Genomic DNA, 53,633 nt, shown 5'->3' on the forward strand with positions numbered 1-53,633 from the left:
CAGTACGCGACGATAAATTATTTGAGTGTTTGATTTGAAACGTGTCACTCAATTTATGACTTTTCAACACCGCATTTAGAGCCGGTGTACACAACATTGTAATTGCAATTAAATTTTGAGGAATTATTGGTTTGTGAAATAAAAAGACAACAACACAAAAATAAAATGGACGTACCTGCATATCGCTTCCACGTTGGCTACCGTTTGTAGCATTAAAAACAATAATAATAAAAATGAAACCGAAAAAAAAATGTTTGCTTTAAATTTTGAGCAAGTGACTTTACTTTCATCGAATGAAATTAACGACAAAATCAGTACGCGACGATAAATTATTTGAGTGTTTGATTTGAAACGTGTCACTCAATTTATGACTTTTCAACACCGCATTTAGAGCCGGTGTACACAACATTGTAATTGCAATTAAATTTTGAGGAATTATTGGTTTGTGAAATAAACAAATACGACACAAAAATAAAATGGACGTACCTGCATATCGCTTCCACGTTGGCTACCGTTTGTAGCATAAATAAAAATAATAACAAAAATGAAACCGAAAAAAAATGTTTGCTTTAAATTTTGAGCAAGTGACTTTACTTTCATCGAATGAAATTAACGACAAAATCAGTACGCGACGATAAATTATTTGAGTGTTTGATTTTAAACGTATCACTCAATTTATGACTTTTCTACACCGCATTTAGAGCCGGTGTACACAACATTGTAATTGCAATTAAATTTTGAGGAATTATTGGTTTGTGAAATAAACAAATACGATACAACAATAAAATACACCTACCTTCATATCGCTTCCACGTTGGCTACCGTTTGTAGCATTAATGAAATAATAATAAAAATGAAACCAATAAAAAAGCTTTATTCGCATTAAATTTAGAGCAAGCCACTTTCATTCATTGAAATTAAAGACAAAATTATTACGTGGCAATAAATTATTTGAGTCTTTGATTTTACTTATAGTTACTGAATTTAAAATGTGTCACTCAAACGCGATCACTAGTCACCGAATTGAAAATTTAAACCGGAAAATTTAGATTTGCTTGAGCACACGTCCGTTCGCGACAACGGCAAGTAACAAACTGAATAAATTGAACGAAACCGCACAATACACAATAATTTAAATAAACCGACTCACCTCGCTTCGCCTCGCCTCCCGCTGCCGCTCCCGATCTGACCCGTGCCGCTGCTCGCTGTCGACTGAAGCGCTCTCGCCGCCTGCGCCGCACACCTAACCTCGGGAGACGTCACGGATGTGACGTCACACGGGTCTAAAACAGGTCATTACCAGAAATATTCACTGTCAAAATCCGTCAAATTTAGAAACATTCATACACAGAATTATTCAAAATAGAACAGGATTGATCTAGAAAAATTAATTATGACAAATGTATTTGCCTATAAACGTCTAAAATTATAAAAGTTTCGCATGGAAAAATAAAAATGCATGTTTTTATTTAAACAGAAACTGGCAATGTGAAATTTTGGTGCGAAAATTAGTGGTATCGCAATGCTTATAGCCACAAATTGTTTGTTTGTTTTGTTTTGTTGAAAATTCGGTAGGTTCCAAAAGTAGGGTTATGTTGTCACCCGAAAATGACAAAATTTACACTTTTATGAATTTTGTCTCCATCTCTGTCCTTTCAGAGCGTTATGGTAGGATATTTAGGGTCGAAATCTCTACCTTTATTATGTGCTATTGCCAGATAAGGACAAAAGTTCAGAAAGTAGGGTTAGGTTGTATTATGCTCTCTTCAGAAGTGTTAAATTTTAACTTTAATGTTTTTTGTGTGCTTTTCTGCTCTTCTAGAGCGTTATTAATTATTATTGAACATGTTTAAGGGCAGACAAATCTACCTTGAGTCAACGACATAAATTTCAGTGAGATTTATTGAAAAAAGGACTTCTCGTGTCAACCTTTTCATGAAAAAGGGTGTTTAAACGTTTGTAAAGGACATGTTAACGTGTGTTGTTAAGTTTACCACGTAATAAAACATAAAGTATAACTTTTCTATAAAAGCATTTTGCAAAATTCTTATTCATTATTTTTACTATTTTCCTCCTTTCCTCTAGTAACTGATTCGCCCTTCTACTCTAAATACTGTTTCCACCTTTTTTTTCAGAGTATCGTTACATATGATTGTTATGTATACACTCACAACTTCTTTTTTACTTTACATTGGGACACTGAGTGGAGCTACCACCAGAAACAGCTTCCAAAGCATTGGAAAAAAACATTTTTTATTGCATTCCATTCGTAAAAAAGTGAGGTTAAAAATTTGACAATTTGCGCACTAAAGTAGCTACCGCGCAAGCTACCGAAATACTTAATAACAGAATATGCCATAAAATTCGACAGATACAAAAAGCTGGCCACAATTTATATTTATTTGATAACTTAAAAAAAACATGTTCGGACAAACACCCCTTATTCTATGCCCAACTAACAAAACAGTGCTCTCATATCCTCTAGCCCTAATAAGTTTCGGTTTAGATGTGGTGTGACAGCATTGTACCATGGTGGTTACTGGCGTAACCTCACAGCTGTCTAGTGTCAAGTTGAAGTTAAACAACTTTTTTGTAATTTGTTTATCACAAAATGGATAAGCCGGACTTGCCGTTTATGCTGAAAAACTCGAACAAGAACTTCATGGAGCGCCAGAAAAGCATTTTCGACCAGTTGAGCACCCTCACTTGCAACCTGCAGAAAGACGAAGAGATGGAGGTTGAGGGCCCCAAAGTCTCCAACAGGGCAAATCGCTCGGTAATGCGGCAGTTTCGGGGTAAAGAAAGCATCTTCAAACGTCCACAAGACCCCGTGTCTAAGAATTACATGCGGACAATCCCCGACTTTAAAAAGAATCCACACAAGTGGACCAAGTACTCTCTAGCCGATGTGAAGGACGAAGACATGTCTGATCGAAGTAACACCAAAGCGGCGCTTTCGTTTTTAAATGAACTGAAAAATAGGAATAGTGAAATGGTGACTGATAAAAGCGAAGAGATGAAGAAAATTGTTTTTAAGAAAGTCCACACCACGACTGTTAAAGATAATTTGAAGAGCGAAGATGAGAAACCTAGCTTTAGAAGTTCTAAAGTTGTGATGCCTGAATATGTGGTCGGGCAGAAAGTTAAGAAGGACAAGAAAAATAAGAAAATTCAAAGTGGTGGTGGTGGGCAGTTAAAACTGGATCATTTGCTTGATGGTGATGAATAGATTTAAGAACAGATTATTTAAGTAACTTGTATATAAGGAAAATAAAAATTAGTGTACATGTAATGACAAGATTTCATTTGAATAGCTTACATAACTAATAAATAGAATTTACGGCTATTAAAGAACGCATTGGTTAATTTTGTATTCATTATTAATTTATTAACCATTCAATTATGGTCCCACAATAATAAACTGATTCAACAGTAATTTCATTATGTAATACACTTGAGTTCGTATCGGAATACGACAAATAATTTTTTCGTAGATTTTTCTATTTATTTCGTTTCTAAATTAAATAAAAAAAGAATTTGAACCTAATTTATTAATTGGTGATGAAATAACTGTGATATACAGTCCCTCTCTGGGATAATTTAATGAATTGTGTTTTGTTTAATACAAACATTGGCTAGATATTTTGATTTGGCCTGAATTAGAATATATTAGAATATACAAGATAATTCATGAGAAATAATGAGCCTGACCAAATGTCTATGCAACCAACATTACACGACTTTTACAGGTCAGCTACAATTATTACGTTCTCTATAATCTATTTACAGAAAAAAAAATTGTAACAGTAAGAATAAAATGTGCTACATGGTTTTATTTTTGTTTATTTAAACAGCAAGTGCAAAAATGACTAGAATAGTAAAAGTAAATAGTAAAATAATTACAAAAAATATAAATGATTGCTCATGATGATATTTACATAAGATGCTGGAAAATTTCTAAAGATGGGAGAGATAAAAATTCAGAAGTCAAATCATACAAAATGTACTTATAATTTCATAAGTACATATTTTATCTCGGATTGTAATATTTGTAATTACAATTTCAAGTGGGTGTAAACATGTGATCTGTCGTATCTGTATCTTTTTTAACGTAAAAGGTGCCGTGAACCCATACTACCTAGTTTTAACTAGATACGAATTTTAGTATAAACTTAAATCCTGCCGAAGGTCACAATTATTGTAGTAGTTTCATCGGACTGTATAATAAGTAAAAAACCTGTACCATTTGAAAACTTTGTTTTTTTAAATAAAATACGAATGGTAAACAAATCGAGTTATCAATATTTATGGTGGACTCTGATATTGCATTAGACAATACGAATTTATAATGGAATTAAACAAACCGGATTTTGGCAAAATACTCTAAATAATGCACACGTCGGTTTAAAAAAATCTGAAGCGTTTTTATTAGTATGATTCCATATAAAAGTGTCCAGCAGGATAAAGGCATTTTTTTATTTAGCGGATCCGCTCTAAGTGGTTAATCACACTGAAACAAAGAATGCGCGCTGTTAAAATTTTCTCCAAATGAGCAAACACCCTTTCTGGCACATCGACATTTGCGTAAAAAATTAATAAATTAACAATCGCTCCGGTCATGTGCTTTATCTTTTATCAATTTGTTAGCAAGTGCTGCATTTCGAAACTAAGACACTTAAACAAGGCTGTCAAGTAAAACAATTTTTCGTAGAGCTCCGTCAGTCTTTCGGCGTTTTGTTCGCTAGCAGGTTGATAATCCTGCCGCCTCCTCGTGCGCGCCAGCCTTGTCAGACTTTGAAAAATTGTAACGTTTCCCATTATCAATATTGTGTAAACAAACTACATATCACGATAGTAATTAAGTTTGTTATTTTTTTCACCAGTTATCTAATAATGGAAGAGTAGTGTTGGCTTGTGTACAACTGAGGCGATATGAGCACGAAAAAGTATTAATTGTTTCGGTGGTGATTTAAATAATTAGTGTTAGGAACCAAAATGGTATGCATTCAAATTCGGTTTAGTAGATAACTGCTCTATGAATCAAGCCACAGACAATCTTGTGATTATTTTATAAGTGGCTAATTCGCCACAACAGGAGAACGCCTTCGAATTATTTCTTTACGTCATCGGACTTCCGGCGAGGGTAAGCCATCTTAACTTTTAAATTGAACTTATTATTTATAATGGATACAATTTGGTCTCGAAGCAATTGTTTTTAAACATCCCTTTGTGCACTTCCATCTAACAGCCTCAATGGCCATCTCTCTCATTAGGTATTTCTACAACCGACATTCCATCAAAAATATTATAAATCTTTGCCGCAACATTTTTATAAGCTCATGTTTAATTAATTTAGCAAACATCAACACTAAAAACAAGGTGAACAATTTTGTGCGCTCCCATTATACGCATTAAAAAAATTAAGGAAATAATTTACTTCTATATTTTGTATTTATCAGTTGCGCTAAGGATTATTAATAACAATATTTTTTTATTTAGGAGTCACGCCATAATCCGAAGACAATAATGGTACAATGATAACAAGTAATATTTAAATGAACTTTAAATAAAAGTAAAGGAAAAGTTTTAAAATAATAATGGTTGTTGTTTGAATGAAAGACTGAATAAAAGTTATAAAAAAAGTTTGAACGTAAACAAGGGGATTGTTGTTGTCGTAATACCCAATTATTAAAAAAAACTATTTCACAAATGATGAATGACACACAGATAACAAGTCTAGTTGATGAAGATTTGACATTATCTTAGCTAAACAACATGTGTTATTTCAAAAAATCTAGGTGCTGAAAATATGGATATGAATGTTTATCAAAAACCAGAAAATCCAGTAACAAAATCCGTAATTTTATGATGAAACTGATCTGAATATAAATGAATGAACAAATCAGATCAAATATAAAATACGCTTTTTTATTAAAATTACAATAATTAAGTTAATTATTCGACAGAAATAAATCTGAAACGAATTAAATGGTGTTTACCGCCGCAGAATTAATTTGACCGTAAAATACCTATGATAAAATTTAATAATTCAATGAAACGACGAATACAATGGCCTTGATTAGTTCTCTTTAGCTCGTAAAATTCACAAAACGAAACAAAAAGCGAAAATTAGGAAATGACTTCTAACTAGCTAAATAAACTAATTTTGCAAGAGATGAATCAAAAAGTTAACTTCCAAAAATTTCAACAAATTAAGTTGTTAAAGTTTTATTTACGAGGATGTTCCTGGAATAGAAATATGAATCTAGCCTTTTTAAAGCGTTTTTCTTACAGTTAAATTATGTTAAGTACATAAAAAATTAATTAAATAATTTTAAATAAGTAAGTTTAACAATAAGTTGTTAAAATAATAATTATTATTAAATTTTCCTTTCAAAATCATATATTGCAGGATGATGTTTACACAGATAACGCAACATGTTGCTTATTTTGTTCCCACTAATATGGTTGGGAACACTAGGAGTATATGGCACGTAGACTTATTGTAGTAGTAGTTTAACGAACTACTGATAATCAAATGTTTAAATAATAAATATGAATCCATATTTGGACGAAGGTTAGTTAGATGTAGAAATAGTTTTACTAAAATTCAACGTTCTAGTGAAAACAGTAGATATCTTTATTGATTAAAAAAATGTTGGGAGAAATAAAAAAAATCTCAATTCGTTTATGAATAGTTTAAAAAAATAGTAAACATGTTGATGTTCCTTCCATAGTTTTTAACAAGAGATTATTTTATGACCTTACAATAAAATTCATTCTCTTGCCTGATGGTTTTCCTTTCCCCCTCAAAACGAGGAATGCTTTGTTTTAGGCAAAATGTGGCTCTATTTAGTCAACTTCAGCGTAACTCTAATAGTAGTACTGGGTCGTTTAGACCGAGATATCGGACACCCTTGTCCAGGACCGCCCGATAAAGGTCCTTGCAACAGAGCCCTTTACAAATGGGCGTACGACCATGATAAAAATAAATGCGTATTATTTGCATGGGGAGGCTGTGCTGGTAACAATAAAAATAGGTTCAATACGGAAATACAATGTATACGAAAGTGTATTTCACTGAAATGTAAGTAAACCACAACGTGAAACAAAAAATTCAAACGCATTTCAAGACCGTTCCTTCATCTCGGGGAATTACACGGTACCAAAAGAAAAGCGCGGCCCCGAACTGACCTTCCAGGAAACGGGGAACGAGAACACGTTCATGTTCGCCCAATCGAACACTTTTATTCAAATCGACGGTGACATAATCCAAACTTTTCAATTACGGTTCGTTCACCCACCGAAAATTCAATCAAAATTAATAGGAAAATTGTAGGCTGTGTCGGCAGATTTCTTTCCAGTTTAGGACCAGACTCCCACATGGGCTCTTAGTCTACCACAATGTTAAAGTCCCAGCGGGCGTTTCCTTGCAGCCCTATGCCCTCTACATCATCGTGGAACAGGGCCAGCTTAAGGTCGTCCACGTCTACGGCAAACACCTAACAGCACTGACCGTCGGTCGTGGACTCAACAGAGACGAGTGGCATTCAGTGACTGTACGATTCGTTAGTTTTTGAGGAAATAGTCCACGAAAAATTTCAGGTCAGAATAGACGTGCACGGGGCCCGTCTGATGGCCACTGTGGACGACCAGAAGGAAGAAACCAACCTCCGGGGCCTCGACAAAGAAAACAACTACGGGGTTTCCGCAAACGTTACCTCGGTGATTCTCATCGGCGGACTCAGCTCAGAGGAGCGTCTGCATGGTGTTAAATACATAATTGAGTCGTTTGTTGGCTGTATTAAGGACGTGGTGCTGAGCACAGGCAAATCAGCTTCCGATCTTTTGACCATAAGTCCGCTAATTGCGACCAAGCACGAAAATGTGCAAGAAGGGTGCATCGACAAGTGCAAAACCACAGAGAATTTGTGCTTCCGGGGCTCCCGGTGCATAAATCATTACAACTCGCTCACGTGCGACTGCTTTGGGACCCTCTACGAAGGAGAGTTTTGTGATATTTATGGTAAATCGAACAACTCGCGGTTAAATCCGAACTCGAAGGAAACTTGAATCATCGAAAGTGTCATTTTATCTTTACAAAAATTACAGCTTTTTATTTTCAGTTTTTATATCAGTTCATAATAATCTGTTGTAATTTGAAATAACGAAAAACTGTTCTGTCGTAATGATTGCCTATTATTTTATATATAGTGTTTTCAAAAGAAAAGTACCCCCAAATAAATCGGCATTTTTAATGTTTTTGTACAAAGTTTTTGAAATGGACAGTCACTTAATTACTTTCGAATAGTACCATTATCTAAACAAGATAAAGATTAAAGGTAATATTTATGTTATATGTCTATATTTATAATGACAAATAAAACAAAAACTAAAAATAATCTTTAATACTTAACCCCCTTGAGACAGCCCTGCCTACAAGACTGAAAAACTTTCATATTTCTGATCTAATTTTTTTTAATTTGTCCGAAAACAATTTCGATGATTTTTTCCTAGACAGTTGGGAGTTATGAGTGTTGCAGTGACTGATTTAGTAAAAAATCCATTATAGCTGCTACAGTATTAACTCTTCGAGGATCATCCTACGTCTCCTACAGAGTGTACGACTGGAAAGACCGCGTCCACTCGTCAATAAACCGCTTTTCAATGCTCTTCAAGACCCGATTCGACGACTCTGCCCTGTTCTACGCCGCTGGGGGCGAACACGAGCGCATTGACCACTACATCGCTGCTTCAATTTACAACAACTCGGTGTACATCGAGCTGGATTTCGGGGCGCAGCCCATGTCCCAAATCCTGGGCCAAAGCGACGACTTCCAGCCGAACCAGTGGAACAACTTGACCATATTCCACGACCACGACAAGATCCTCCTGAGCCTCAACCAGGAAAAAATCTGGCTGAACCTCACCGGCTCCCCCATGTTGTACATCGACCCCGAGATCTACATCGGGGGCGGCCCCGAACTCCAGAAGAAAACCGGTCTTAAGTCCAAGAACAACTTCGCCGGAAGCCTCAAGTACGTCTTCTTCAACGACATCTCCATCATCTACGAACTCAACAAGAACAACCCCAAAGTGCACTACATCGGCATCCTGCGGCCGGAGTACGAGGAAATCGACGTGAAGGAAATCCCAATCACGTTCCCCTTCGCTTCGTCGCACATCTGGTGGTTGAACAACTACATCAACAACTTGTTCCTCACCTTCAACTTCAAAAGCAGCAGCAATTTGAGCGTTTTGGCTTCAAGTGAAACCAAAACCAAATTATACTGGGAAGTGCGTGTAGTGAATGACGAGGTGCGATTTGAATTGACCGACATGGCCAAGAACACCACGCATTTAATCAGTGTGAAGAAGACGCCGAAAATTTGGCATTTCCTCAACCTGACTTACTTCAACGGCGAGGTCATTCTGCGAGTTGACGATAAAGAGAAACAGGAGAAGATTGAGGACTTGAATTTTGCGATTGGGGATAAGATCAAGGTCGGGAGTGGCTCCAGGTCCAACACTGGGCTTGTGGGCTGCATGAGGGACATCACAGTCAATGGAGCTAGTTTAGAACCCAGGTCTGTGTTACAGTCCGAACGAGTTGTAGGTGAGGTGACTTTGGACGACTGCAAGTTTGTAGACCCGTGTTTGCGCCCAAATACGTGCGAACACGGCGGGAAATGTTCCGTTAAGGAGGATAAGCTCATTTGTGACTGCACTGACAGCGGTTACACCGGGAAAAATTGCCACTTTGCGCAGTACCGGAAAACATGCGAGGAACTGGCTTTGCTAGGTTGAAATTGCTAGTTTTGACTTTGCCTCATTTTGTATTACAGGATACACGAAACCTGACGTTTATTTGATTGATATTGACGGTAACGGGAAGTTTCCTCCAGCTCACGTCCGCTGTGAGTTCCAGAGTATCGAAGAGTCGACCAAGACCATAGTGGAACACAACCTCCCGAGTCAGATCGATGTGAGGTCGCCTTCTGAGAGCGATTTCAGCTTCACTATTAAATACCGGGAGTTTACGCCAAACATGCTACAAGAGCTAGTCTCACACTCGTTGAACTGTAGCCAATACATACGGTACGACTGTTTCAAGGCGCCACTGGGGTTACACTCGGCCACCTGGTTTATAAGTTCGGCCAACGAAACTGTCGATTTTATCGGAGATGTTAAACGGTTGGTTGCTCACTTTTACACAACCAGTCTGTAAGGTGGTTTCAGAGGGACGTGCCCTTGTTCCATTGGGAAAAAGTGTGAGAACCCTTCACAGTGGTGCAACTGTGATGACGCTGCTGACGATAAATGGAACACAGATGATGGGTATTATACTACAGCCAAAAGTCTGGGCATAACTCAAATGGTGTTTTTGCAACCACCTGACCTACCAAATGAAGCCCTGGGTAGGGTAACTTTAGGGCCCTTGGAGTGTGTTGAAACTAGTTTGTTGGAGCGACGCTTGGTGCAGGCAAAAGTGTATAATTAAGGCATGTTTTAGACACTCAAAGGTATGTGGTTACCTTTACTACAAGTCAGTCGTATATTGAGGTGCCAGGCTGGAGGAAAGGGGACTTGGCTTTCTCCTTCAGGACTACCGGCAAAAAGGCCATTCTGTTATATCAGCCCCCGATAAGACCCAATTATCCCAGCTTTATGATTGCTTTAACAAGCGGTAAAAAACTGTTTTAGTGTCTCAGCGATGTGAAAAAGTCCTTTATTGAATCTTTTTTACTTACATGACTCACTTAAAATTATTTTCAAGTATATAGGTGTTTCCGAAATTAGCTACAACACTTAAGTTTTTTTTGGTTTGTTTTAGAAATAACTTGATTTTTTGACAAAAACACTCTTAAAAATCGTTACATAAAAACTAGGAATCTCATAAAGGTAGAACTTTCACCACTTTAAAGAAGAAAGTTCAACTTCAAGTATACATTATTTTTATTAGCTTACAGCAATTAAGAAGATAAAAAATGTAGAGGTTTGTTCCAATTTGAATAACTTAAAAATTATGGAGCTTTTTCGGATCGCTTGGACAGCCTGTATGATAATTTGTTTGTAAACTGCATTGTTTTGCAGATTCCCAGCTGACGTTCAACTTCACTCTGAACACGGGCGTTTCAAAGGAGTTGGTGATCATCTCCGACCGGAAATTAAACGGCGGGGAGTGGCACAAGTTATGGATTGATTACAACAAGTACCATGTGCGACTTATGATCAACGAGGACCAAGAAATGGATGATTTGAAGCCGGAAGAAGAGTTTGGGCCGTTTGAAGGGTCAATGTTTATCGGGGGTGCACCAACGTATTTCTTTTTTTTTGATTTTATATAAAATATGTGATTGTGGCCGATTTTAGCAATTTGCTAGATCCCAAAACTTCGGTCCACCAGGGCCTAATAGGTTGTTTCAGAGGTCTGGTGGTGAACGAGGAAATTCTGGATATTTACAGCTACATGAGCGTACATTTGAGTGAAATTATCAAAGATTGCAAGCCCTCCTGTGTGCCCAACCCGTGCCAAAATGGGGCGCAATGTAAGGAGTTGTGGAGCACTTTTGAGTGCATTTGCCCGAATCCGTGGGCCTATAAGGGGATTTATTGCGAAACGAGTGAGTAGAGTTGTTGACAAGACATTGTTATAAATTATTCGGTTAAACCGCGATTACTTGAATAAATATAACACCTCCACAATTTACACAATGACAAACTTTCACAAATATTTTCTTTTGATTTACGTAAGTAAATTTTACAATTTTGCTCGATGAAAATTGTACTTTTATTGCTGGGACGGAAAAATTCTAGTTGCATTCTCTTTGTTATATGTATTTTCAATTACTACTACAAAAAAAAAATTTAAAATAAATCTAAATAGGTGAAAATTATACACCTCACCTATTACCTCACTCGTTATTTGTTAATAATTTACACGTACTTGGACCTTGTTCGGGACAAATTATATACTTAAATTATTTCGATTCTAATGCTTACTCTAATATTAAAGTAAATGTTTTTATAATTAGGGAACGAAACAAGACATACTTCCGTGTTAATACAATTATTTCAAATGTACTCTTTATTTCCATGGCCTTTAAAAGTCTACAGAATGAATAATGTTATGCTGACTTATTACTGTTAATTTTTTGTTATACTATCATAGATTCTTTTTCCTATTATAAAGAACACTGGTTTTTGTCTGTTTCCATAAATATTACGTCCAAAATACCTGTATCCCAAAAACCAGACCTGGTGTTGGTGCAAAAAATCTGGTAGCAATTTGGAAATGAGCAACAGTTACTGAACAACAGCAAAAAAAACTGAGGCGACAGAGAAGAAAATGATTAAAAAGGCTGTGCATTTTTCTAATAAATGTTAATATTTCGAAAATTAGAGCTGATGGAAAATTCTGTTGGCACTCTTAAAATCAGCATCCATCGATTACTTAATAGTAAAAAAATATGAGGAAACAGATAAACTGTAAATTAGTGAAAGGGATAAATTTAGTTACGTATAAAAGTTCTTCCACGCCAAATACAATACAATTTCAATAACTAATAAAATTATGAATTTATTCGAAACAAAACCATTTTCGAAATCAGATGAAACAAACAAAATGTGAAAAAAACTCACGATATCATTTACAGATATTAACGTAAACGCGCTAACTTTTACAAAACCGGAATCGTTTCTGCGTCGCAATTACTTAAACACGGAAGACGAGAACGACAAACTGGCCCTTAAGAAAATATTCGAGGAACAAATCCTAATAAACCTTCGAACCTACGACGAACTAGCCTTAATTTTTTACGCTAACGACCATTTGAACAACTTCGTCCATTTATTCATCTGCAACGGCACCCAAGTGGTGTTCTTATTCAACTTCGGGAGTGAAATCTACGACTTATCAGTCGAACATCCGGAGTTAAATTCAAGTAAATCGATACAGATTGCAATCCAACGCGGAGAAAACATGACCACAATGTACGTCAATGAAAACAACAACAGTATCCCTATCGGGGTCTCGCTCCTGGGGACGTACTCGAACAAGCCTTGGATCAATCCTGAGAAAGGTAATTGAAGCAAGTAATTGAGGAAACGGAGGAAAAATCATTCTTTCAGAGGTTTTGGCCCCGCAAAGGCCACCCGCGCCTCCCACTGAATATTTTCAATTAAATTTGGGCGGATATGACCCCGAAACTTTGTTAAAAGTGTCGGAGGATCCGCCCATTTTGCCCGGATATGTGGGGTGTATGAGAGGCTTTCAAATTGGACAAACGCTCATAGATCTTCCGTCGAAAGTTACGGAGGTTGATGAAGGTAATGATCACGGGATTTATATCAGAAATACGTTTTTACTTTTACAAACTCATCAAACACAATTACTTTTCGACATAACGTTTTGTATTTTATTTTCACTGTTTTTCTCTTCACAAAGGCGGGTACACGTTTCAGTATGTTATCTTTTTATAACTTTTATTGAATAATTTCAAATAGAAAAGATGTTTTATTTGTTAGGCTCTGTATTTCTGACACACCCTGTATTTTTAAATTAATTTTTCGCATTAGGCGTCAAGGCGAACTGCAACATGAAATGTGATGCACTTCCCTGCAAACATGGGGGCATCTGTATTGAGAATTTCCGAAATCAGGAGCATTCCTGCGACTGCGAACACACGAGTTATTACGGGGAGTTTTGTTCGGATGAAAAGGGGGCTGATTTTAGTGGCGAGTCAATTCTCTGGCGGGAATATATCCTTAATGGGTCCGTAGACCACGTTAAAATTCAATTGGCTTTCTCTAGCATGGACATAAGGCAGAAAAACACAGCTTTGTTGCTTTTGCAGACAGAGAACAAGTAAATGTTCGGTTATTTATTGAGGGGAAATTATAACTTTTTTTCGTAGTCGAAGTTTTTATTTCTTGATAGGTTTGAGTCCTGAAGGATATTTGATCATACAAGAGGATAGAGAAGGAGCGGTTTTTGCAGCTGTTGTTCAAAATAAAAGTTTTATTAATGGGGCACGACATTCGGTGTATTATCGGAGAGATCACAACGAATCCGAGTTGCTGGTCGATCGAAAAATAATAGAAATGCATCAGATTCCAGCACAGACTTTTACCAATGTGCCAGAGTTGGGGGCCAATGAGGTGCAAATTGGCGGACATAATACGAATGACCCAAGGTTTGCGATATACAAGGGCTACAGTGGATGTCTGTCAAGTAAGTAGCCCGAAAATAATAAAAAAATATGTAGGTGAGCCTAAATTAATTTGAATTTAATAGTTCATAACTATAGTCTGTGCCGATTTATATTTAAGGAATTATTGAACATTTTCCTGACTTTCTCTTAAATTCAGCAAATACATTGAGTCTTAACTGATTTTTGATTTGAAGCCACTGTTATTATTTTTTATTTTTTATGTTCTTGCAATAAAAGTCATTGCTCGTTAATAGGTTATTTACAAGCCAATTATTACCCAGTCATGTAAATTTTTTGTAGACATATTTATTGAAGTTAACGAGCACGTAATGAAACCTCTAGAAGAATACATGCTGTTCACAAAAACCGGCTCCGAAAAAGTCAACGTTTCGAACCCCCATGGCGTCCGCAGCGCCCAGTGCAGCCCCCATTTCGACGTCTTACACGAAAAAAACCCAGGAACCACCAATCTCAACATTAGTCAAGTACGTTACACTCGAAAATCAAAGAGATAAAATAAAGGGAATTGCAGGGTAAGGACAAAACATGGGTGGAAGACGCACCCCAAAGAATTGTTTACACATCGGACGCGTCCACTGCAACCGAACAGGAAGAAGGAATCGACAAAATAGTCGTAGTTGTCCTTTCTGTCTTTTTCGTATTCATCATCATCTGCTGCATTTACGAGCTGTATCGCACGGACAAGGCCTACAAGAGGCGTAAAGAACTCGAAACAGACGCTAATATTTTATGGTCGAAGGAACAAGCTGCCAAAATGCAGGAAACACCATTCGTGCAGGTGCGTGATTTTGGAAATTATAGCAATTTTTGGGAATTTTGATAGGTGCCACCGGAAACTGTAACAAAGCCGCCAACGCAAAACGGCAAGTTGCCAAACGAAATCTCAAACGGGAACACTAATAAGGATAATGAGACAATTGTGACAACGGCGGAAGTTGCGCCGGTTTTGGAAGAGGTTCCCACGAAACCTCTGAAAAGACAAGACAGTAAAAGAGACAGGAGAATTAGCTTCAGAGGTATTTCTGATCAAACTAGCCTGTGATTTTGAAATTAAGTTGGCAACATTAAGTCACAGGCCACTCTGATCAGAAATTTAATTGTTATTTACAGACAGTGCGAGTGAATTGGCCTGGGACACGCCTGAAGAAAGCTCCGAGCTCTTAAGCCCAATGCAGGAGGAAGACGAGGAGGAAGAGCCCGAATCAGCGCACAAACCCGTAAGTAATATCGAGGCAATGGCTCCTTACAGCACCATAAGCGAAGTTACGTTGAATCTGGACACTTAAATGTGACGCTGTTTGAATAAAGTTTCACAAAATCAAAACAAGCCTTTTCATAATCACCCGCATGCCATTAACGCTTAACTTGTGCACGTGAAATTTGCATGGGATCAGTTGAGCTCGCCTTTGTCTTTAAACGCCGTGAATTATTGTCAGGTGCCTCTGACTCCACCAGTTAGGGCACGCATCAGAAGCCCTCCTCCACACAGCAATCCATTAGCCACTCAGTTACCATACATGATCGATGAAATGGGAAGTTTGGAATTCACGGGTACGTCCTCACCGGTGCTGGGTTAACCATCACGTTGCATTATATCCCAACATTTTTATTCACCTAATTTTGTGTAATTCGCTGACTGATTCATCTTTGGCAAATATATGCATTTTATTTCACGTTGCGTGTTTTCTTTGGCGGCAGATTTCTAACGGAAATCACAAAAGTGTTAACGATGTTAACGACGAGATTAGTGAAGAAGAGCAATTGAGAGGTAATTTTTTGGCTACTCTTGCGAAAATTCTCTACTTTATTTTGTATTATAGCAAAGGCATCCTTGGAAAAGCTTTTTAGGTTTGGTAATGTCCCAAAACCCGTATTCCTCAACGATCACCAAAGAAAATTTGCTAACCCCATTAGTTACTTAGGAGGACCCAGAATGGCTCCACGGAACCGTTGGAGTGTAGAAAGTGTGCTGTCCTTAGATTAGTTGTAACAAATTCTAACTGTATTTAAAAAATAAAAAATCATTTAATAAACCACTTACATCTCCATCACTCAGTATCGTCTTATGCGCCTGTGTTTTAGATTCAAGGAAGATAAACTAAACAGTAAGTTTATTATTTTGATTATTCCAGCGACACACAAAAATTCATTCAAAGTTTTTTGATTTTTGAAAATCACATATACAACCAGTAATACACCTCTGTAGAAGTTTTACATATGGTTTTACAACTGACAGCTCCGACACGTGGTTTGTAGGTTACGTGAGTGTCAGATTAAAAATAAATCCAAATATAATAGTTTGTCTACATTTAAACCAAAAGAATTGCAGTAAAAACAAATTTTCACACTTTAAGTTGATAGTTTTGCCATAAAGTCCGCTGTGTACTTACCATTTCGCTGCGAAATGGCGCAAGGTAAACTAAAGGCGAAAGCACAACTGCCAAAAGACGTTAAAAATAAGAAAAGTGCCAAGAAAGGCAGTGCCATTACCAAGAGGGCAAGTAAGTAAATTACACCCCAATTTGGTGTACTAGGTTTGATTTTGTGATTGTATGTAGATCGTCCAATTCAGCCTAAAAAGAAGGGAATTGTGGAAGCAAAAAAGTTGAAACAAATTGTCCATAAAAACGTGAATAAGGCAATAGAAGAGGAACTTCGTTCGAGAGCCACCAGTGACAATAAATCGTTATCTGCAGCACAAAAGGCAGTCGCGGAATACCATAAGAAAGGGGCAAGTGGGCCTTCTTAAAGTCTAAAATTTTTTCTTATTTATAAGGGAATTTCATGTTGTAATTATAATTATTATTTATTAAAACATATCTAAAAGGAGACTGTCTTTTTGTTAAAATTTAAATTATTCAGATTCACTTGTCTTTAAATATTTTAGGGCATATTTGGATAGGGGGGAAACAAAAAAGACAATATTATTAAAAAACAGTTAGATTGTAAGACCAAGAACTCGTAGAATGGCGTATATTCTATAATTCTAACAGAATTATTAAACTTGCTAAGCTGTCAGGAAGTCGAAAAAAAGCTGGAACTAGGACCAGCTTTTTACTTCAAAGTCAATTTGCGCTCTCTGAAGATCTGTCAGGAAGATTTAATTAAATACTATCAGATTAACTCTGAAGAGAAAATTGAAGAAAATGTACAAGAAAAGGAAGTGCCACATTTACTATTTCCTTTATTTACATACGTCTTTAGGAAGCAAAAATAAAACTCGTACGTTGTGTGTATACATATATATTTTTAGTTTAGTATTTAATTTAATAAACTATTAAGGCCCACAATAAATATATGTAAACATGTATAATGAAAAGCAACGTAAAATTAATAAGTACACAAGTATTTGTCGTAATGGCACTTTTTACACAATTATATGATTATTTTTTGTTTCACCAATTAAGGCACTGGTCGGACAATTACGAGGAAGCCACCTGAAATCACATTTTTTCACATTTACAAAAGCCAAATATTGTAAACTTACAATTAAATGACCACTTTTATCCTTATGTATACTTTCCGAGTTCCCAATAATCACATCAATCGTTCCCCGTTTCCCTTGCTTCATCGAATGTTGAATCCTGAAATAAATCAGTCCCACCTTTGTTTACAATCGCTATTAAGTTACTTACGGCGACTTATCAATAATGGTCAACAGGCCGGGATTATCAGTCACATTTATGATATAAGTAACAGCCTCGATTAAATGTGGAACTTCCAAAATTAAATCGCCTTTATCTTTCTTCAACAAATCTTCCGGAATCCTCACCAGCAGCATCTTATCGTTGTTTGGCGTCACGACAAAGTTCAGTTTGGACAAAGGCAAACAGTGCTTTTGTTTAGCCGAAGAATTCTTCACTTCGATAACGTAGAAATTTTTGGTCGTTATCAAAACGACGCGTTGGCGCGGTTTATAACCATGCCGGTCGTATTTCATGACTGTGGTAACGTACTGAAAGTTGGGCTTTGTTATTTTCTACTCATTTAATAAACGCAAAAAATTATTCGGTACCTGTTCTCTCTCCCCATTCAAGACTTGAGCATAGCTCTGTTTGGCCACCCCAGCCTCCGTCACCCGATCCGTCTTAAACCACCGCGAAACACTCGCTTGGTAGCTCTTTTTCTTGTCTTTGAACAACTTCTCGGCAAGGACTTTAAGCCTCAGCTGTTCCTCCCTCTCAGGGCTCAACTTCAGTCGGTACACCCGCGACATGTGGGCCCCATAGAGGCGCTCCAGGTGTTGCGACGCCTCGATGCAGATGTGGGGACAAGGGGGCCACGTCCGCCTGAGTATATTCTGGGGCAGGTTTTTCGACAGGCGCACCAACCACTGGGCTTTAGCCAGCTCCAAAAACGCCTTGTTTTCCTCAGTTGCGGGCCCATTTCGGGTGATAAAACCCTTGATGAAGTTGCGCAAAACGTTCGCGGCCCTTCTGCGCTTCCTAGCGCGACATTTAGCGATGAACATCCGCACGTATTTTTGCATGATTACGGACGCCTCTTTCATTTTTTTGTACTTTCGCCGCTGGACAAGGCCCTTCCAGGCGGCTTGGATAAGGGCGGCCAAGTCGTGTTTTTTGGCCTGGAAGGCGTCCTCGGTGTAGAAGAGCGTCTTCGGGTAGCGGATGAAGATTTTTGTTTTGCCCATTTTGTACTCGTCGGCTTCGTAGCCAAGGGCACAGACTAGAATTTGGACGCCGTCTTTTGGGTTTCCGATGTATTTGGGCCAAGTTTGTTTCGACAAACATTTGTAGCGCTCCAGGAACAGGCCGTATTCACGTCGGTAGGCAAAACCAGCGCGGCGTACTCGCAAATTTTCCATAAGGCCCAAGTATGTCACTTGGTGACGTACCAACTCCTCGTCAAAGACGCCTAAAGGCCAGGATATAAACCAAAAAGGTTAAACTATCTAGCAAATGCTGTGAGAAATCTTTTAGAAAACTAGCAAAATTTTTATTAAAGAGTGAAAGAAGTGGTAAGATAGAAATGGTACGAGAAAGAAAAATTTATGCATAAAACATCATGAAGAAGAATGTAAATGTGCTTTGTTTGCATTTTGTAATTTTTAATTCAAAATAAGGTATCTATTTATTCATTTTTTTAAAGTTCGGTAGGCAATAAGGTTGTCGTAAAAAAAGTATAGTGTTTAACTCGTTGTTCTGAACATAATTAACAGTCCTACTTTTTAATTTTTCGAATAAAACTTTTTCTTGAACTTTTGGTACTTGTTATTTTACAAGAAAATACTGACCTGATCTTTTATCACCGTTCGGTTTGATGCACCTGATGTACGACGGTTCCTTGTCCATCAAAATGTGCATCAGATTGTTCAGCGAATTTTTAAATTGGGTAATGGCAGTGTTGGGTCGCTTTTTGCTCTGTTGTTCCTCTTTCAAGAAAACTGATTGGATGACATTATTGGAAGATTTGGACATAGTTTCTCTCAAGTCGCGGAAAAGCAAGTCGTTGTTTTTCTCGAGAAAACCTTTAACATTGTACGTTACAGCACCAGCGTAATGAATTAGGCGAAATTCCTGAAAAGAATTTGTTGTTTTAACTAGATGAGAATCAGATAAGCGCTATTTACATCACGGCCCATAATTTTTTGTAACTTCACGTCTGCCTTTTTATGGCTGATGAAGTGTTTGTGGTAACTTAGGTTCTTATCTAATTTATTCAACATTGTCATGTCGGAGGAATCCCCCGGTCGGAGGCACTCTTCGTCCATAAAGGCGATAAGTCCTTAAAACAAGATCAAATAAAATTTTGCAATAATTGCATTATTAAAGCATCGGTTACCTTTATGTTTTTCTTCAATTAGGTCGCAGATAACTTTGTTATCAAAGTACTCAACATTCTGCCACTCGATCCCTTCCTTCAAATACTCCTCTTGTTCCGACTTGAGAGTCAGTTCAATGAAAAGTTGTTGCAGCTTCTCGTTGCAAAAATTTATACACAGCTGCTCGAAACTTTAAAAAATTGTTACATTCAAAATATTTGAATGCTCCAACCCCCTTACCTGTTTTTTTCGAAAATTTCGAACCCATAAATATCCAAAATGCCCATCACGCTGTAGGTCCTCCTGTCGTGCGGTTTGAGGGAAGTGTTAAGTCTGTGAACAAGCCAAGTGAAGAGGCGATCGTACACCGCTTTTGCCAAAGCATCGCGTGCATAAATGGCCAATTCTCGGGTTAATGGAGTTGTTACCACGTCTCTAATCGTTTCAATTGTACGATTTGTGAGAGCATTTTTCAAATCTTCGAGACTGCAACCAAGCAGCTACAAACAACTAACTAAGAAGAGTTCAATTTTTGGGAAATGTGGTACCCTGCTGACAGTTTCCACAAGTTCTGGTTTAATGATTGTGGAAACGCCGTTTTCCTCCGAAAATCCGATGTTCCCCAAGTGCAGAATCGCCGCTGTAATGGCAAAAATCTCGTCTTGTTCTTTCTGATCAAACTCAATTACTGTTAGTGCGTTTTTCACGTCACGGAAGCCTTTGTCGTCGTCAACCGGGCCCCCGTTTCTCTTCGCCTATAAATTTCTTTACTATTTTAATAAAAATGCAATTTGTGATGCTTACTCCATTGGAGATGTAATAGTACGAATCTAAGTCCCGTTTTAAGTTAAGTCTTTGTAATTCTTGTTCGTCCGCGCCGGCAAGGAGTTGATAAAAAATATGAAAATTTCTTTCGCCAGGCACTTGACTGATAACACGCGACTTTTCTAGCAGATAGTTCAGGATGTTTCCACCAGAAGGATTCCCTTCGTAATTAAACTGAATGTCCATGTATTTACCAAACCTGCTAGAATTGTCATTGCGGTTTGTTTTTGCGTTTCCGAAAGCCTCCAAAACCGGATTTGATTGAAGAAGCTTGTCTTTGACCCTTTCAACGTCTCCTCGATGGTCGGTGATTTCGGCAATGTATTGGAGTATCTTTTTCGATGCTTCAGTCTTCCCAGAACCGGACTCGCCTAACAATAATACACTCAAAAAACGAGCAATCAAGAGTAGGATATCTCGTACCAGAAATTAAAATGCATTGTTCCCTGTTTTCGTTTTTTAACGACCTGAAGGCAGTGTCCGTTATCGCAAATCTACAATTTAATGAGTGTTTATTATTAGGCCTAATGACTGTGTAAGGGGGCTTACACATGGGGCGGAACTTCAAAGAAGTGCTTATTATAATAAGCTTTAACGTCTTTGGGGCCATAAATATCCAACTGCTTGTAAGGGTTTACCGAAATTAGCACTTGCCCGATGTACGTCTAAAATAAATAATATTCAAATACAAATTGTTTAAAATAGCCGCGACCGTTATATTATTGAGTGGCTGCACTGTAGTAAAGTGTTGGGCAAATTGAAACACAAAAATTAAATTATTGAAGAAGTGATAAAAATTCGATGTCCAAGTTTTAGGAATATGCTTATTTTCTTTATTGCAATTAAATGAATAATAAAATAAATTCCTTATTCTCTTTTAACTTTAGTGAAAAATAAGATTGGTGCCACGAAACTCCCTAGAATGTTCAAATCTGTAACAATCTTCAGATCAATGAGCGCGTCGTTTTCCTTCCGTTTTTTATTCGTTTATTTCGTTAGAATAACGGTTAATGTTTAAATTTGTTGATTTTTCGTTATATTTATTGCAAAAACTCAATTACGACGTCGCGTAATTTGTATCAAGTACGAAATAAGCAACAAAATGGCCACAAGCAGCACCGGACAAGGCGAAGGGTAAGTGTCCACTTTTTGGGGCTGCGTTTCTACAGCTAACCACACAGGACTGCCAATGAAATCCTCCAGTTAAAGGTATCCCTGGTTGGGATTAAACCCCCAATCTGGCGCCGCATTCACGTTCGCAAATCGGACACGTTTCGGCAACTCCATGACTACATCCAGCAGTTCATGGGTTGGGGGAATTATCATCTCCACGTTTTTGTGGCTGCTGGTGATGTCCGAATTGGGATTCCCGAGGATTCGGTAGGGTTTGACGACATTGTTGATGAGGGTAAAGCGAAAATTTCGAGTTTTCTGAAGAATCCCAAAGACAAAGTTAAATACACTTATGATTATGGCGATAATTGGCAGCATGTTATAACAGTGGAGAAATTGTTGCCGTCTGTGCCCAACGTTCATTATCCCGTGTGCGTGGGGGGGCGACGCGCCTGTCCCCCAGAGGACTGTGGGGGCGTTTGGGGCTACGTCGAGCTACTGCACATTCGCGCCAACCCTTCTCATCCTGAGTACAACGAGAGGATCACCGAATGGCTGGATGACTTGTACCCCGACTTTGACCCGGAAAAATTTGAGCCGACTGACTGCATGCCCTTTTTTTAAGTAACACTTAAATAATCTAAACTTCGTTTCTCCTAATCTAAGAATAAGGTTTTATTTTATTTCTTGTTGATACTCATTCAGTTCGTCAACATTACGATACTTGTGTTACTTTCGTTCAGTAAACTATAGCAAGCAATTTATTTTTTCTTCCCAGTTAAACATCTTTAATATTCCCACTTTTTATTAAACCTACTTTAAAAGAAAATTTAGTTGAAAGGTGTCTCAGCTAAAGACACAAATTTTCTATAACTAAGTACTAAAGAAAGACATAATAAATTGCTAGTACTTACATAAATAATGTTCTCTTTAAACCTCTTTTCGAGATTTTCTACGAAAGCAGCTTCGCTGGTGTAGTCTTCCAGAAGCACGGCATCTTGGACACCCACCCTGTCCCTGTGCTGGAGATGGGTCTCCATGATCGGTCTACAACAAAATCATTGACTTTTACTCGTAGGAAAATTCGTGGCACGTACTGAAGGTACTTTTACTCTTGCGATAAAGCTGACATGCCTATCTTTATAGCTTGTTTCTTTTATCTATTCATGTGCTATTTTCTACTGTCTTTGCTAAAATATATGTATGGATTTGGGCCCATTTTTACTCCTAATTAAGTAACGGCGCAAGAAAAACGATTCTATCGCCTTAAATTGACACTAGACCATAATTGTAGATGCGTGACGATTAGGTGTTGCTTCTGCATAACTGCCAAGACCAACAAGTCATGCAAACTAATTTTATATCTCTCATAAATTTACAGCAAGCTTCCAATTCCCTTTGGACAGCTGATGGTTTTAATTTCTTTTTATAAAAATAGAAGTGCTGTTAATTCAAACAATTGGCACATTAAAATGCTTATCTTTATAAAATATACACGTAAGTGTGCCTACGTGTGTGCCGCTGATGATAATAAAATACCGACGTGCCACTAGAGAAAAACAATTTCGATTTCTAAAAGCCAACAAGGGTTTTAAAAAAATAGACAAATTGATTAGAAAATAATCACAATGAATCATTGTGTTGATGGAAAAGTTGGAATTAACCATGGGTTCGATCTAACAGTTCTAATAAATTGTATGGAAATGCTCCCACAGGTCTAGATGATTCCCCACAATGCAGTTTTAAATTAAAAGTAAATTACAGTTATTAACATTTATCATTTCAGATAAATGGACTTAGATTAGCATACGTCCATAAAAACCCTTTTACGACAAATTGACATATTTTGGATCAATTACGCCAAGATAATTTTTATTTGGTGCTAAAATGTTATTGATCAATCAATTTCATGTTTGATAATTGATAAATGATTGACACTTTGCGGTGTACCTGCCAGATGATGCTGTTAGAGATCAAGTCTCGTCTTAATGTACATAACACAACAATTTATCTCCATTTTAATCGAAGCTTCAGGTTTTATGGTACAAGATTCTGTTTTCCACGTTCTAATGTCTATAACCGCTTATCTTAAAGATTTAGCAAGTGCTCACTAAGTGTCTATTGTCTCATATGTGCAGATTTTGCGATGACTTGAAAACAAATTAAACAAATATGCAAATAATGACATCAAAAATAAATAAACGTAGATTTTAAACTGCATGAGACGCATTGTCTTATTAACCATCATTTTAACTATTAAATAATTAAAAGAAGCCCCCGTTTTAGAATGTGACTGCACTTCGTATTACTTATTAACTAATTGATTACATCATTGTCGCTCTTTTATCAATTTTCACCTGATAAGGTTGATTGTCAAAAAGTGGCCTTCAGAAACAATTAAATTGACAATATGCAAGGAAACATTAGAAATTATTACACATTCTAGAACTGTGCCTTTTATTTTATTTTTTGTTTAATTACTGTCTGCTACATTTAAATAATTATGATATATGCACTCAAAAGATTTTTTCATTTTGTTTCTGTTAATTTATTCGTGCAAAGTGCAAATAACTAAAGCAAAGATAAAAGTAAAATAATAAAATGGTATTTGCAAGATGTGCCTGTGTAATTGAATTCTATTAATTTGTTATCGAACAGTGTCTGATATCGTATAAATTACCGAACAATGTTATCAATTATCATATTATATCAGCGGCATTTATTGGAATGTCTGGAGCCGCCTTGCTCTTGTGAAAGAGACAAGTATGACTCGCAAAGAGCTCAATTACTGTAACAATTTGTTAATTAAAATTGCTGCCAACCTAATTTCGTTTGGGAAACGATGTACATTGTGGTGTAATTGTTTCCGCAAGTTCTCAATTCTTTTATTTGTCTTTGCTCTTTTGCTACAAGCGCTTTAATGTTGCTTACCTTTCTACCGGTCGAAATTAGAACATTCGGTGCACTACCTACGATATTTCCTTCACAAACAATATCAGGAAACTAACTGTAACACTGTTGAAGCTTTAGGTGTGATAACACTTATCTTCTTTTATCGTGATCAATTATGACATATCAAATGCTTCCATTATTGGTTAGTTACACTATGGCAAGGTTTACTAATACTAATAAAATTTATCGATTCGAATAAATCTAATAAATTCCATTTTAATAATTTGCTTTAAAGATATCTTCATGACGTAATATCGAACACAATCAAAGGATTAAAGTACCCGCTTTATTACTTGAAATTTACGCAACTGTATTGTGTCTTTTGATCACCTCGTCGATGAAAGTGAGCCGTGTTTTTACCACAGTTCAGAAATTTATGGAATTTACCGAACATCTCTACCGCTTAATAAATGCATATTAAAAATATGTGGTTAGCTGTTAATTGTTACTTCCTAGAACACAAGTTAATAATTTTGTTGTATAATTGGAAATTCGTATTAAAGTCTTAATCTAAACATGTACGTAAACACTTTCACCTTACTTTCATGGCAAATTGAAAAGTCCATTAAAGCCAAATTAAACAATTGTCTCACATATTTGAGAGATATCGGAATAAACTCTTGAAGATCCACTTCATTCTTTAATCTTGGCGCACCAACAAATTGTTATCGCTAATTAGTTTTATTTCGATGAATTCAAATTTAAAAAAAGTTAGCGGATGCCATTGAGACCAATCATTTTTATTTCTGATGGTATTTTTTATCAACTTTATCGCATCGGACAAATAAGGGCACTTGCTTTCGAGTGGGTTTGGAGATGCACTTTATACTTTCTTTGACTTCTAAGGCTAGTCTTGACCTTTAAGGACGAAAACATCAATCCTTATGCACAAGTGAAAGTGTTCTCAAAAAGTTTAAAGAAATCTTGATTTTAATGTGACTGATCGTTATCGTAATTGTATTAAAATTCTACCTTAGACGACACTATCAAGGTTGTTGAGCCAAAGTACTCTTGCAGTCATTGTCCGTTGAGTGAGTCAGTTATTTCTTTTAAGCAAGGGGTCTAGATGTCTAGAAATTGTGTGGGCTGGTAACGTGGGTTTCGTTTGTATTTCATCATTAATTTTTAATAGATTGAGAAAAAATTTCTAGTTATTACACGCTATTGTGTTGACTAAAAGAATATCAAAATTTCTTTTACACTGTTAATTAAAACAAAAAATGAAATTGAAAGAAAGTACGTGAAAATTAGCAAAAATCCTACAACTTTTCATTTATGACTCATCAATATTAGTATAAAATTATTATTGGTAATAAATAATCATTTAAGGTAATACGATTATGTTATTACACGTTTTACAACATTTTATGTATGAAAAACCAATAAAACTGTTTGATTGAATGCAGTTATTTTTATGGTTATAGTATTTTTACATTTTTCAATCATCCGCAATTAAAACGATGAGGTATGTACTCGTATTTATAGAGGAACGACTAATTTTAGGAAAAATGCGTGATCCAATTGTAGCGCCGATAAATATTTTCTTAATTGTTATTTTTACCTACGATGTTATTTTTTTATTGACACCTTCAAGAAGAAAATTATGAAATTAACAAAGTGCTTTTAATTTTCCACCTTTCATGTCATGTTACAAGAGCCGCACAAAACCGTGCACATTTTGAAAATTAGTCAAAATTCCAAGTCATTAGCTAAGTGTTGCACTTAATTTTTCTGATGTTTATCCATCAAAGGCAACAATAAAAACATATTCTTTTATTGTCGCGTCATTAGATGTGCTGTCAACTCAATTATTTATAATTTCATAACACCGCGTAAATGGGTCTGGGTTTCCTACTTTCATTAATAATGAGGGTCAATTAATTCTACTTACTTTCAGGAAAACACCTGTCATTTGATTATGTATTTACTTTATACATTTTTATAATGCGGACGTTATTGTTAGAGTCATACTTTTTTATTTCAAGAGGATAAATTAGTCCGATTTGTCTAAATCTTAAAGCTGGACAGCGGAACAATAAAAAATAATGGGGTGTACAAATCAAAATAATAACCCATTAACCTTAATGTATTAAAAGAGTTACTTAACTTGATTGTCCACTGAAATAACCACTATTTTATCGATGTTTATTTTGTTATTATGTCCCAAAAGGTGTATTTTTAGAAATAGAAATTAGAAGGGTTGTGTTTCCGTTTTTTATAATAATAATAATTAATATGCATTTATGTACTGTTGACTGATGACTGCACTTTTTTTAATGTTTAAGGTATTATTTCATGCTCACTGAGAATGTAAAAACTTGCATCTTGTAATCACTGAATATTATTATTAGAGTACTAGTTTTTTAAATTAAAAGAATGTTACTAAAATTTTTATAAAAAGTAGAAGACTTTTACTTTCAAAATAATTATAATTGTTGTTATAACATTAATTGCACACACCATAAAGTTTTATTGTTGAAATCATACGAGGAATGTTTAATTTCATTTTTGTTTATTTCCTATGCATTTTTTACAATGCAGAAACTTTTTCCAATTCGAAATTACAGCTATTATAACCTCATGAATCAATTTGTTTGGATTAAACCTTTTATTGCTGTATACAAATGTTAGACCATTTTTATCGTACAGTGCCATAAATATTGAGTCTGGCTGGAATAAATCTAACAATTTTAAAATGCAGTCAGTGTGACCCAATTGTTTCAAAACAAATATATTTCATAATGATATTAATCATGAAAGGAAAATATTATCCTACATCTCACACTTGTTGTAAAATGCCAACATTCATTATAATCATTAAAATAGTTTCCTTGGTTTGATAAAAATAACAAGAAAATTAATCAACGAAACCATGTGAATTTTTCAAGGAAAATTAATTCGGTGTGAGTATTGTCGCTATAAACCTTACATTTTTAATTGCAACTTTCCGCTAATTAATCTATTAGTTTACAAAGTTCTTCGCACGCTTCCGTTCATTCATAATATGAGGAATAATATGCGAAAGCTCAGGGCCGGACCAACCGTTAGTGAAAAAATATACCAAATTTATTAAAGAGAAATTGCAACAAAACAAAACTTTTTTTAGAGAAAAAAAGATTAATCGTTCCTTAAAAATGTTAAGATATGTATTTTTATATTTTGAGTAATTATAACAACTTTAAAAGAATGATTTGTGGGAAAATTAAAAGCTATAAGTGTCAAGAAATAGTAACTAAAGTAATTTAGTCTTTGGGGAATGGGATAGGAACATTCTGGAACTGGAGGAAAAAGAAAATATGCGGAATAGAATATGGAAGACTAAGAAAGAAAAGTAAATATAAAGATTAGGGATTATAACTAACTTTGAATGAGCTGAAAAAAAGTTACTCAGGTTGTAGTTGCTTCTGGAAGATCAGACATCATTATGTAAGAAAAAAGATGCCAAAATTGGAGAAAACTGAAGAATTGAAGAAAAAAGATTTGGGAAAGAATTGTTGAGAAATTATAAATATCAAGAACGAATTTATTGAATAACATATAGTTTACGAAAAAGTTTCAGGGAGAAGATAGCTTTGTAGGAAATAACTAATAATTTTTGGAAAATTCGCAAAAAAGCAAGGGGAAAAATGTTTGTCCACAACCACAAGACAGTTTACGTAAGTAAATGATTTTTTTTTCGTAAAAATAAAAATTTTGATGTAAAAAAGTAGATAACAAATTTTGAAAATTTTTTGAACTATTGCAGTGACCATTTTAACTGATTTTTTCCAGGCATGTTGGCCCCTGTCCGCCCCTGGAAAAGCTGTAGAATTACAATACGAGTGTGAAATCCCCAGTCCCAAATCATTCTCGGAAAATTACGGTTTCTTTCACGAAGAAAGAACGCCTTCATTACAAATACAGATGGACAGGTACCGGTACTGCCGGTACCTGCACCTACACAAGATAAAACAAGGAACCACTCACTACACGAATAAATGGTTCGTTTGTGTGACTAGCAGATGCAAGCATACTTTTTAAACAATTTAATTTTTGACCCAACAATGGAGAAATTTTTCCAAACTAATTGAAAACAAACCGCACAATTCGTAGGTGTTATTGAATTAAATGCGCAAGCATACGATATTGTCACTCGCTGACCTAATAACATGTTTCAGCAAAGAATAATTCGATGTGTCATCGTTTCGGTGTTTTCCCCTGACTGTCCCGCGTTTTATTTATTTTTTTAAGGTTGCAAATACGTACCGGTCCAAAAATTCAGGTATATTCCGTTGCACAAAACTTCACTGAATTTTTTCTCATGTTTTTGCAAAATGCACAAGTATCGTCCGGAAATGAATTCACAGCGGCGCGTGTCACGCTATTTCACGCACGTGTAGTTCAAAATGTCGCGATCCTATGTATAAAACGCGGGCATCGACGGCCAGACTGCATATTCCTTCGTGTGTGGAGTCTTCGACCACTCTGTCTCTGTGGTCCCCACAACACGATATGAACTCTCCCGCCCGCGATGAACGGTGAAAGGTTGCCAGTGGCGGTGCCGGAGAAAAATTACAGTGACATTTTTCCCGATGCACCAGACATGAATATTCACTTTCGGGGATTTTAAAATAATGAACCTCGCTCCATTTTTATCGTTTATTAATTTCATTGGCCGGCAATCGCCGGAGTTTATCCTGGCTCCGGGTGAAAAGTAACACATTCGAGCCATGAAATTTATTGCGAATGGCTGAAATTTCTTGTTTTTACAATTGTCTTTGTGACTTTTCTAAAGTACTTTATCGTTTTTACTTTTGTATCGCATGTGGTGCTTGTAAAGGAGAAAACTCGTTTGTCCACCACTAGCACTTGCTTATTGCCGGTTTGCCTCTTCGGGACTGAGGAGTGAGTTGTTCTCCTTGTCATCTGCACCATTGCACTTTTTCATTTGTAACGTATTGAATGCAATATAAATTCTACTAAGGTCCACAATGTGATACACTTAAAAAGCTTTACATTATCCACACCACATATTTTACCTTCAAGTAGAGTGTTCTGTGATTTGTGTCGACATTGTATATTGTGTATCATTAAAAAATAATATTGCATTGAAAGTACAGCTATCACTGCACAATACATAGTTAAGAAAATATGAGGGTAACATTTATGACCATAATCAATCATCTGACTAAAAGTACAAATTCTACTAAGCAACTCATTTTCTCCAGTGCTGTAAAGCCCAATTTTTGAATTCACTTAGAGTTAATTCACAATCCGTTATATTTATTTAAAATGTTATGTACAATTATTTACGTAGACACACATTAGTTATCACTTCGACTATCACTAAAACCACTTAAGGAGGGTAAAATTCAAATAATTTAGTTTCAGTTTTTATTTACAAGTAAAAGAAATTGCAGTTATGAGTGCTGATAACTATTTTAACGAAATAATTAAAGATTAGTGAGAAAGTCTTATTTCAGTACACAAATATTATGTTAAACGTTTTCCTCACTTTGGGCGAAAATAAACTAACTTAATTTAGATTAATTTTGTCATAAGTTAAATTTGGATTAATTGTAAAAGAATTGCATAAAATGTACTGACCTTAACTTGGGATTTGTTGGATCGACAGTGGTGGAGAATTAAACATGTACCTGTATTTTTTGTCAAGGATTCTTATTAGGTCAGGGTGATAAAATGAAGCTGGTTAACCACTAGAAATCAATATAAGTAAGTCATTGATTTATCTGGTCAGGATAGTCCACTATCTGCTTTATATGTAGGTGCAAGATACGTAAATTTGATTCATACAATTGCGATTATTTAGACAATATTTGACTAATTTTTAATGGCAACCGTTGCTTCAAAACCTACGTGAATTTAAAAATTGAAGAGTAAACTTTTAACTCGTCTATTATTTAAAACCTGAAACTTTTTACTCATTTTTCGTTCACGAACTTGGACGCGTATCGCAGACAATTCATCAATTGAACTTCTCAAATATTTATAGCGCAATTGGTAGTAAATGAATCGATAAGTAGACAGAGTGGGATAATTATCGAGATAAAATATTTACAATAAAGAAATAACAGAGATAAAATACAGAGGAAAGGTTGTGAAGTGCATTTAAACAATAATTTTTGCTTTGAAGGAATGCTTAAATACTGGTTTTAGTACCGACTTTAGCAAAAGCGATTTCTCCTTAACTTTAATCATGAAACGAGTCACGTTTAATCTTTTACAAAATTAAATTCTTATTATGCTCAAAAAACACAATCAGATTACTTAACAACATTCTTGAACTGTTTTATTTTTCTGTGGTGTTTTGTTAAAACATTTGGTTTTCCACCAATTGCTTAACCTTGGTATTGATTAAGTAATTAATAATGTTAAGTGATAAAATATGTATGACGTGCGTGTCGTGATTTTATTCGATTGACTTACAACCCCACAAAGCTTTCTAGTTTTTCTCTTCATAAATCTTTTAATAATCGGCTCGTGTGCATTGGAGTCAAGCTTGACCAATTTATTTACAAAATTTTTGCGAAAAAAATTGAATAAACTCTGGTAAAATTATTATTCAAACCTGGCGTTATCGTCCATCTGCAAACCTACAATTTGGATCGATTTTATGCAAATATTTTTCCGAAAAGAAGATGTAAAAATCTATGACTCAACTTATTCCTGCTAAAAGCCGCCTTTTCTTGGTAAAGTGGCAATGAAAAATTTAATTCCAGTTTATGAGTTGCGTGGAGAAATAAATATAATTACACATTTATCTTGTTTTTACTGGCCGACGATCAAAATGTTGGAAACCGTCCATTTTTCCATTTATACAAAAAGAAAATGAATGTATTGAATTCATTTTTGTTGTGCAAAAAATTGTACTATTGACGTATGTACAAGGTGACTGCTAAAAGTGTTTTTAAGTACATACTGAATCTTAAAAAGTAATATTCGCCCAGATATTTTCTATGCAAGTGAATTTTTTCAGGATATTTCTACTCTTTCTTATAAACAATTAATTAATTATAAGGAATTGTGGAAATATTCTCAAGAAATTCACAGGCTGAATTGTGTGCGGTTATTAGTGTTTGAGATAGATATACTTTAATATACTTTTAGTAGACTCACCTTGTATAGGCTTTTCGAACGAAGACTGAAAACGGCGTTTGTTTCTTGTCTGTTTCCACGATTTAAATTTTTTTGTATGTATAATAGTAATAGATACATAATAAATAACTTTATGGAAAATTCTGATTGAATAAAAAAAACCAAATAGAGCAAAGTTTAAGTTTAGAGAAAACGGCTGGTTCTTTGAATATTTTTTCGATTTTTCCGTGCATTACATGCATAAAACAATTCAAATTCATGATCAGTTACCTTAAACCCTATATTAGTATTAGATATGACGTCATTTGTATTAATTGGACGACGCGTAGCGACGGCCGGCGTCCAATGTCAACCGTTTGCGTGTTTTGTAGCGTCGCGGGCGTCAGTTGTAACGCGTTACACGTGCTATGAACACTTTAACAACAAACTGTTCGTTGTATTTCCAATACACACACGTTAATTACCTCCAGTCGTGTATATTTACAGTTTATGACTAACAATGATAACGATGCAAATTGCCTACCCGATTTAAAGTTTTATTTGCAATGTGAAAATTTAAAGAAAATGAGTGAATGACTTGCGGTAAGTACGGAAACCACCCTGACCTACCCTGACCTAGCACGAATTGGTGAATGCGAAAAGGAATAGCGCTTTTCATTTTCATCAATGGGCGTAGTAATTAATTAAAAACACAATAACTTTTATGTTTGATGGATGAATTTCCTTTAAAACATGCTAGAAACACGAAAATGGTGACGCGTCCTGGAAACCTGTACAAAACTCCTCCAGGATCACGTGGCACCAGTCCTGCCAGGAGTCTGAACAGGAGCACTAAACCCAGTCCGGTCCAGTCACCGAATCGGACTTCGAGAAGTCCACTCAGGACTACCTCGAAGAAGATTCAAAGCAGTCCCGACAGACAGAGAAAAACTCCGGAGAAAGTTTTGATAAGGTCGAGGGGCAACAGTCCGGCGAAAAGTCGGGACAGTTTGCCCGGTTCAAGAGGGAGCGAGTAAGTGTTTAACATTTAATTTAATTGAACAATGCAATGATTTCTTAGTTCAATTATTATCAGCCAGTCAAATGTTATTACATTTCCGTAATTTTGCATAATTGAGATCTGGATTGTATTAATTTCACTAATCGTGCCATTCGATAACACAGGTCTTTGGCCTTTTCATAGTTTATGCAAATCTGCAAACAAAAATAGTTTTCTCCGGTAATTTTTTCAGGTCAAAAGTCTTTACACTATTCGTGATCTGATCACACGAAGCAAAAATCGAAAATAAAATCGTAGCGATTTACACAAGTTATTGTAGTTTAGGATTTCTAAAGATATTGATAATGAAATTTTCGGGTAATTTGTGATATTTCACGGATCAATGGACATTTTGTTAACACTTATGTGCGATTAAATGCACGCCAGTTGTCCATTTTTTGTTTACAGCCGCAATTTATTGCTACGCCGATTACTGAGGTTGTCATCGAAATTGGCTTTATAATGGAGCATAAATATTAGAAAATCAAGTTGTGTACAATTTTGTTAAATTTATCTCTACGTAATATATATCACTCTGTCGATAAAAATCGTCCCATATACCTATTACCTATACTTTGTTTTGCTGCTACTTGCAAATTTTTCTGTATAATTTTTATATAAACTAGAATAGTTGTTACTTTAGCTGTAACTGAATACATGAAATTAGAGCATTTCTTGCTGCAGGAGAGTCCTAAAGGGTCGTCAGTTTTTATTCTTTGTAACTATTACATCAATTTATTATTATTATCAATTAATTTACCTGTTTCTCTTAATAAAATTTGTACAAGAGGTGTAAAGTGTTCATTTTTATTAGTTCTAGTTTGAGTATTAAATATGTTTAATAATGATTTTTAAACTTTGAAATCTGATGACTTTTTTTATATGATTATTATTGTTTTCAATTATACATTTGTAGCTTTGGATAAAAATAAATGATTTTTTATTCTATATTACTATTTCCGAATAGGTATCTACTCCAGTAAAAATACCACCTATAATGAGTAATGATAGACCACTTTTAAATAAAAAAAATTAAATCTTTGTTTAAGGTTTCTTATCAAAGATCAAATTGTTATATTCAGTACTCGTATAACAAATTATTAATTTTGATGATTTTTCTGACGTAAAAGTAGCCACACACTCCACACTAGACAAAGCAGATCTTCAATAAAATTACAACCTGATAACATGCTATCCCTTAAAATCGATTCTTGGAAATAAAAATATTTTTCCACGACCTAAGTTATCGCTACTAGTTTGGGGAAGCAAAATCATTTTAAATTTCATAATACCAGCTATAATGAAGTTCTATTTAACACTTGTTTACTATCATACAATAGAAACGGGTTACAATAAACTGTGTTATTGTGTTATTTATGAATCCTTTGATGTTATTTATCCAGAATTTAGACCAATCATGTATGCCACCAATGAAAAAATTATCGATTTTACATACTTACCTATAACTATGATAAAATCTAACCTTGATACGATTTTATTTAAGCAAGCTTTTAGAGTAGCTATTATGTGAATTGATACGTTGGTATGTGGGCATATCGGAATGAATAAATAATAAAATTGAACGTGCATCACACAGGGTTTTATTCCTAAAACCTACAAAAACACTAATATTTTCCATTCATAACTTTCGGTTCCTGTAGACATCGGATATAACATTATTATGTTTCAGTTGATGCGAGGTTTGTTATTTGTTTTTAAATAACAATAAATTATGATTAATAAAACTTGTTACTCAGTCATTCATTAACAATAATCCCAAGCATGAGATCAAACCATTTGTGAATCACTCTTATAAATATTTATTTATTAGCAATCATTGATACATTTGTTGGTTGTTAGCCCACGTAAATAATAAATAAAAATAAAGGGTGGATCACCCTAAAATTAAGCAAACTTATACGAGAACCAAAATTCTGAATCATTTTATTCGCCGGCAAAAACATTTAAATGCCAGCAAATTATTGACATTAAGAGCTGGCATTCCACTACGTACTACGAAGAAATTAGGGTTTCCTTCCATTAAATTGCTTGAACTCTCCATCCTTTCAACTGTAACCTTCAAATTTAAATAACTACGTGCACCACCAGGTGAATGAGAACGTTACAATAAAGTTTGGAAAAAATTTCAAGCAACCGATAATGGTTCTATTAATGACTTTCATTACCGCACTCGTTTGAAGTCGCACCTGCTTATAATTAGGAAAGAATGGCGATAATAAGTTCCCAAAGTCGGCAACCAATTAACATTTTTTGCGCGAAAATTTCAATCAAAATTTAATCACAAATTCTAAATTTTATTGACTGAGATAATGAACTTGAGAAGGAAGGGTAAACTATTTCATTAATAAATAATAATTTTTAAAAGTGGATCGTAAAGTCGATATTGTGTCATGGTTGGTATTGCCGATAATAATCCAATTAAACGAAGTTGTTTTAAGGTTGGTTATTTTATCATTTGTTTTGAAACTTTGAAAATTCCATTAAAACATTTTTTTCGTGATATTATTTAATTGGGCCATTTGCAGTAACGACACTTTTATTAATGAGGTGGCACGTACACCCATATTGATTACTTTTTATTGTCTTTTTTCCGACAGAAATGTGATTGATTTATTTTTCAGTTTTGGTAGCATAGAGCGACTGGATGACGATAACAATCTACAAAGAATAATTACAAGTTACAATCAAACGGAAGATAATATTAATGTAGTCGTCAGGTAAGCCAACATTCACGTAAACCAAACTTGTCGTATCCTTGCTTGAATAGTTAATAGACTACAAAATAGCCCGACTAGATATTTTTATATCATAGTCGAATATTTGATGACACTTTTTGTACGTTCTCAGGGTGCGACCACTCAATAACCGTGAAAAAAAATCGGGTGATACTTCTGTGATACAATTCCCTGGCAATGGTCAAGTCTTGGTAATTTCACTATATCGATCCCGTATTAAAATAATTATTAAACTTGCGTAGGTGGATGGAATACCAGGCGGTCCAAGTGGCGGTCAGAAACCTAAACTTTTCTCATATAACGTAGTTTTCGAGCCTGCGGCCACTCAGGAAGACGTTTTGCAGTTTTCAGGCATGAAAAGACTCATTGAAATGGCGCTTGAAGGGTTCAGGTGTACGTGTTTTTGTTATGGACAAACTGGAAGCGGAAAAACACACACACTGACAGGACCTCCTGGCCTTGTATGACATAAATAATATTTTTATTGACTGATGGATGAATTAATATTTTGTAGTTCGGGGTGAGACCGGCCCCTTTTAGTGATAAACACGGCCTTGTTTTTCGATCGTTCCTTTATTTGTTTCAACTGATACAACAAAAAACCGACGTACATTTCGTCCTCAAAGCCAGCTATCTGGAGATTTACAACGAAAAGGCAAGCGCAAGTTTTTAATCAAGGTGGCCTTAGTCGGTATTACCAACGTAGTTTCGAAATCTCAGGCTACCGTGTTTAAAAATTCAATTGACGGCACGGTGTATTAATTATGCATTTTAAATTGTTGTCATAGATTTACAACTTACGTCACTAAAAAAAGTTAAAACTATGACATATTTTAATTCAATAATTGATTCCTGAAACGATATCGATCAGGAATAAACAATTTTCCATTTTTAATATTAATAATTAATATTAATAATTGCTGAAAACTTGAACACTATTGTAGACATTATTGGAAGAAAGTTGTCTAATATGCCTACCCTAAGCAATTAACGTACTAAGAGACGCTGTTAGCGAGTTCTGTGGCATTATTTAAAGATGCAAAATAAAAAAAAAAACTTAAGAAAATATTTAGCCAATCTAATAGATAGATGTAATACATAGTGAAAGTATTGACCTTCTAAGCTACTGAAATACAAAGTTGAATGTATAAGTGTACAAGCATCGGTGGTTCAGTGGTAGAATGCTCGCCTGCCACGCGGGCGGCCCGGGTTCGATTCCCGGCCGATGCAACTTTTTTTTTTCACTATTTTTGATTTTTGTTTAGGTAATTGATTTATTAAATCCTGGAAGCGCAAGGAAGCCCCTAGCAGTCCGGTGGAGCAAAAAAGCACGCGGTTTTTTCGTTGAGAATCTTTTTACGGTCGACTGTGAAGAGCTCGACGACTTAATTGCAGTTCTGGAAGAAGGATTAAGAAATCGTGCTATAGGGAAGCACAACATGAATGATTTTTCCAGGTATTTTTTAGTTTTTTTGTGTTTAGATTCACAAAAATTGTTTTACAGCCGAAGTCATACGATTTTAACTGTTTATATCACGTCTGAAGAACCAGCTGAAGGAGGTGTTTTTCTCTCGAGGTCTGGGAAAATAAATTTCGTTGATTTGGCGGGAAGTGAAATGACCAAAAAGACACAAAGTGAGGGCAAAACGTTAGAAGAGGCGAATAATATTAATAAAAGTCTGATGGTGTTAGGTAAGTGAAACATTACTAGACTAATTATGAAGGAATTTATCAATTTAATTGAATAAAATAAATTTAAAACATTTTATCTACCCTTTCGAAAAAGTTGATAAAGAAGTAGTTTAACATATACTATTGAATTGAATTTCAATCATGAATGAACATGATTATTGAATTGAATTTATGCGAATAATTTGTAAAAAATCAACTTACTTCTTCAAAATAAATACGTATTTTAAAGTAAAAAAGCAAAAACTTGAAGAAGAAAATTCTAGTTTTGTGTTTGTTTTGTCTAGCGTAAAAGTTTTTTGAAATTCAAATTTTCTAACAAATTAATTATTTGTATTCTAATTGCAACACTGACATGGAAAAATAAAATATTGAGAGAAAACTTGTCTCATTAAGAATGCATATAACATTCGTTATAAATGAAATGTTATTGAATCCATTTCGATTACAAAAATATTTATATACATTCAAGTTCAACACTTATTTACTAAATTATGTGGGGTTTTCGTACAAATCCAATTACAAAACTCATGAAAAAAGTATCTATTTCAATGGTGCATGAATTATAAATAGAGACCTTTTCACTCTTTGCGCTTAAAAGTCAATACCTCGGAAAAGCCAATAATAGTTTAATAACTAATCTCTGAAGCAGTTTGGTATAAACTGTGATCGAATTACTTGTTCTTTAATTTGCTACTCTAGTTGATTGATTTTCTCTTTAGGGTACTGCATATCGTCGTTAAGTGATTCCAAGCGAAGGAACTCGCATATTCCTTATCGAGATTCAAAACTGACCAAGCTCCTTGCAGATTCATTGGCAGGAAATGGCGTAACACTGATGGTAATTTTTTAGGGTTGATTAAGACTGCCTTGCAATAAATCTGTTTCAGATTGCTTGCATTTCTCCTGCCAGATCCAACATCAGCGAGACCCTCAACACGCTGCGCTATGCCGCTCGAGCGAAGAAAATTCGAACAAAGCCTATTGTCCTGATGGTAAATATAAAAGAATTCCCTCGTTGCTTGTAACATATTGTAAATGTCATCAGGACCCTCGAGAAGCGCTCATTCTGAGCCTGAAACGAGAAGTGAATGTCCTGCAGAGCGAAAACGAGCATCTGCGCTCGGCGCTCAACGTCTACTCAGGGTCAACAGCAGGAGATTTACCAACAGGTTGGTTTTTAATTTATAATTAGAACTATTATCAGTTTCTTTGTACAAGTCGCACTAAAAATGCGAGCCTCTGTGGCCCAATGGATAAGGCATCGGCCTCCTAAGCCGAGGATTGTGGGTTCGAGTCCCACCAGAGGTAGCTGCGTTTTTTGCAACTACGGTTTATCAACATTTATTCCTGGCTTTGACGTAGTTGCGACAAAAAATAGATAGCACGCGAGCCGAGCTCCAAGCAGCCGATGTTCAATGAACAAGAACGGAGCAAATTTTAACAATTAATTACTACAAGAACTTTTTAATTTCTTAAATTAGTGAGAAAGTTCAAGAAATTTTGTATGTGTACGATTTTAGTTGAATTTAAATGATGCAGATCTCTAGATTCTAGAATGTCAAATGTTGACCTATAAACTTTCTGTATATTATAGTCTTATCTAATGCTCTCTATGTCCTAGATTAAGAAACATCAGTTATCACTTTATCAGTAGCTCCATTTCGCGCAGCTAATGATTTAAAAAAATATCTGAGACATATTTTTTTCAGTTATTGCAAATTGCACTTAAAATTGACAAAAATGTGTTTTCTTACATTTTTATTTGCAGCGTTTTGAGAGATATCTTATGGAGCGCAATTTTTTTATTTTCGTTTTGTTTTCATAAACCAATTAACTTAGAAATGCACTTGTGTACTTTGCCTCAGAGAGGAGAATAGTGGTAACCCCACCCCACGTGGATTTGGAAAAACTGGCCGAACTCGAAGGCCCCCAGCTCGCCGAACTCGTCCGCTTATACATGACCGAAAACGAAGCTCTCCGACGCGAAAACTCCGAGCTCTACTCTTCCCGCGAAATCCTACAAAGAGACCACGAACTCGTCTGCCGGGAAAACGAGCGTTTACTAAAGAAACTCGAAGAAGTGAACTCGTACGTGCCAAGACCCCAATTCCCAAAATCGATTATAATTTTTATTTTAGTGTATGTTGTAGGTCTCCCCTGATTCCAGCCCGGCCCGCATTTTCCGCCGAACTCCTCAACAGCATCGACTCCGAATCCACGACAAACATTTGGTCGGACGGAGACAAATCTTCACACAGCCGATCGCCCCAACAAATTCCGCAATCGATTCAGAAGGAGTTGGACAAGAGACAAATTAAAACAGAGTACTTGTTTAAAAATATGAGTTTTTTAGCCTAAATAAAAATTGTAGGATTCAGACGCCTAGACGCGGACACCGCAGGAACAAGTCCTTGGAAGAAAGCTCGAGCGATTCGAAAGTAGTTCGAGTGAAAAGCTCCGAGTCAGACGGAGGCCCCGTTCTGATAAATCGTTCCGGGTAATTTGCCTCAAGTTGTACAGTTGCACAAATTTTGTGATTTGAGCGACTGTATTAACTTGCTAGTGCAAAAAGTTAGCTTTTTAACATGAGGTTGTAATTCAGCACTTTCGACTCGAATAGTCCCGAAAGAGAACGCCAACTGGCAGGTAGGCGGTTTTCTGTGGCAAAACCGGACGAAAATGAGCCGTCAATGAATGGAGCACGACGCAAATTAGAGAAGAATTCACATATTTTTGGAAGCGTTATTTCCTTAACGGATGAAGAAGACATTTAATTAATATAGCTCGAGTGATACTGTAGCAATACATAATCTTATTTTAGTACGTTCTCCCATATTGTACCAATAGTTAATTTGAAGACACACTGTAGAATTAAACACTTGGAATATTCAAATTGTTACTATTAAAACAAGGTACAAATATACATTATTTTACTAGAAAATTGTGTTTATTTATCCTAAAATGGTGATTGGTGAAGGTTTCACAAAAATGAGGTAAGTATATCTTACACTGATATTATAGCTTCAGAAAATGTGAATTCTTCTCTTGACACAATTTTAATTGATCATTTTGAATGCAAACGAAATTTGTTATCGACTGACAAAGTAATAGCCATTGTGTTGAAAAAATTGATTAGATTAAACGCATAAATCACTTTATTCATCTAGTCTATTTCATGATTATCCTAAATCTTATCAAACAGTGGGAACTAATTTAATTTTAAAGTGGTGTTGATCGCTGGAAATTATTCCACTCGTGTGAATTTGGTAAGAATTAATTATTGTTGCCCTAATTAGGTACATTAGAAAAACAAATTCTAACAAGTAGTGCAAACAGTAAATTATGTTACCTTGTCACATCGATATAGAGCAAAATGATCATTTTCGTGGTGTTGTCCTTTCTTACAGGAATTTTCGTATGGTTTGTGGGAAAATTATTTTCGAGTAAATCGCTGTAAGTACTTTGTATATTTATTTAGATAAATTTAAGATGTTAAAGTTTACAACTCACACAAAAAAACATTCTAAAAATGAGCCATTGGTTAATTTTCTATTGTAATGCTATTGACAAATTTCGGGCCCACAAAACCATCACAAAAATAAACAATATTTTTGACTTACGTCATACTTGATACCTCAAAAAGGAGAGTGATCTTAAAAATATCTAATTATTGTCATTCAAAACGTGTTCAGGCATAAAATAATGCAAATGTTGCTCATATTTAATCAAAAACCTAGCAGATTAGTCACAAATGTTTATCACTTATCGCAGTTTTCCAGAACGTAGGTATGATTTATAAGTAATTATTAATTGTTATTAGCGAGTGCGGTGACATTATTTAACGATGCAAAATACAAAAAAAAAAAAACGTAAAGAAAGTATTGACCTTCCAAGCTACTGAAATACAAAGTTGAATGATTAAGTGTACAAAAATCGCCCTCCAATTTTGTAAAAACTGCTGCGTGACGGTAATACTTGGAATAATTTTTAATTTTCACTCTTTTTGTACCGTAAAATGCTGCTATTAAGAGTGAAATTTGTTATTGGAATAATTTAAAAAAATATCATTTTCAAACATTTTGACAATGACAATTCGTCAATGCTACAAATCGAAATGCAGGTAATACAAAACTCCCTACATTTTCAATTTTATCGTTTTTTTATGGACACAATGAAGGCAAAATAAAAAACGCATATTTCAGGTGTTTTATAAGACTTATTATCGCAACCATTGGGGCACTCCTCATCGGCACTAATTTTAAATGTGTTAAACACCGCCAGTAATGAGTACAATGGCACCAACAAAACAAATTTAAAAATTGTCAATCATGGCCTACGACGATACGGCCCCAATTTTCCTCCACAACCTTTCAAAATTAACGTAACTGTCAAAACAGATGTTAAAATGTTAAACAGTGTGCAGTCACTTGGGTCGTTTCGGTGCCCCCATTGCTCTGCTTAACAATCAGTGTGAATCTTTCGCGACAATTTCCAATTTAGCGCGTAAGTTTGCAGAATTGTGGGAGTGCGTGAATCACGCATTCCGGCATGCGCATTCGGCCCGTGGTCTCTTTGTTCGTTCGTTGTGCGCCTTCAGCCAGCGTTGTGTCTAAATCCAAGTGAAAAAACCGGCCAATTGACATTGCTATATGGTTATCAGCGCGCAAATTCCTCGATTGACCCGCAACTAATCAAACTGTGTCCTTTCGTGTCCGATGTCTAGTGCTGAAATCGCCGAAGGCTCCGTCGATCCCCCAACTAAGAAGCGGAAGCTTGACTCGTGCCCGATTTCAACCGACATGGCGAACAACGGCGCTTCCGGATCGTCTCAGCAGGACATCGACGAGGGTCTGTACTCGCGCCAGCTCTACGTCCTGGGGCACGACGCCATGCGGCGCATGGCCTCCAGCGACGTGCTGGTCTCAGGCCTGGGCGGGCTCGGCGTCGAGGTGGCCAAGAACGTCATCCTCGGCGGGGTCAAGTCCGTCACGTTGCATGACGAAGCCGTTTGCAGCGTCGCCGACCTCTCGTCGCAGTTCTACTTCACCGAAGCCGACGTGGGCAAGAACAGGGCCGAGGTCTGCTGCAAGCAGCTGGCGGAGCTCAACACCTACGTCCCCACGAAGGCCTACACGGGCCCCCTGACGCCGGACTTCATCCGCAAGTTCCGAGTCGTTGTCCTGACCAATAGTTGTCTCGCTGAGCAGATGCAAATCAGCGAAATCACACATGCCAGTAACATTGCGCTCATTGTGGCCGATACGAGGGGGCTCTTTGCCCAAGTGTTCTGTGATTTCGGGGATGCTTTCACGGTCGTTGACACCAACGGGGAGTCGCCGGTCTCGGCGATGATCGCTGATATTTCCACCGATAAAGAAGGTGGGTACAAAGAACCTAATGGAAGGCATTGTTACACAATGACTAATCTTGACGTTGTACGTCGGGTTATATTGGCAATTATTGTGCAATCAACCTGATCATGTGGCTAAAATTAATCCGATGTTAGAAGTTTGCCTTTGTTTTCCTTGCGATGTGCGAAGGTATGGAGTGAAAATCCCCAAAGGGCACTATATCAGTACTCAAATACCGTATGGTCAAATAAATCTGTCATCCTAATAAATTAAACATAATTCGAGACTATTCATAAAACCTAAAGCCATTTATTGGCTTACCAAAGTAGCAGTCGAATGGCATTAAACTTTGTGTAAATGTTGAGAAAATGTTGTAAAAAACATGTGATTTTATTAAAAATAGATGCTGTACTATCCCTTTTTTCCTCCTGTAAACTACCACTTGTGTGGAGGGTAGGAGGTTGATATTTTGAAGGTGAGCTGTATATTTATTAAAAAAATCTTTAGGTTTGTTAGTTAAATACCGGGTCAAGAAATAACCCACTATTGACTCACCCTGTACTTCAAACAATATCTTACCTAATAGAACAACTTGGTAAGATCAGCTAAAGAAGCACTGCAATCACAAAACTTCTATAATTTTATCTTGATGCAACTTAAATGATCTCCAAGCATTCAGTATTCAACTATTTTATTAAATAAAATAGCTTAAAATAGAGATTTTTTATTTTATTTTTAAACGAAACTTTTTTAAATTCATATTCGATACAGTTCTGAGTAATAATGACACCATTTCATACTAAGATTTATTTAAATGTAAGTCGTCTGAAAACTAGATCAAATATTTTTGATTGCAACTAAGAAAATTTCAGAAATTGATATTGTTGTTAAAGCATAAATTACATTATTGAAGCCACATTTTTTATGGAAACCAAAAGAAAACTCTGTATTTTTTTATTCGAAAATTGGTTTAAACACTTTTCCTTTTCCCATTCTCAGTACAGTAAAGCTTTGTCAAATTTTAGTATCGTAATCTAAAAAGTCTTATTTTGTCAATTTTTTTATGCTGTTGAAAAATTATTATGTCTGTTTTTAATGACCCAAATGTATCAGGACAAATCCAATTTAAATGTTCAATCTTATTTTTATCGATAAAGTGGGTAACACAATGTTAACATGAAAAAAATTAAAAATCTGGGTCTGGGTTAACTGAATTACACATGACACTCGATTTTTTTTTGTAAAATTTGCCTTTTGAGTCAATTGACAGGCAATTACAGGGTAATTCCATTTTTTACGAGATATAGCTCTCCAAATGTTAGATTTTTCGATTAAGTTTTTGGCAGATCATTTTTTCTTGAATTTAGTTAGCAGGAATGACACTAATTGATGATTTACGTTCAAAACAATTAATCAAAGTAGCAAATTTGACAATAAATTCGCCAATATTGGGAACAGAGGCGCAACATTTAAAAGAGTGTCTCAGGAAAAATATTAAAAATTAAAAGTTAAATTATCAGAAAAAAAATCTAAATTAATTTTTAATGTTAGCGGAACGTCTTTGTGGGCTTTTATCATCAAAAATCAACTATTTGGCTATTATTAATTATTATTATCTATTAGGTATAATTTCTTTTCTCTCGATATGTGATATGTTATTCACATTTGGATTATTAATGATCAAGAAAATTAATAGAGTAGTGAAGCAGCTTACTCGTAATACAGTTTTTATTTGATTATATTGGTTTCTGTTTTATTTCATTGCAAAAGCAGCTATTTAATGATCATTGTTGTAACGTCTATAAACAATGGGTTAATGAATTCGTACTATTTTTAGCTTTTCTACAATTGAAAAAAGATGAAATTTGCTCAAAGACCTCTAAAATTAAATTCTTTCAAATCACTAATTTTCTGTTTTTATTACATGTCATCAAAATACGTATAACAAAAAATGCAAATCAATGTTTTGTATAAAGAGTAGGTATTTGTCTACGCAATTCAAAATAACCATAATTGTGTAAATAAAGTGGTCTGCGTTATAAACATTTATTTTCGTCCTAAGCTAAAAACAAATCGGACATTGAGACAGATACCTTAAAAAAATAAAAGATTAGAAAAATGTTGCATCATTTTTTTAGCGCAATTCTGTCGTGAATCTCACTATCGAGAATTTCAATTGATTTTAGATACGTGTAAGGTAAAGGTCATGCGAAACAACGATGCCGTGTAACAAAACTTCTGTCCTTAATAAACATCGATTTAATGTAATGGATATTGTGGTTATAATTTCAATGCCTAAGTCAATACCACATCACATAAGTTTATTGTCGCCAAGTTGAAGATGTAAAATAAATTTAGTTTCCACTGCCATTAAATGTCATACTTTTATAATTTAATGGTCGAAATATGTTTGAAAATGGTGTTTTTTTCAATGATGTTTTTTTTTCTCAAAGGCATTGTGACCTGCATTGACGACACCCGCCATGGCATGGAAGACGGCGACCACGTCACATTTTCCGAAGTCCAAGGAATGACCGAACTGAACAATTGCAAGCCGATTAAAATCAAAGTGTTAGGCCCTTACACGTTCAGCATCGGCGATACGACCAACTTTTCGAAATACGAGCGTGGCGGTATTGCCACTCAAGTGAAAATGCCCAAAACCTTGTCGTTTAAATCACTCAAAGACTCGCTAAAATCGCCCGAATTTTTGATGACCGATTTCGCGAAATTCGATCATCCACAGCAGCTCCACGTGGCTTTTCAAGCGTTGCACAAATACGTCGAAAAGCACGGCCGTGTACCAAAACCGTGGAACAACGAAGACGCATCCGAATTTCTGTCCATTGCTAAATCTTTGGCCGTGGACGGCGGAAACGATACCGAAGTGAACACTAACTTGTTAGAAACGTTTGCGAAAGTGTGCGCGGGTGATTTGAATCCGATTAATGCGACTATCGGTGGTATCGTGGCGCAGGAAGTTATGAAAGCTTGTTCGGGGAAATTTCACCCGATTTATCAGTGGTTGTATTTCGATGCGATTGAATGTTTGCCCACGGAAGCTGGGGAAATTACCGAAGAGTCGGCGGCACCGAAAGGCACACGCTATGATGGACAAATTGCGGTCTTCGGAAGCGAATTCCAGAAGAAATTAGGTGCGTTTTTGTAATTTCTTGGCGAAAAGTTGCTAATTTATTTTTTGCAGGCGGTTTGAAATATTTCGTAGTAGGTGCTGGAGCGATCGGTTGCGAATTACTTAAAAATTTCGCTATGATGGGAATTGGTGGTGAAGGTGGACAAATCACCGTCACTGATATGGATCTTATTGAAAAATCTAATCTCAATCGACAGTTTTTGTTCAGACCACATGATGTTCAGCGTCCCAAATCTGGAACGGCAGCAAAGGTAAAATCATCTTATTGAAACAATTCCGAATTTAATGGTAAAAAACGATAAAAATGGACCGCACAGATGCGTAAACATTCAATTTCAAAGATTTTAAATAACGCGGTCAATTATCTTCGCTAGAGGTTTGTACTAGGTGAGACCATAACAGGCCAACTAAAATTCTCGGCAGTTTTAAATACTGTGATAAGCTGGTTTAATACGTAAAATTATCCGCAGAATTCACTGGAACAAACTGTTTGTCTCTACCACTTTTAGTTTTTAAGTTATTAAATTTTTAATGAGTAACCCGGCGCATCCACCATTTTTGAAGATGAAATTTAAAAATGTCTTTAAATAAAAAAAATCTTTATTTTTGCTACAGGTGATCAAGAAAATGAACCCGAGCATAAACATAGTCGCCCATGAAAATCGCGTGGGCCCCGAGTCTGAAAACATGTACGATGACACTTTCTTCGAGTCGTTAGACGGCGTAGCTAACGCTTTAGATAACGTTGACGCTCGTATCTACATGGACCGTCGATGTGTCTATTACCGAAAACCTCTACTAGAATCCGGAACCTTGGGTACAAAAGGCAACACCCAGGTCGTAGTGCCTTTCCTCACCGAATCCTACAGTTCGTCACAGGACCCTCCCGAGAAGAGCATCCCGATTTGTACCCTTAAAAATTTCCCCAACGCCATCGAACACACTCTCCAATGGGCTCGTGATAATTTCGAAGGCCTTTTCAGACAGAGTGCTGAAAACGCATCGCAATATCTCACCGATCCTGAATTTTTGGAACGTACTATTAAATTACCAGGAGTTCAACCGATTGAAGTGCTGGAATCGGTCAAGGCAGCTTTAGTTGATGATAGGCCAAAGAGTTTTGAAGACTGTGTAGTGTGGGCCCGCCATCATTGGGAGGAACAATATTCAAATCAGATCAAACAACTGCTTTTTAATTTCCCGCCGGATCAAAAAACCAGCACTGGACAGTTGTTCTGGTCGGGACCGAAGAGGTGTCCCGAACCACTCACATTCGATGTGAACAATACCTTGCATTTGGATTATGTTTTTGCAGCGGCTAATTTGAAAGCCGAGGTTTATGGAATACCGCAGAATAGGGATCGGGCTTACATCGCCGAAGTGGTGCAAAAAATTCACGTAAGCCAGCCACTTTAAGCTTTAAAGAAATAAATATGATTTTTTTTTATTAATATCCAATTAGACAATGTTTTATAATATTCTTATGATAATTAATTGCAGGTACCAGAGTTCGTCCCGAAATCTGGCGTCAAGATCGCCGTCACCGATTCGCAGATGGCAATGACGAACGGTTCAAGCGTCGACTTGGACCGCGTTGGCCAAATCAGAGAGGAATTACCTTCGGTCGCCGAACTGGGCAATCTTTGCCTCACTCCACTTGATTTCGAAAAGGACGACGACACAAACCTCCACATGGATTTCATAGTAGCGGCTTCGAATCTCCGAGCCGCCAACTACAAAATCCCTCCAGCCGATCGTCACAAATCCAAGCTGATCGCCGGCAAAATCATCCCAGCTATAGCGACAACAACCTCAGTCGTCGCCGGCCTCGTCTGTCTCGAGCTTTACAAATTAACGAGAAGTTTGAAATCGTTGACGCCGTTCAAGAACGGTTTCGTCAACTTGGCTCTGCCGTTCTTCGGGTTTTCGGAGCCCATTGCCGCCCCCAAGAACGAGTATTGCGGGAAGGAGTGGACGTTGTGGGACCGGTTTGAGGTGGATGGGGAGATGACTCTGAGCGAGTTTTTGGAGTACTTTAAAGAGAAGCACGGCTTGGAGATCACGATGTTGTCGCAGGGCGTGTGCATGCTGTACTCGTTCTTTATGGCCAAAGCGAAGGCGCAGGAACGCCTGGGGTTGCCCATGTCCGAGATTGTGAAGCGAGTGTCGAAGAAGAAGCTCGAACCGCACGTCAAGGCGCTAGTGTTTGAACTGTGTTGTAACGACGCTGACGGAAACGATGTCGAAGTTCCGTATGTTAAGTATAATCTACCTTGAATGGTTGCGTGTTGGCTGCATTCGTATTAGGGCATTTAATGACAGTTATTAGGTGTGCACTAAATTGAACTATTCTGGGTATTTGTCAAATTGTGATCTTGTAAATTATTTATATTTTTTGCAAGCATAACTAGAACACGTGTTCGGTAGGAATTTGTTATTACTTGCCCAGTGATTCTCACTTGATTTTCTATTATTTGTGTTATGGCGAGTGAATTCAATGAGCTAATGCAATATAATCGTACGTATGCTGATACTGGATACATTGTAGGTTCAGGATAGTGTTTATTTTCTTAAATATTTTGATGTGTGAAATTTAATAAATATGTTTTGAACATTACGAGCTCTCCTTATTTCTCCTTTTTTGTACAAAATTATAAATTAAAACTTACTGCAACTGCGTTGGAGTTGGTCATCCTGTATTTTAATTAAATTTCCTGCCATATGGCAGAAGGACGCTGCAAAATTGACCACCAGAAAGCGCAAAAGCCTCAACCTTAATCGTATGTGCAAATTATGCCAGGAAATACGAAATAAATCTTAAAAATCAGGATTTTTTAAACGCTCAAGGTCATTAAAGAGGCAGTGCACTCCGCACAGTTGGTATCCCTACACGCACTTGACGAAATGGTGGTGTATTTATTTTTGTTTTGTGAAATTAAACAATATAATATTTCGTGAAATTGAACTCATTCAAGTGATTTGCAAGAACCCCAGCCTTCACTACCCGAGTAATTCAGCTCATTGCTTGAGACAATGAGCAATACGTCGTTCATTTTGTACATACCTGAAGTTGCCCTAGAAAAGATCTTCTCATTCTTGACCTACGATGAAATTGCCAAAAACCGACTGGTAAGTTATTTAACTTATCCACCTGCTGGTTTTACCAAACATTGGGGAAGTTTAATTAAAATTCTTTGTTTTTTTGTGGCCTTTAATCGATGTTAGGGTTTTTCACGTCGTTGCGTTATACACCCGTCAATTGACGTTTAACAAAAACGCGCCATTTCATGTGAAACCTTTTATTAAGTTTTTTCAAATGAATTGTGTGAAAAATGTCCGAGGACTTGTTAGACAGTCTCCTCTCAGTGGCCACCGAAGAACTGAAAAGGGATAACGCACCGGTAAGGACCCTAACCGAAGCAGACCTCTTCGGCAAAGACGAGGACGAAAAACCAAAAAACCCGTCCAAAAGCTCCATTCATACTGGAGACACCGACTCATCAGACGACGAAGACAATAAGTACCACGAAGAGCGCAAATACAATGATTACGGGCGTGAAATTAAGCACTTATTGGAGTCGAATCACTCGGCCCCAAATAGCCCCATTTCTCAGCCGGAAGTCTCGTGGAAAAATCAGACTGTTAAACCGAAGATATTGCCCAAAATACAAGACGCTCAAAGTGACCCTGTTTTCGGATTAAGAATCGTTAATCCTACCATATCTTTCAATACGTTACAAGACAGAATGGTTGGACGTGAAGCTGTTGCCTTTTCAAGAGTTAAAAAGTTTGTTTCGGGGAACATTTCGGACAAAAATTGGGTAATAGCGGGGGTTATTGCCGGGAAAAGCTCAGTTAAAACGTCCCAGAAAGGCAACCAGTTCATAATCTGGTGTCTCAGTGACTTGAAAAATGATATTAAAACCGTATCAGTTCTCTTGTTCGGGAGTGCATATAAACAACTGTGGAAAACAGCAACAGGGACTGTGGTCGGAATCCTGAACCCAACAGTTTTAGAGACGAGGGATAATTCCAGAGATGAAGTAAGTTTTCGTTATTTTGCGTCCTGTTTTTAAATAAAAATTTTAGGCTACTTTAAGTGTTGACAATAGTCAAAAAGTAATGATTATGGGACAGTCTAAAGACTTGGGTACTTGCAAAAGTACGAAAAAAAGCGGGGCCCAATGCACTAATATTGTCAATACAAGTCATTGCGAATATTGCATTTATCACATCAAACAAGAGTACCAAAAATGCAGCAAACGCGCAGAATTACAGTCGAGTTTCGTTGGAAAAGGCTTGACAGCCCTTAGGAACAAGGTTTTAGGCAAAAATGAAGTTTTTTATGCTGGAAAATCGTACACGGCAATTCCAGCCAAACGAAGCAAGAAGTTAGAACAAAAAGAGAAGAATCTTCTTCAAGCTCTTAGTGGTAATGCACCACTGACCAGAAAACCCACCTCTACAAAAAAAACTTCAAAAGTTGCTGCAAATATTGAAGTTACACAACGTCAGAGGCTACGAGATTTGAGTTTATTGGATAGGTTGGGCGGATATGGTGTTAAAACTGATTTCAAAGGCACACATTCGGCAGAAGTCACCCTAGAAAGTTCGAAGAAAACTGCAATTGAAGTTATTTCGAAACTGAAAGCCGTTGCAAAAACTACAGACAAGGTGGAACCTGTGGCAAAGCTTCAAGAAGTCACAGCAACACATTCGGCAGAAGTTACTTTAGAAAGTTCGAAAAAAACTGCACTTGAAGCTATCTCAAAACTGAAATCTGCAACAAATTCGAAGAAGATGGAACCTGTCTTGAGGCCTCAAGAAGTCATTTCGGAAAATACAAAGAAAACTTCAATTGAAATTATTTCGAAAGTGGATGTTCCAGTGCTGTTAGGTAGTGACAAGGGAACAATTGATTTGGGGGCGTCAGTTACCCCCCAACAAATCAATCGAGCAAAGTTAAATGCTCTGAAATATGTGCAAAAAAACGGCCCTTTGAAAAAATCGGACCCCAACAGCGTAAAGTCGCCAGGAAACAGAAAACGGGTTTTGGAAAACTCCGATAACGTAGAGAACGTTTCAAAGAGACCAAAAAGCGAGTTACTTTCAGACCGGTTTAGAAAAATGATGGAGACAACTTCGAGACACATGGACGCGCTCGACAACCGTGATAATGAAGAGCAAGAAAAATATTTTGAAAAGTTGGAAAAGAAGGAACAAATGGAGAACAAAATGATCAATACGTTTAAAGTGGCGTGTAAAGCTGTTAGGTGTTTGCAGTGTAAATACACAAATTTTTCGGCATCGCAGTTTTGTAAAGAGAACAAACACCCGTTGAAAGTTTTTGATGCCATGAAGAGGTTTTTCAAATGTGGGGATTGTGGGAATAGGATTACGTCGCTGGAGGTTGTTCCGACAGTTGTTTGTAAGAATTGTGGTTCAGGGAAGTGGGAAAGGACTGGGATGATGAGGGAGAAGACAGTGGATGTGGGGCCGACGTTGTCAATCAGGGGCGGAGAACAAACGTTCGTTAATTCGGTTATTACAGACTCCAACTTGAATCTGCTGGTTCCTGATGAATAACATGCCTGCTTACTCGGTTGTGGACTAAATTGTTTGATTACTCGTTACCTAAATATAAATATTTTCTTTGTGAATTGGTTCTTACTTAGTCACCCTTATCAAATCTTGCTGTTATGTTGTGACCCATTTTTTTAACTAGAGATCACGTGGAAATTCCGATCGAAGTCAGCAAAATAGCTAAAGATTTAGACATCTAAAGTGCCACATGACAGTTTTTCATCTCCATTAAGATATTTAACATCATTTCATAGAAAGCGAATTAAAAATAATAACAATGTTTTTCTTAAAAAAAAAATACCATCAACCTTATTCTGACTGGAAACCCAAATTTCACGAAAATATTTCAGGTTTGTAGAAAATTCAATGAGGTAGGAAGTCGTATGCTATCAAGAGGATTCATCCAACTGGAAAAGAGACATGCAGCCATTTACAAAAGAGTCAAATCCCTACTGCCACGAAGAGAATCTGAGCGAAGAGTTCACCCATTATCTCGCCACTGTGACATTCTTCAAGCCGTCGAAACTCGAATCAGCATGCTAAACATGACATACATGAAATACATCGAGAATAATTTATTATGTTTTATACCTGGAAAAGTAAGTACTCGTACAGTGACTAAAATTCACACAAAAAGCCGAGCCTTTTTCAAGGTTTTAGACGAAATGATAAACGTCCTAAGCTTCGTCGAAAGCGACTGCACTCCCCCACGTACTCACCAGCTGTTACAAGAACTCCGCGACCTCAGCAGCATGGCAATGGAGCATTTCGACGAACACATCCTGCCCCGTGTCAAAGAACACAAAGAACAAATGGACGAAAAACGTCAAGGTGAATAAAAAATAAATAAAAACCGTCCAAAACAAAACCAAAATTTGCTTCCAGCTTTCATTGCCTCGTTCTCCGGAAGCCCCTCGACCCTGAAACCGGCGCAACCGTTCATCGTCCAACAAGTCAACGACTTGCAAAAAATCAAAAAGCAATACAAAACCTACAAGCACCACATCGCCTATCTCAACCAAAACACGCAGAAGCTGATCCAGAAGATGAAGAAGCAGAACAAGCGCCTCAAAGCCCAGTCGGTGCGCATCCGCGACCAGGAGCGGAAAATCCAAGAACAGTCCGCCAAAATCCAAGAGCAGGAGACCGCTCTCGCCGATATCAAAAAGCACATGGACGAGTGGGACCAGAAGTACAAGGACCTGACCAACGAGCTGGTGCGTGCCAGGGACTACATCCTCCTGAAGGCGTCGTCTCCGAAGGCGAGCTCCTCGTGCACGCCGCCGCCGCCGAAATTGTGCAGACCGAGCATCAGACCGCGAGTTTCACACTTGCTTTTCCGAAATTACGGACAAATTCATCTGGATTTGGAGCGCAAACGCAAGTCCAACTTGTTGCCGGAAATTCCGGTTAAAGTGACGAGGACCCAAGGTGACGAGGACGACAAGAGCATAGAGCAGCTCCTTCCGCTCAAAGAGCCCGACAAAAGCGGCGACAGCGACGGGAAAGGCAACTTCAGTTTTTTGATCGAAAATTTGATCAAAACCCCGCTAACGGCCATCAAGTCGCGGAAGCGGAAAATGGCAGAAGAGATCGACTTGAAATAAATTTTTTATATTAATTAATCTCCAAGTCCCATTGAGTAAGATTTTGTTATGTTTTTAAGGGAGAATTACGTCAAAAAATATTAAAACCTTTATTACAGTAAGAAATAAATACAATTAAAAAAGGTAAGTCGAGTTAGAAAGGAAGTGGTCGTTAAAATGGTGTAATAAAATACATACTGTAAGTTCTCAACACAAGTTTGGTTAATAAACGTAATAAAAGGCTGGTTTTAGTGTTATAATACTCTATCCTCCGCATTGTTAATATAAATAACTCTATTAATAAAATAAATATGTTATCTAGTATGTTACATAATGCCTTTGCTATATTATTATGGAAACAAGTTCTTTCTACCGCGAAACGAAAAGGCAGATTTAGTGCACCAATACAATGTCTCCTAACGTGAACATGAACTAATGAACGCTAATATGCCGATAAATACTTAAACCTGA

At 36.5% G+C, this 53,633-nt stretch overlaps 8 protein-coding genes, 1 long non-coding RNA gene and 2 other non-coding genes across 15 annotated transcripts; 10 read left to right on the forward strand and 1 right to left on the reverse strand.

Moving 5' to 3' along the window:
• The first annotated feature begins 2,458 nt into the window (after positions 1–2,458).
• On the forward strand, positions 2,459–3,292 carry LOC660268 (uncharacterized protein). Its single transcript, XM_966517.5, has one exon. It carries the CDS (start codon positions 2,612–2,614, stop codon positions 3,227–3,229), a length of 618 nt encoding a protein of 205 aa, XP_971610.1. The 5' UTR covers positions 2,459–2,611; the 3' UTR covers positions 3,230–3,292.
• A 1,414-nt stretch (positions 3,293–4,706) lies between these two features.
• Positions 4,707–16,282, forward strand: axo (axotactin). Of its 2 annotated transcripts, none has more exons than XM_064359864.1 (21): positions 4,707–5,143; positions 6,836–7,087; positions 7,134–7,290; positions 7,340–7,559; positions 7,606–8,026; positions 8,573–9,802; positions 9,846–10,194; positions 10,240–10,457; positions 10,514–10,687; positions 11,095–11,320; positions 11,374–11,624; positions 12,657–13,082; positions 13,132–13,329; positions 13,579–13,867; positions 13,917–14,233; positions 14,514–14,698; positions 14,752–15,012; positions 15,058–15,250; positions 15,345–15,451; positions 15,933–16,002; positions 16,055–16,282. In XM_064359864.1, exons 2-21 carry the CDS (start codon positions 6,841–6,843, stop codon positions 16,216–16,218), a joined length of 5,703 nt encoding a protein of 1,900 aa, XP_064215934.1. In that variant the 5' UTR covers positions 4,707–5,143; positions 6,836–6,840; the 3' UTR covers positions 16,219–16,282. The 2 variants fall into 2 exon arrangements, with proteins under 2 accessions (XP_064215934.1, XP_008200296.1); XM_008202074.3 differs by having other exon boundaries at positions 4,708–5,143; positions 14,746–15,012.
• Positions 16,283–17,642: 1,360 nt separating this feature from the next.
• On the reverse strand, positions 17,643–29,363 carry Myo61F (Myosin 61F). Of its 2 annotated transcripts, none has more exons than XM_015977591.2 (14): positions 29,152–29,363; positions 22,869–23,001; positions 21,391–21,506; positions 21,265–21,335; positions 20,821–21,212; positions 20,565–20,771; positions 20,257–20,516; positions 20,037–20,206; positions 19,825–19,979; positions 19,489–19,771; positions 18,250–19,109; positions 17,870–18,189; positions 17,722–17,818; positions 17,643–17,671 (listed from the first exon to the last, which is right to left on the reverse strand). In XM_015977591.2, the coding sequence occupies exons 2-14, from the start codon at positions 22,992–22,994 to the stop codon at positions 17,657–17,659; spliced, it is 3,072 nt and encodes a 1,023-aa protein (XP_015833077.1). In that variant the 5' UTR covers positions 22,995–23,001; positions 29,152–29,363; the 3' UTR covers positions 17,643–17,656. The 2 variants fall into 2 exon arrangements, with proteins under 2 accessions (XP_015833077.1, XP_008200294.1); XM_008202072.3 differs by lacking the exon at positions 29,152–29,363 and adding an exon at positions 24,886–25,052.
• LOC103314887 (hypothetical protein) lies at positions 21,730–22,714 on the forward strand. Its single transcript, XM_008202071.3, has 2 exons — positions 21,730–21,975; positions 22,023–22,714. Exons 1-2 carry the CDS (start codon positions 21,944–21,946, stop codon positions 22,576–22,578), a joined length of 588 nt encoding a protein of 195 aa, XP_008200293.1. The 5' UTR covers positions 21,730–21,943; the 3' UTR covers positions 22,579–22,714.
• Positions 29,364–32,287: 2,924 nt separating the features above from the next.
• On the forward strand, positions 32,288–40,429 carry Klp54D (Kinesin-like protein at 54D). Of its 2 annotated transcripts, none has more exons than XM_001810922.4 (15): positions 32,288–32,583; positions 32,741–33,013; positions 35,683–35,778; positions 35,909–35,987; positions 36,039–36,257; positions 36,311–36,451; positions 37,062–37,252; positions 37,301–37,488; positions 38,208–38,326; positions 38,376–38,480; positions 38,534–38,657; positions 39,354–39,576; positions 39,627–39,812; positions 39,860–39,985; positions 40,091–40,429. In XM_001810922.4, the coding sequence occupies exons 2-15, from the start codon at positions 32,751–32,753 to the stop codon at positions 40,260–40,262; spliced, it is 2,232 nt and encodes a 743-aa protein (XP_001810974.2). In that variant the 5' UTR covers positions 32,288–32,583; positions 32,741–32,750; the 3' UTR covers positions 40,263–40,429. The 2 variants fall into 2 exon arrangements, with proteins under 2 accessions (XP_001810974.2, XP_008200295.1); XM_008202073.3 differs by having other exon boundaries at positions 39,639–39,812.
• On the forward strand, positions 36,956–37,026 carry TRNAG-GCC (transfer RNA glycine (anticodon GCC)). Its single transcript has one exon. It is a non-coding gene; the product is annotated as a tRNA-Gly (tRNA).
• On the forward strand, positions 38,724–38,796 carry TRNAR-CCU (transfer RNA arginine (anticodon CCU)). The gene has a single exon. It is a non-coding gene; the product is annotated as a tRNA-Arg (tRNA).
• Positions 40,430–40,596: 167 nt separating the features above from the next.
• On the forward strand, positions 40,597–40,948 carry LOC135265937 (uncharacterized). The gene is made up of 2 exons (XR_010333817.1): positions 40,597–40,754; positions 40,896–40,948. It is a non-coding gene; the product is annotated as an uncharacterized LOC135265937 (long non-coding RNA).
• Positions 40,949–41,851: 903 nt separating this feature from the next.
• Uba1 (Ubiquitin activating enzyme 1) lies at positions 41,852–48,610 on the forward strand. Its single transcript, XM_961259.5, has 5 exons — positions 41,852–42,867; positions 45,293–45,994; positions 46,045–46,244; positions 46,609–47,391; positions 47,494–48,610. The coding sequence occupies exons 1-5, from the start codon at positions 42,204–42,206 to the stop codon at positions 48,268–48,270; spliced, it is 3,126 nt and encodes a 1,041-aa protein (XP_966352.1). The 5' UTR covers positions 41,852–42,203; the 3' UTR covers positions 48,271–48,610.
• A 250-nt stretch (positions 48,611–48,860) lies between these two features.
• Positions 48,861–53,407, forward strand: pall (pallbearer). 2 transcript variants are annotated; one of them, XM_015977592.2, is made up of 5 exons: positions 48,861–49,122; positions 51,927–52,175; positions 52,230–52,407; positions 52,462–53,218; positions 53,282–53,407. In XM_015977592.2, exons 1-4 carry the CDS (start codon positions 49,027–49,029, stop codon positions 53,181–53,183), a joined length of 1,245 nt encoding a protein of 414 aa, XP_015833078.1. In that variant the 5' UTR covers positions 48,861–49,026; the 3' UTR covers positions 53,184–53,218; positions 53,282–53,407. The 2 variants fall into 2 exon arrangements, with proteins under 2 accessions (XP_015833078.1, XP_001810921.1); XM_001810869.4 differs by having other exon boundaries at positions 52,462–53,407.
• Positions 49,132–51,653, forward strand: Mcm10 (Minichromosome maintenance 10). The gene is made up of 2 exons (XM_008202070.3): positions 49,132–50,036; positions 50,083–51,653. Exons 1-2 carry the CDS (start codon positions 49,326–49,328, stop codon positions 51,577–51,579), a joined length of 2,208 nt encoding a protein of 735 aa, XP_008200292.1. The 5' UTR covers positions 49,132–49,325; the 3' UTR covers positions 51,580–51,653.
• Positions 53,408–53,633: the final 226 nt, after the last annotated feature.

Source organism: Tribolium castaneum, chromosome 1 (genome assembly GCF_031307605.1).
Source record: "Tribolium castaneum strain GA2 chromosome 1, icTriCast1.1, whole genome shotgun sequence".
Lineage (NCBI taxonomy): Eukaryota > Metazoa > Arthropoda > Insecta > Coleoptera > Tenebrionidae > Tribolium > Tribolium castaneum.

Bases quoted from the DNA above. Each gene is read 5' to 3' on its own strand.
- axo (XM_008202074.3), top strand. From the start codon at position 6,841: ATGTGGCTCTATTTAGTCAACTTCAGCGTAACTCTAATAGTAGTACTG. The intron at 13,330-13,578 runs GTAATGATCACG...TTTTCGCATTAG, and splicing joins AGTTACGGAGGTTGATGAAG to GCGTCAAGGCGAACTGCAAC. The intron at 15,251-15,344 runs GTATTTCTGATC...TGTTATTTACAG, and splicing joins CAGGAGAATTAGCTTCAGAG to ACAGTGCGAGTGAATTGGCC.
- Klp54D (XM_001810922.4), top strand. From the start codon at position 32,751: ATGGTGACGCGTCCTGGAAACCTGTACAAAACTCCTCCAGGATCACGT. The intron at 38,481-38,533 runs GTAAATATAAAA...AAATGTCATCAG, and splicing joins CAAAGCCTATTGTCCTGATG to GACCCTCGAGAAGCGCTCAT. The intron at 39,813-39,859 runs GTACTTGTTTAA...TAAAAATTGTAG, and splicing joins AAGAGACAAATTAAAACAGA to GATTCAGACGCCTAGACGCG.
- LOC103314887 (XM_008202071.3), top strand. From the start codon at position 21,944: ATGGCCACAAGCAGCACCGGACAAGGCGAAGG. The intron at 21,976-22,022 runs GTAAGTGTCCAC...CTAACCACACAG, and splicing joins AGCACCGGACAAGGCGAAGG to GACTGCCAATGAAATCCTCC.
- LOC660268 (XM_966517.5), top strand. From the start codon at position 2,612: ATGGATAAGCCGGACTTGCCGTTTATGCTGAAAAACTCGAACAAGAAC.
- pall (XM_001810869.4), top strand. From the start codon at position 49,027: ATGAGCAATACGTCGTTCATTTTGTACATACCTGAAGTTGCCCTAGAA. The intron at 52,176-52,229 runs GTAAGTACTCGT...GCCTTTTTCAAG, and splicing joins TATGTTTTATACCTGGAAAA to GTTTTAGACGAAATGATAAA. The intron at 52,408-52,461 runs GTGAATAAAAAA...ATTTGCTTCCAG, and splicing joins AATGGACGAAAAACGTCAAG to CTTTCATTGCCTCGTTCTCC.
- Myo61F (XM_015977591.2), bottom strand. From the start codon at position 22,994: ATGGAGACCCATCTCCAGCACAGGGACAGGGTGGGTGTCCAAGATGCC. The intron at 21,507-22,868 runs GTAAGTACTAGC...TATTTATTTTAG, and splicing joins TTAAAGAGAACATTATTTAT to ACGTACATCGGGCAAGTGCT. The intron at 20,772-20,820 runs GTAAGCATCACA...AGAAATTTATAG, and splicing joins ACTATTACATCTCCAATGGA to GCGAAGAGAAACGGGGGCCC.
- Uba1 (XM_961259.5), top strand. From the start codon at position 42,204: ATGTCTAGTGCTGAAATCGCCGAAGGCTCCGTCGATCCCCCAACTAAG. The intron at 46,245-46,608 runs GTAAAATCATCT...TTTTTGCTACAG, and splicing joins AATCTGGAACGGCAGCAAAG to GTGATCAAGAAAATGAACCC. The intron at 47,392-47,493 runs GTAAGCCAGCCA...AATTAATTGCAG, and splicing joins AAGTGGTGCAAAAAATTCAC to GTACCAGAGTTCGTCCCGAA.
- Mcm10 (XM_008202070.3), top strand. From the start codon at position 49,326: ATGTCCGAGGACTTGTTAGACAGTCTCCTCTCAGTGGCCACCGAAGAA. The intron at 50,037-50,082 runs GTAAGTTTTCGT...TAAAAATTTTAG, and splicing joins GGGATAATTCCAGAGATGAA to GCTACTTTAAGTGTTGACAA.